The 72,089-nt window shown below is 34.9% G+C and overlaps 6 protein-coding genes across 9 annotated transcripts in view; 4 read left to right on the top strand and 2 right to left on the bottom strand.

Moving 5' to 3' along the window:
- The window catches only part of LOC111800635 (pEARLI1-like lipid transfer protein 1), a 906-nt gene extending 880 nt beyond the window's left edge, over positions 1 to 26 (bottom strand). Inside the window, exon 1 of the mRNA XM_023684422.1 lies at positions 1 to 26. This exon is cut by the window's left edge and continues 880 nt beyond it. The gene's annotated coding sequence lies outside the window, so the exon portion shown is untranslated.
- A 9,753-nt stretch (positions 27 to 9,779) lies between these two features.
- LOC111800636 (14 kDa proline-rich protein DC2.15-like) lies at positions 9,780 to 10,510 on the top strand. The gene has a single exon (XM_023684423.1). The coding sequence runs from the start codon at positions 9,855 to 9,857 to the stop codon at positions 10,263 to 10,265; it is 411 nt and encodes a 136-aa protein (XP_023540191.1). The 5' UTR covers positions 9,780 to 9,854; the 3' UTR covers positions 10,266 to 10,510.
- Positions 10,511 to 24,911: 14,401 nt separating this feature from the next.
- LOC111799781 (protein NRT1/ PTR FAMILY 6.3-like) lies at positions 24,912 to 28,943 on the top strand. Its single transcript, XM_023683260.1, has 5 exons — positions 24,912 to 25,061; positions 25,140 to 25,317; positions 25,401 to 25,440; positions 25,562 to 26,136; positions 27,853 to 28,943. Exons 1-5 carry the CDS (start codon positions 24,938 to 24,940, stop codon positions 28,718 to 28,720), a joined length of 1,785 nt encoding a protein of 594 aa, XP_023539028.1. The 5' UTR covers positions 24,912 to 24,937; the 3' UTR covers positions 28,721 to 28,943.
- Positions 28,944 to 29,483: 540 nt separating this feature from the next.
- Positions 29,484 to 36,043, bottom strand: LOC111800403 (oxysterol-binding protein-related protein 2A-like). 4 transcript variants are annotated; one of them, XM_023684081.1, is made up of 12 exons: positions 35,952 to 36,043; positions 35,378 to 35,835; positions 33,765 to 34,124; positions 33,444 to 33,540; positions 32,659 to 33,101; positions 32,434 to 32,589; positions 32,062 to 32,229; positions 31,816 to 31,956; positions 31,218 to 31,445; positions 31,007 to 31,120; positions 30,335 to 30,527; positions 29,484 to 29,846 (listed from the first exon to the last, which is right to left on the bottom strand). In XM_023684081.1, the coding sequence occupies exons 2-11, from the start codon at positions 35,756 to 35,758 to the stop codon at positions 30,345 to 30,347; spliced, it is 2,271 nt and encodes a 756-aa protein (XP_023539849.1). In that variant the 5' UTR covers positions 35,759 to 35,835; positions 35,952 to 36,043; the 3' UTR covers positions 29,484 to 29,846; positions 30,335 to 30,344. The 4 variants fall into 4 exon arrangements, 3 of the variants coding, with proteins under 3 accessions (XP_023539849.1, XP_023539848.1, XP_023539851.1); XM_023684080.1 differs by lacking the exon at positions 29,484 to 29,846 and having other exon boundaries at positions 30,098 to 30,527; XR_002815985.1 differs by lacking the exon at positions 29,484 to 29,846 and having other exon boundaries at positions 30,398 to 30,527; positions 31,007 to 31,115.
- A 27,486-nt stretch (positions 36,044 to 63,529) lies between these two features.
- LOC111799920 (adenine phosphoribosyltransferase 3-like) lies at positions 63,530 to 68,086 on the top strand. Its single transcript, XM_023683440.1, has 6 exons — positions 63,530 to 63,824; positions 63,911 to 64,021; positions 66,147 to 66,239; positions 66,468 to 66,617; positions 67,183 to 67,241; positions 67,621 to 68,086. Exons 1-6 carry the CDS (start codon positions 63,743 to 63,745, stop codon positions 67,672 to 67,674), a joined length of 549 nt encoding a protein of 182 aa, XP_023539208.1. The 5' UTR covers positions 63,530 to 63,742; the 3' UTR covers positions 67,675 to 68,086.
- Positions 68,087 to 68,792: 706 nt separating this feature from the next.
- The window catches only part of LOC111799918 (flavin-containing monooxygenase FMO GS-OX-like 3), a 3,955-nt gene continuing 658 nt past the window's right edge, over positions 68,793 to 72,089 (top strand). The window contains exons 1-6 of the mRNA XM_023683438.1: positions 68,793 to 69,443; positions 69,658 to 69,728; positions 70,497 to 70,649; positions 70,724 to 70,806; positions 71,325 to 71,460; positions 71,539 to 71,712. Coding sequence (XP_023539206.1) covers positions 68,837 to 69,443; positions 69,658 to 69,728; positions 70,497 to 70,649; positions 70,724 to 70,806; positions 71,325 to 71,460; positions 71,539 to 71,712 — 1,224 coding nt within the window. The 5' untranslated portion in view covers positions 68,793 to 68,836. The remainder of the gene's footprint in view (positions 69,444 to 69,657; positions 69,729 to 70,496; positions 70,650 to 70,723; positions 70,807 to 71,324; positions 71,461 to 71,538; positions 71,713 to 72,089) is intronic.

The following is a 72,089-nucleotide window of genomic DNA, read 5'->3' on the forward strand; positions in this document are numbered from 1 at the left end:
TAGAAGGCTTTTTGAGGTGAGGATGGAGGAGGAGATGGGAGGGTTTTTATAGTGTTTAAGAAGTGGGTATTGGGCTATTTTGTAAATGAGACAAAGATGTTAATTACGTGTTCATACGACTCAAAATCTCAATCAATTTAGATTATCCAATCGAAATTATAAAAGTTAGGTTGAGTTAGATTTTTTTCGATTTGGGTTTGATTGAATTTTTCGAAAATCGAAAAATTCCGCAAGTTAACATTTTTTTTGTCATGTTAATCGGACTAACTCGAAAATAGGGTTATAACTCAACTCAATCCTACTATGAGAATAAGAATATTTGAGTGAAGTTTGGTTGTGAACTCTATTCGAATTGATCGGGTCTCCAATCCAACTAATTTGAAATTTCAGGTTGATCCAAAAGATATGATCAACTCAATCTAACCTAAACCGTAAATAGTGTACTTAAAAGATTCTTAAAACAAAAGCCATGCACCCATGTGTGTTTGCTATTGAACTTTTGAGGTGGTAGATCAATCATAGTTACCTAAAAAATAATTTGGACATTTGCTAAAAATAAGAACTATTTGTCTAATTTGAACCATATTTTACTTTGAAGTTTATATAATTTTCCAAATCATTTAATTCTAAAAGTTTTATCAGCCACTCAATTTAGAATCTCTTTTCTTTTTTTCTTTTTTTGTTTATTTTTTCTAATCTTTTAGTTTCTTGCTTTCTCTTAGTGTGAGAGGAAAGGAAAGCTTTGTTATATAATTGATTTTGTTTGAATTTTTTTAAAAGAAACAAATATATAAATATATTTAGGATGTACTTTTTTTAAAAAAAATTTGTGGTCTCACATTTTTAAGTGGAAAAAATCAAAGACTTATTTTTTAGTATTATGTTATATTTAATTATTTTTTAATATTAAATAGGCATTTTATAATAAAAAAAAATAATTTTATCTATGTTTCAAATAAAACATGAAATGACTCTTTTATTTGTATTTTTAATTTTTTATAAAGTGAGTTTTGATAACTAATTATAACTTATTTATTTCTAAAATTTATCTCTACTATTTCTCTTGCTTTCATTTTTCTTTATTTCTTTTTCATTTTTCCTTACAAGAATGCTTCGTTCCGCTCTCTAATCAGTATAGGATCTCACAATCCATTCTCTTTCGGAGCCCAACGTCCTTACTGGCACACCGCCCCGTGTCTGACTCTAATATGATTTGTAACTGCCCAAGTCTACTACTAGCTGATATTGTCTGCTTTGGCCAGCTACGTATTACTGTCAGCCTCGTGGTTTAAAACATGCCTGTTAGGGAGAGGTATCCACATCTTTATAAGGAATGTTTCGTTCCCCTCTTCAAATAATGTGAGATCTCATACTTTTAGTTCTATTATCAAGATCACTCTCATTCAAATGCAGTTTCAGTTTATTAATGTACCTTTTTTTACTTAGGTGTTACATTCTACAAAAAGAGAAAGAAAACGACATACGAAACACTTGTACTTCTAAACTATAGTATACGAGAAACTATTACACCAAACGACTCGTAAACGTCTTATGCTGGAGAACTAAACAAGGTAACCCACCAACAAATACCCTACTCCTCCCCTTTACTATTTTCTAGTCTTGTGAGTCCAAAACAGAAAATTTTACTCTATACTCACTATTGCATGATGAACTGAGATCTCTCCTACAATCGGAGTTCCAAGATCCACAATTTGAACAAAGTATAAACTCAATGCCCTTCTGGTAGAAGCTTCCAATCAGAACCTTCAAATTTTAGGGTTAAAGCTCAAAAATCGAGAGAGGAATAGGGAAGGGTCCCATGTGGTTGCAGCTTCACATGTTTTCAGTCCCTACCAAAGCTTTTGCGTAGCCTAATCAATGATTAGTTCTACTTTGAAGAAAAAACCTTTTGAATATCACGGGAGCTTCTTAGTTTTTTAATGTCATTTTAAACCGAATTCCTCAACATTTCCAGCCATTCATACCGATCTAATCTTTGATTGGATGTTTGTTATAAAAATATCAGTTGAAATAGTTTCCTTGATCTTTCATAAATGTTTTAAAACTACCTTTGAATTAGAATTTTAGTAGAACGTTGGACAGATAATCGACGTGATAGGTATCTAGATTGTTACAATGATGATCATAACATTTGTTTGAATTAAACCTAAAAGAACGTGACATTAAGCTGAATAATTGATGTGGCAGTTATCTAGACCGATGTAGTGGTGATTAAGACGCTTGCTTAAATTAAATCTAAAAAGAATATGATATTTAGATGGAGAACTAACGCCGTAGTGATCTAGAAGGATGTGGTGGTAATTAGGGCACTTGATTGAATTAAATTTGAAAGAATATGACATGAAGATAGATAATCAACTTGGCAATGATTAAGACTAATGCGGAAATAAGCGTTTAAGCTTTAATATAAAATATAAACTTCATCTTAAAACATTTTCATGGAACTACATGTTTGAAAACATCTTTAAAACGACACAACAAAATCCTAAATGAAATAAATAAGCAGTAAAATTAAAAACACCTTGTTCTAACCTAAGTTTAAGAAAATAAGTACAACTAACTTATGCATGTGTTATGGTCTCAAATTGCAATGTCATTGTAAGCCGTACAGGGAGCCTTGCTTTTACCTGAAAAGTAGAGTAACACATGGCTTGAGTATTTGAAGAAATACTCAGTAAGCGACCCCCCAATCGGAGTTAAATGCAAACACATACAGTTTCATGCTGGGACTTATCATAACAATCTATTTTCCTATCCTAACGGCCAACTTGGATGTGTACTTAGTTTCCCTACACATCGTCCATGTGTGCTAGAACGGATCCACCAGTCGAACGCCTCCTATGCCCCTTTCCGGGTGGGCGAGCATTCTCTAGTAGCTATTGATGTCGGACACCCGTTAAATATAGCAACTGTCACGACAACATTATGATAAACATAACGATCGTTCTCCTGCCTCGTAGTGTATGCGTCTGTACTATCACCAAGGAATAAGGGTATCCCTCAATACATGAGAATAAAATAAGGCACGAGGTCCCAACATTTTTTCATTTTAATTATCATTAAGGCAACACTGCTAGCGTCTCGTTCATATCATATAATTTTTCATAACATTTCTCATATTATTTATCATAATTCTCATACGCATGCCGAAGTTGTATTTCATGCTAGTTCGTCGTGTTACATGTAAATCATAGCATATCATTCATGTCACGTGTCAATCATATCATAATGTTTTCATGCTTTCAGACATAAGAATCCATATCGTGCACATATCAATCATATCACATATCATAATAGTCACATAATATATCCCGAGCATGTCTTCAACAAAATATATCATAACATAAAGCATATCAATTCATCAAATATAGTATAACAATCACATCGCATAACATTTACATATCATTTCATAACAGTTTGCATATACGAGCCTATGACATGTGCGAAGTCACGAGCATATATAATCATACAGTACACAATTATAACCAAGCATCGGTAGAGCCACTTACTTGGTTGGCTTAGACCGAAGCTACTATGGCTCCTTGATACTAGCACTACTTAACGCTACTCTCTAAAATTTAATTATGGGAAGGAGTCCAACAATCATAATCATAAACTACAGTGAGAATTGACTCACTTAATTTTGCATAAAATAATTTAAATTAGCTGAGTCTAATTTTGTATTTCATTTTATAATTGTATCCCAAACCTATTTTCTTCTTTGTAATAAATTTGAAAAGTAGTGTCTTGTAATTGAATTTCATTTAATATTACACTAGTAGTTGCGACTAATGATGGTTGTTCCTGAAACTTCGAAACCTACCTAAAAGCTCAAATAGCTGTAAGAATAGGCACAAACTTCCTTGACCCTAAACAAAAATCTGAGGAAACCTAATAGGAATTGAATGCGATGAGAGCTTATAAGTAGGTTCCTTATTAAGTATTTTTATACCCACCCAATTTCCTTTCTTTTTTAGGTGTTCGCAGGTTATCGGTTAAGATGGATGAGCGTTTGAGAGCTTTACGGTCATAGAGGGGTTATTTTAGAGCGTCAATTCTCCTTTGTATTTGAGTATTTTGGATTTCGTTTTATAATTGTATCCCAAACTCATTTCTCTTTTGTAATAAATTTGAATAGTGTCGTCCTTTCATTGGACTTCATTTAACAGTACACAAGTAGTTGCGACTGACAATGGTTGTCCCTAGAACTTCGAGACCTACATAAAAGCTCAGATAGATGTAAAAATAGGCCTGAACTTCCTTGACCCTAAAGAAAACTTGTGAAAATCTAATAGGAATTGGATAGGATGAGAACTTGTAAGTAGATTGCTTACTAAGTATTTTTATACTCAACCCTCTCTATTTCTTTTTTAGGTATTCGCAGACTATCCATTAAGGTGGAGGAGCATTTGAGAGTTGTGTGGTCACAGAAGGGATAATTTCGAAGCATGAATTTGCCTTTTTATTTGAGTATTTTGTATTTTGTTTTATAATGGTATCCCAAACCTATTTCTACTTATAGATTTAACTTTGTGGTGTTTGTTTGTTTTAATACAATATAAAATCTACCGTTTTTTCATCTTTTATTTTACTTTTTATTTTATTTGGTTTTGGTCTTTGTTTGTTTAGTCACGGTTTGAGTTTCAAAGTCTAAAAAACTCATGACACATACACGAACGTATGTCTTATAGGAAGGTTATGTTGGTAATATGGAAGTATGATATGCATCATAACCACATACTATGTTTTAAAATGCGAGATCTCATGCATGGTGTATGTTACGAGCAAAAAAAACTTTTCCAACATGTTTTGTACGGACACGTACCCATGATATGATACACGCTCCTTTTTTTTCTTTGTTGGTTTTGGCCGCGTGAGCATGCGCTAGCCCATAGTTAGGCCTATGATGTACGTATATGAGTCTGTCCAATGAACTCATGTGCGTATGCGTAAATCGTGAGTAGAGAAGCGTTTTCAGACCCGAAGAAATAATCATGAAAGAAAAAGGAACGTGCGTAAATCGGGAATGAACCAAGGCGAAAGCTAAATAGACATATAACGCTCGATACCACATCCGAATGAGAACAATCCTAAAAATAAATGAATCTTCAAATTTTAGGAGTATGGAAACGTTTTCGGACCCTAAATTAATCTCCCACGTAACTGTTCTCGTTCATAATTATTTCTTCAAACATTGTAGACGACTTCATGATTATGCCAAATCTTACCAACTTATCCAAATCAATAAGAAAAAGAAACCTTAGACTTTAAAAAACATTTCAATCTGTTTGACTTATAGGCCATAATTTCAGGAAGTAAGATTAACATTTTTTCAAAGAAAGAGATTTGTTTATCATCTTCCAATCCAAAATTATGGCCAATGCCATATAGTCGAAGAAACCTCGAGATTCAAGTCAATGCACAAATAATTTTCACAATAATCGGCGATCTTTAAGGTTCTTATTATTATTATTATTTTAAGACTTTAATTTTATTATTATTATTTAAGTTTGATGTTTCTTGTCCTGTTCTAAGCTTTATGATTCTTACTCGTAAACCACAAACAAGAACCTGTCTTCCTCATGATTTGGAGAGATGTTACGACACAAGAACCTTTCATAGGGAGGTAGAGATTCAAACATGATGATATAGATATCAATTATCTGGTTGAGTTATGTAACTTTCATAGATTATCTTTAAGATGTTAGTTAATAGTATCAAATATTAAAAAATCATATTTATTACATTACCACTAACTTGATTACTTATCGTTTGTTGGCTTAGCTTAAAAAAAAAAAAAAAAAAAAAAACTTTAACAAATTAAACCTTACTCGATAAATATTTTTTAATTTGGTACAAGAAAACAAAAGGAAAATCTTCATCTAAATAAAATAAAATTGTTGCAAGTTGCCATGAAGATGTATTGTCATGACTCTCGTTTAGTTCATAACTATTTTGGTTCATATTTGCTTTTATTTTGGTTTATAACTCTAGTTTTCATACTTTCATTCATTTTGGTTCATAACTCTCATTTAGTTTATAACCCTTTTAGTTCATCGTGATTCATGTATGAGAATTAGTATTGTTATGCCTATATAAAGGCTTGTCTAGCATTATTTTGAGAGGTTGGAGTCATTGTAATTTTATATTTCCCTCGACACAATGAGAAGGAACTTTATTGAGAGAGTTTATAGTGTGAGACTGTGAGAGATACAGTTGTAAACACTTTGGTTACAGTGATTGGCTACCATTCGTGGATGTAGGAGAATTTCTTCTCTTCGAACCACGTAAGCTTTGTGTCTCTTTGTTTAGTTTCTGTTTGTGAGTGTGTGAATGCGATAGATCTTACTTCTACTACCGCTACAACAGTTGGTATCAGAGAATTTTTTTGTTGTGGCATTAGGGCACAACAAGTGGTATGGAGCATTTTGGTTGTGGCATTTGGGTACAACAAAAATAATATATCAAACGACGACAATTCTATTTTAACTCGTGTCAGCCTAGCAAGAATTCGATCCAAGCAGATTAATTAGCGTTAACGTTAACATTATCATTCTAATCTACACAACTAGAACCTACTCATTGCTAATGTGAATTCAATAACAAGATTCTTCAAACTTTGAGAACCAAGCAACAATCCAAAACAAAGAGTCCATTTTTTTTGCTATCAACAAGATTAAGATGGTTAAGACTCTACTTTATTATTGGGCTCCAATTTGACATCTAGCTAGCTAGTGGAAACTTTCCTTGATATTAAAGAAAATTAAAAGGGTATCACGGGTGACCCTAAGCTTAGAATCTACAATATGGGATCCACCATTTTTAAAGTTTTTATTCACAAAATTACGAGTGCTTCCAAAATGTATTGCAACTTGCCCCATTTGCTTTCCTTTTTTCTTCCCCATGTGGAACCATCTTCATTTCAAGCCACAAAAATTTCCTGCCATTTGCTCATTCAATCAAAATCAAAGCATTGTGTCCACCAATGATATGGGTTGAATTGATTCGAGTTTGAAGCAAAGATTGTTGACGATAATCGAGAAAGATTCAAAGGGGTTATTTCTTAGACAGAGATTGTTTTTATGGTATCCTGATTGGAAAGTTGAGCTGAGTAATGTGTACGGTTTGAAGGTTGCAGCTTGAGGTGAGATTAGGACGTTTCAATGCCTGTTTTTGGGTAAAGATGAACTATATAAAAATGTGAAAAAGGTTGATGATGTTACAGCTTTTCTGCAAATTATTGTAGTTCATGATTTCGAGTTTACTTTTAGGACTAGAGCGAGAGTCAAATAATGAGTCGAGATGTGTATGTAATCGGTTCATTAAAAAATGTATAAATCGGTGGATATTTCTAAATGAATGAAAGAATTTGTAAGAAAATATATTCAAATCTACAAACCGTCCTAATACGTTACACTATTTAAATAAATCAATGTATACTTTATTATTTTTTAATTAAAATATTTAATGAGATAAGAGAGCTCATGATTAATGCAAGTGTAAAAGGTATCATGAGATACATTCAACCAACGTGTTTTTTCTTTTCAAAATAAAAAATAAGAATAAGAGAAAAGGAAAAATGAAATGTTATCCAATGATCTGGTTTATAATTCATTTGGTCGAGTGAAGGCGATGTAAGGCGATGTGGTTTAAGCGAATAGAAAGATGATGAACTTATGTAGTTCAGGCGAAGACGGTGTAAACATTTAAATAAATAAGGAATGCATAACTGAACCAAAATTACATCTAAATGAGAGTGGTTCGAAAAATAGAATAATTAAGAAAGACCTAAAAGAATCGAAAGTTACTCTACCAACTATCTTCATTTTCGATAGAGTTGAACGTTAGATATCAATATTTTTTTCCCTTTAATAAAACATCTAAGATATCACTCTAGTTGTAATTAAAAAAAAAAAAAAAAAAAAGNCGATCCCTTCAATTATATAATTTTAAAAATTTCAGTAATAAACATATACTCTACCTCGGCGGTAAATAATACAAATTTGTTTATAAAATAGAATTTCAACTAATAGTAGAGCCATCACCTATAAACATATATCCCGTGAGAAATTTTCTTTTGTCAAGCTCTCTAACATAACCAAAATTCACGTAACTAATGACTCACGCAAAATAAAAATAACTATCTTGATATCCACTAAGCAAATTTCTAATGATCTTTACTAAGATTGCTAAAGTAACGATTGATTGCACTAATTACTTAAATCAAGACCAGCACGAATCATTAGAGATCCAATTACACTAGAATAAGGAATTCAAAAAATATAATCAATTGCATCATTTGAGTGGGGAGACAATAGTCTAAAATGTGACACGAAATGAGTACTAATTGCTTGACTTTACGCATATTAGATCGGGAAAAAATGCTCAACACACCTCGTTTGACATAAATAGTATTCTCGTCTTTTTATCCTCACAATTTTCATACCATTATTTTCTTTGGAGATCTCAAATCTTTAATATCAAACTCCTTAACAAGCTCTAATTTCTCTTAAATCTTTAGTAGTTGTCAACATAATGCCAAAACATATAAGCAGATACACAAAGGACCCATCATAATTATGCTTCAGCTACCACAATTATCGTAATTGCTTCTTTTAATATCATGAATTATCTTAAATAAGTCAAAAAAATTTGTACCTCGTTGTTCCAGGCTCCAAATAGATGTTTTTAACAAACAAAAATAATCTTATTTTCTTGAAACTATAAAACCCTTGGGTTGATGCATATAAACATATTCTTGAAGTTCTCCCGGAAAAAATGTAGTTTTTACATTTAACCGCTTCATCGGAAAACATACAACGTAACAGCTCAAGTTCAACACTAATAGATATTGTTCACTTTAGCTTATTATATATCGTTGTCAGTCTCACAGTTTTGAAATACATCTATTAAGGAAAGGTTTTCACACTCTTATAAGAAATGCTTCTTTCCTCTCTCCAATCGAGATGGGATCTCACAATCCATCTCCCTTGTGGTCTCAACGTCCTTAGTGGCACACCGTCTGATATCTAGCTCTATTATGATTGTAATAGTCCAAACCCACCTAGTAGATATTGTTCGTTTTGGCCCGTTACGTATATTGTTAAACATTCCTTATAAGGGTGTGGAAACCCTCTCTCTAGTAGATGCGTTTTAAAATCGTGAAGCTGATGACGATACTTAACGAACTAAAGCGGACAATATCTATTAACAGTAGGTTTTAGCTGTTATAATACATGAATTGATGTATGCTTCACCCTCGGTTAATCAAGACCATAGATTTGACTATAACTCTTAGCAACTTATTTCACTTTATATTTAGCTTCTAAACTCTTGGAATACCTTTCAAGACAACATGCATAAAGCTAAAGTTAATTAGATGGGGAAAGAAGAATGGTTTGTTTACATTAAAATGGGATAACACTGATAACTACACAAATAACTCAAGAACTTTGAAGATCTCAAAGCCCCTTCAAGATGGAAGCATGAAAAAACAATCTTCTTCATCCCCAATACGAATCATTAGATTAAAAAAATGAGGTTCACGGGAGTTCCAAACTCAAATTTGATAATTGGTCAGCCTTCTAATCCAAAGTGCCAAAAAACCAAATATATAATATTCCTAAACCTGAAGCACATCCACAATGCCAGCCCTTACTCACATGCCCATAATACCTCATTATAATACCCTCAATTTGCTACCAAATAAACCTCATTTCACTATAAATACACACACACTATCAGCTTCTACTACACTCGCACCCAAAAAAAGCCAGAAATTGAACAGTTTCAAGAGATCCCTTTGATTCTTTTCTTCTTTTTTTGGGAAAAAAATGGACTCTAAAAGAACTTCAAATGCAGCCATTTTTCTTGTCCTAAACCTTGTTTTCTTCGCCTTTGTTAACGTATGCCACGCCTGTGACGATCATGCTCCGAAGCCGAAGCCGAAGCCTTACCCTAACCCTAACCCTACTCCAGTAGTCAAGAGCTGCCCTAGAGATGCCCTAAAGCTTGGTGTGTGCACGAAACTGCTGAACGGACCGGTCAGTGCGCTCGTTGGGTCCTTGCCGAACACCCAATGCTGCTCACTGCTCGATGGACTTATCGACCTCGAAGCAGCCGTGTGTCTTTGCACAGCCATCAAAGCCAACATTCTTGGTATTAACATTAACATTCCCATTTCTTTGAGCTTGCTTGTCAATGTATGTGGAAAGAAGGTTCCCTCCGAATTCCAGTGTGCTTAAGGCATTAATATTCACTGTGTTCTGCCTTTCTTATTGATAGCTTTGTGGTAATCTCTATGGAGATAAGCTGTGTGCTTCCCTTTGTCTATTTTTCTTTAGTTTGAATAATTCCAGTTTGATATGTTCTGATGGATTAGTGAGTGCTGAAAACTTCAAGCACTTGACTTGTAATTCTTGTAGTCATTTGTCGGTTGGTTCCTTAAATTAATGATTGTGTGACGAAGATTTAGTCATGTATGTTTTGTTATATGTCTCTAATTCTCAAACATGTTCTTTACTTCTATGAATTGGATCGACACATACTAAATTAAGATGTTGGGAAATTGATGGATTGTGAGAACAACAAAAGGATTAATAACAAAAATAATAAGAAGATATCATTTGATTGATACAAATTCGTCCCATGTTACATGTCAGTAAGTTCTTATTCATTGATCTACTAACACGATGTAGATACAAAATTGAATCCAATGGCAGCAAGTAATCTAAACTATTTGAGATCCTACGTCGAGTGGAGAGGGGAATGTAGCATTTCTTATAAGAGTGTGGAAATCTCACTCTAGTAAATGCGTTTTAAAATTATGAGACTGACAACGATACGTAACAGGCTGAAGTGGACAATATCTACTAGCGGGTGGGATTTGGCTGTTACAAATGGTATTAGAGCCAGGTTCCGGGCGGCGTGCTAGTGAGAACATTGGGTCGCCAAGGAGGGTGGATTATGAGATCCCACATCGGTTGGAGAGGGGAATGAAGCATTACATATAAGGGTGTAGAAACATCTCCTTAATACATACGTTTTAAAACCATGAGGGTGGAGAAGTGTAGTATGACTCAAATATAGAAAAGATAAGAATCAGGTCAAAAGACATCGATTGACCAAAATACAATTGTTTGCCCTTAGATTACAAGAGTGAAGAACAACAAATTATAAGAAATCCATTTAACCAAACCAAAAAAAAAACCTTTTCAAGGGATAAACAGCCAAGTGAACCCAAAAATTACCAAATTGCTTTCAAACTGCCTATTTGAGGTCCATATGAGATGATAATACATGAAATTAATAAGTTAATAGTGTGAGGTCACACCTGGGTTGGAGAGAGAAACGAAACATTCCTTGTAAGGATGTGGAAACTCCTCCCTAGTAAATGCATTTTAAAACTGTAAGGCTGATGACGATACATAACGAGCCAAAACGGATAATATCTATTAGTGGTGGGCTTGGACTGTTACAAATGGTATAAGAGTCAGACATTGGGTGGCGTGCCAACGAGGATGCTGACCCCCAAGGGAGTGAATTGTGAGATTCCACATCGGTTGGAGAGGGGAACGGAGCATTCCTTATAAGGGTGTGGAAACCTCTCCTTAGTCGATGTGTTTTAAAACCTTGATGCTGACGGCAATACGTAACGGGCCAAAGCGAACAATATCTGCTAGCGGTGGGCTTGAGATGTTACCGTTACCCTCTCAATATTAATATGGTAGACTATATATGGAATTCGATTATTGTGGGCTTGACAATCTAACACAAAATAATAGTAAATCTGGTACAAAAGGTATTTAGGAATATGACACAATTTTAAGCTCAACAAGATTATAGCATATAAAGAGTAAAAAAATATTCTCATCAACGTGTATGAAAATAATGAGCAAACAAGCAAGAACAATACTTAAGTGAACTCATTCTTTCAGGGCATCAACCAAATTGAATCCTATAAGAAAACATAGCTCATAATGAAATGAATGAAAACAAAACACCTCGTTGTATTACAATTCTCAAACACTCCTCCACTTCAAACGGCAGCCTGCGAACACTTGAAAAAGAAAAGGAGGAAGGGGTGACTATAAAATTACGCAACCTACTTGTAGGCTATCATTACATCCATGACCTAACAGGTGACCACGAGCTTTACTCTAACTCTAGGTGTATTACTCTTGCTCTGCACCTTATTGGATAGCTTGCTTAGCCTACATAGCAGTGACTAGAATTCGAAGATGAGACGCTACCTTCATAAACTTCATACCACATGGGGACAACATGGTGAGTTCTAGTTTGCTCGTCATCCATGGGAGCTTAGCTAGTAAACCCATCCCACCGATCATGAAGTCACTCAAGGTTGAGGGGCGCTACCCATCAATTACCAGAGCATAGATCAGAATATCTCATCCTCCTTTCTAACACATGAAAAAACACATAAAACAACATATCATGGAAAAACACATAAAATAACAGGTCTTAAAATCTCAGCCAGAGACATTTTTGTAATTTTATACATCATGTTAGTAATGCACAACAATATACTCTAGATGAGAATACGAATAAGAAAAGAGAGAAAATACAAGGAAAAATATATCGACTAGAAGTTTATATGACGACTTGCATGTACATTTATAAAGAATATAGAAAATACATATTCAAAGCAGGTAGGGTTCAATTTGCATGGATAGAGTTATCTATCCTATATAGTCGTTTACTATACATAGTCATTTACTATATATGAGCATTTATTATATACCTAGAATATGACCATTTACTATATATATATGCTCATTTATTATTAAATGTATAGTCATTCAATAAGGTACAAGTAAACATCATATTCCACAACCCAACAATTATCCCACTTGAAGATTGATCTAGTTAACCAAAAACTTCATCCTCAAAAGATTCTCATCATCAATATCTTCACTCCACCCGACCAACCAAGGTTATGCAAGATCTTAATTTTTCAACATCAACACAATTTATTAACATATCTACTTGATTATTTGAAATCTCTATTTTCTCCAAACACATATAACCATCTTCTACTAATCTGCGAGAGAAATGATATCATGTTCTGATGTGTTTTGTCTTTAGCTATAGAGTAGTTTCTTCCCTAATTGTATGGCACTCTGACTATCTAAATAAAGAATCTTCTCGCACTGCTCTTTGTATGATTCTTTGTTTGAAGCCTAGACATTCAACTCACTGCTATTCCATCTATAGTGTAGATATATCTAGATGTGTTCTTACTCGAGTCTACATCTCCACTAAGATCAACATCCACAAGACCTTGCAAAACTATTTTGTCTTTGTCATTGTCATAATGAATTGAAGTACTAGATGTACCTCTCAAATATCTCAGAACCCACCTCAGAGCTTCATTCATCCTTAATTTGGATAACATCATCTCAACGTATTGCTTCTGGGATAGATAATGTGTCATTAGATCCATCTCGAGAAATCCTCATCTTAAGAATATGCTTCACTGTACACAAATTTTCATCTCATCATCCATGGTTTGCTCCCATTTGGTTAAATCCTCCACCTGTAGGGCCTCATCATAGGACTTTAGTTCTTCTTCATCAGTCAACCATAGATAGTGTAATGAAAGTGAATATCTATATGGTGTTTTGATGGTTTTGAATGATCTTTTCAACACTTGCTCTGATGTCACTTGCTCCAACTTTAGTTCCTTAACAATAGTCTTAGGAGTTTCTTAAGTTTATGTAGTAACATCACTTGCTTCGTAGTCGCTGAATCTTTCCTCTCTTTGTCTTTATACAAGACTTTTTCATCAAATGTCACATCATAATGTATCAAGATTTTTCTGATTTTTTCATCCCAAAACTTGTACTTGAACATGTTTGAACCATAGCCTATGAAGTAGCACTTCATAGCCTTAACATCAAGATTGTCTATCTTCTCTAGATCAACATGAACATATACCGTGCAACCAAGAGTTTTCAAGTGAGAGTACTTGAGTTCTTTTTCTATTCCTACCAACTTATTCTATGTTATGTTCATCTTTTTAGTAACACCATTTTGTCATGTATTATTGAGAAATTTCTTCATTGTCAGTCAAACTGGTATGATTTTTAATTTCAGATTTCCATATCTAGAAGGTGGCAAGCACATATGACTTTTGTCTTAGGAAATAAACACGTACCTTTATGCTGAAATCATCAATAAAGGTGACATAGAACTTTGATTCACTAGTGAAGAAACTAGAGATAGTCCCCAATTATCTATATGAACCATTTCAAATCATACTTCATTCAATTATCTAGCAATTTTTGTGAAGTTAATTCGTTTCTATTTGCCCACAATGCAGCTCTCACAAAAACTCATATCAACAGATTTTACGCCTTCTAAAGCTCTTTTCACAACTAGCATCTTCATTCCTTTAACGCTTATATGTCCAATATAGTATGCCATATACTTCAACTGGAAGCAATATCAACAATATCCATGTTCATACACCATGTGGTGGTGTATAAGGTTCTAGATTTTGTGTCACGTGCTTCTATCATGGCACCCTTCACAATTATCTACAAACTCTTCCCATACTCTACTATATAAATTGTCTCGTTCAACTAACTACTAGAGATCAAAATATTTTTGAGACTAGAAATATATCTAACATTCTTCAAGTTCCGCTCCTTTTCTAGTAGAATTTGTATGCAAACACTCCCCTTTCATTCAATTTCCAAGGTTTTGTTGTTGACAAGAGACACCTTCCCGAAATTTTTTAGATTTGAAATTTCGAAACATTTTCTTATTTAGAGAAAAATAAAAAGATGCACCCTAATCCAAAAACCAAGATTCAGTCGGACTATCCACACTCAGGATTAGAGCATACTCATTATCTTCTGCTGAGTATACACAATTGTTATCATCGCCAGATTTGCGATCTGGTTTCTTTTTTGGTTTGTACAATCGGTCTAAAAAATGCCCATTTTCCCCACATCCCCATTTGATAAGTCTTATTGTTTGGACCCTTCAATTTACTTCTCCTTCGATCAACATTGAAAGCACGGTCTGATAGATCTCCAATTTTTTGTTTGTGAATACTTTCGCTGAAAACTACATCTCGAACATTATCAAACTTTAGTTTCTCATATCGTCGAGATCTGTTGATCATAGCAACAACAGTATCCCACAACTCAAGTAAAGATGACATTAAAATTAATGCTTTCATTTCATCTTTGAAGTTAATTTCCATAGTTGAATTACAATCATATTAAATTCATTTATATAATTCGCAACTTCTCTATCTTCAGACATGTGTAGATTTAACAATCTACACATTAGAGATACCTTATTCATAGCTGACAATTTTTCATACATATTCGACAACATCTTCAACAAATATGACGTTGTCTTCTTCATGTTAATGTTGAACGTCACATTTCTGGACACTGTCAACGAGATCAACTTTAGAGTCAACCAATCCTTTCACTGCTCTGTGGTCATGGTATCCGACTTCACTCTGGACAAGAGTTCGTGATGATCTTTTTAGTACAAATAATCTTCAATCTGCTTATTCCAGAAACCGAAATTGGATCCATCAAACTTCTTGAGTCCAATCTTTGAGCTTTTCATCTTCACAAATTGTATTGAATATCTCCTAACTCTGATACTTGTTGTTACAATGAAAAACAACACACTCTATCTAGATGATAAACACGAAGAACAAGAGAGAGAAAACGTAAGAAGAAATATCAGTTAGCAGTTTATATTGATGACTTTTGGTATGTACCGTTGTAGAGAATACAGAGAATATAGAAATTTCATATTCAAAGCACTATCTAAGAGAATATACATAGTGTTCATCTTTTTTCTATAGATAGTGTTATGAGATATAATTATCTACGGTAAATAGTCATCTATCGTATATGCAATAGTTTACTGTACATGGTCGTTATGACCATTTACCTTATGGTCATTTACTATATATATATATATAGCGATAAATAAGTTATAGTAAACATCAACCTCCACAACCTAATACATCATGCATAGCTTACACAACCAAATTGCCCTACTCGAGTTCTATCATGTATAAACTCGTCTTAACTTGGAAAAAAGCATAAAAGTTAGCATACATCTCATAATCTCGGCATTTTGGTAATTTTTTCATAACAAACATAGTATTTGGGACCAAATTGCCCCTTTAGAGACCTAACATGCATATTCTAACGGCATAAGACAAGAAATGCTCGTATGCTAGCACGCCCTAGCGATTCTTACAAGTATTACATGATAAAAGTCTCAATAGCTACTTACATGGATGAGGCCTACCTTCCCAACCTAGATTTTGTGTGTGTTGGAGCTCCAAATTTCCTAAAATTTCTCTAGTATGTTCTAATTCAATTAAAATTAAGGTTACTCTCAACATTGGAAAATAGTAGAATATCGAATGGATAAGAAAAGACCACCTCACGCACTCCCAAGCGTCGCTGGGAGAAATAATACATGTGAATCACGTGCGAGTACGTCATGCGTGTTAGGGGGTACATGCAACATGTGCAACACATAAAATGGTGCTTTCATATGGGTCGATTCAGGTCGGTTGGTTCGAGTTGAATGCAGGACAGAGCGGATGCAGTCTTGGGAGTATAGATCAGGTTAGAGCAATGTGTGGGTCCTCCTCTACAGATGTGACGCATCTCGTGCTCTTGGCTAGACGCACTCCCACAACCGTTTCTCGACACATATCCTACTCATCGCCAGATGCACTCCTCCATTGGATGATTGACAAGTGTCATCGCTCATTCGCTGACGTCTATCCCTCATTCCTCGCGATTGCACAAGTTTTCTTGAATTCATTAGTTTCTTGATTCTTTTCTATCTTCTTTGAATTCTTATTTCTACGTAACTCGAATCAACTTGGTTCCTTCACTAAAATTGTAGAGTTTTAATCTGCCTTTCCAAAAGAATTATTTTCATTCCATTTCATTAATTATGAAGAGAAATAAATCCGTTCAAATTGTTCAAAACAACTATTTTTATTTCATTTCTTACTATCGTTTGGAACTCCATCTTCCTGTCCAATTCATCCTCTTAACAACAACATATTAGAAATCTCACGAATTTATGAGAAAAACTAAAACTAAGAACTCGAAACCCTTACCTCTCAACCTTCCTTTTCTTGATGGTTTTAGATTAGATGATTCAAATATCTAGATTGAATATCCTCCACCTTTTGAACAACTTTCATGAAAGAACCATGGCTGAAAAAGCCTCCTCACAACCGGATCGGAGCATCAACTATTTCTTTTATTTCAAGATTAGCATTGAGAAGACAATAACAGATTTAAAATCATATTGAGAATTTAATAACACAACTTGTTATTTAACCAATTTAATATTAAATTATATAAACTAATCTCAACGTGTTGAAATCATTTTTATAAAGCTCCATACATAAAATTTGGATCCGCATTGAAGCCTCCCACAACCAAAACTATAGATGAAAATTTTCAATCCAGATTATCCAACTCAAGTTTGGGTCGGGTTGAATCCTTTAAAAACAAAAAATTTAGGTCAGTTTGTGAGTTGATATTACCCGATCAACCCGAAAATAGAATTACAACGCAACATTAATTTTAATATTATTATGAAAATTTAAAAAGTTTTACTTTTGTAATCGATATTAATAATGCGTTGTGACTCGTGAATGTATGATATTTTAGTTTTATGAGATTTTAGAATTTTCTTAAATACTGAAACAAAAAAAGAACGAACCATTAGACTATGAACTCTATTTGGGTTACTCTGCTCATCAATTTAATCAACGTGGGATTTCAGGTTGATTAAAAAAAAAATTCAATCCAATCCAAGTATGATATACTCGTATTATTGATTAATTTTAGTTATCTCTCTTTCACACATGGTAACCGAAATTCAAAGACATTAAATAAAGTAGTTAAGCTAATGCTTTCTAAGCTTGACCAAATCATGGAATGATTAGCCTACTTCAATAATATTAGCAACTTGTATGTTTTTATTATTTAATACAAATTTATCAATTGATTGATGATGTCATTTTTGAAAACAAAATTAAAAACTAATTAATTGGCTGTCCAAACCGACCAATATTTTTTTTGTTATTAACTAAATTCACATGAATCTAAATGAATATTAAATAATTTTGAAAAGAAAGAAAGAATCTGTTTAAATAATTATTATTAGCAAAACAAAAGAAGAGCGAATTAATCAAAACTCACGAGCTAACTTTGAAAACATTAGGGCTAAGATCAAGACAAGAATGTGATTACAAAACTTAATCTACAAACAAACACACATTTATGGGAATGGAGTAATTTTGAGAAAAATAAGGTTAAAATATAGGGAGTCAGCTCTGTCGTTTTGTTGCCCACCTTAGTTGAAATCTGGATATTGATCAGCCCACAGAAAAATGGTTTCCCACACAGTTGATTTGATCAGTCCAAACCCAACTTGTTGAAAACTATAATGTTTAAAGTTATATTAATTTGAAAGGCTTTGTCTTCTACCTTGTTGCTTTTATTGCATCCCTATTATTGTCTTGTTGGTTCAGAGAAGGGTTTCATTTTTTTTTGTACATTTGCCTCTTCAAATCCCCAATAGTCTTGGATGAGAACAGAACAATGTTGTTTTCACGATACAGATACATAATGATTAAATAATTATGAGCTAATAATTGTAATAGTTTATATTGTATTATTAAATAAAACAAAAAAAAAAAAAAAAAACCAAAGAAAAATTCATGATTCTTGTTGTCCTAAAGAAATTACTAACTTATCGATCCATTTTAGGAGAAGTGTTAGTTGCTACCAAATTGTGGAGTGATTTATTTAAGAGAATTGTTAAATCGTTTTTAACTTAGGATAAAGTTTTGGAATTNAAAGTAAAATTCATGATTCTTGTTGTCCTAAAGAAATTACTAACTTATCGATCCATTTTAGGAGAAGTGTTAGTTGCTACCAAATTGTGGAGTGATTTATTTAAGAGAATTGTTAAATCGTTTTTAACTTAGGATAAAGTTTTGGAATTTGTCGGTGTTTTCTCTACTATAAATACTCATTAAATATACTCTACTCACAATAACAAAGATAATTGAAAAACATGGTGTTTAAGGCTCTTTTGTTCTAAGAAACTCTTCCCTCAGGTTGTTCTTTCTGCTTCATTTACTTGTTTCAACATATTTTGATTGTGGATCAAAATCAACGAAGATACGATCTAAGTGTTAGTTGCTCCTATACGCTCCTTGAACAACCATTGTGCTCTTATTCATCTACAAAACAAAGAATAGCAACTATGAGTATAAAAATATTCAATAAGCAACTTACTTCTCGTCTATCATTGGGTCTTATCTTCTAATCAATGTTTTTAATGTTATGTGCCACTATCATGGTCATAGAGGTTTTGTCATCGTGCCCTATTAGTCTCATTCATTCATTTGAACTATGTCATCCCTATTCTAGGGGTGTACTTCACCCATCGAGGTTACTCAAGCTCTAAGTGCGCTTATCCATTTGAATACTTGTCCCTTTGGTCTATATAACTCACAGAGATACTCTCGTTAAATCTCTAGCTCTTGGGTTGATCTAACAGGTACATATCAAATCATCCTATTAAAAACCTCTCATAGTATCTTTATAAGTTTTACACGTGTACTAGTGAATGCTAATTAGAAGTTTCATTAGTGACACCCAACATGCTCCCTATTTTACGTCATTCTAGACTCTAAATAGTACAAGACAGACTCACCACAACCAGAGATCCATTAGTAATACCCTATTTGTGCCATGGGTGCTAGTGGGTGACATTGCATTCCACCATACTAAGTAGACCCTCATCAGTCGAGGTATGTTCAAGACCAAAATTGCTCCCTAACCGTCTTGCATAGTACTAACCAACCCCTATATCCTCAAATGACCCAAAATTGGTCTCATGGACCAAAGAATATTGATTCATGAGTCTAACGCTCAATCAACATGCATACATAATTTACTCAATAATTAACTTGTAATACCTATCCACTTAAAAACTAAATATCTATTAAATTAATTCCACATTGCTCTCTACCATAATCTTTAAGTTCTTTTCAACTCTATTCATGTCTATCATAATCTTTAACTCTTTTCAACTCTATTGCTCTCAATCATAATCTTAACACTTCTCAACTCCATTATTTTTTCACATTTCTTTGTCATTCTTGAGAGAAATTTTTACGATGGGTCTCACCCATGGAGTTACAAACAAAAACACTTCGCTTTCTTTTTATTTTTCTTTCACTTTTTTAATATCTAAGATGTGTTGGAACGTCGGCCACCCCAAAAGGCTCCTACAAATACAAACAAGAGTCTATCTCTCTCATTCTCTCTCTCTCTCTACATTATTGGCTTAGCTCATCATTCAACTCTCTCATCAATTATGTATTAGATAAGTCTTCAAAAGTGAATCACTCAAGTCAATGTCTATTGAACTTGGCACAAACTACTTTGGGCACACCCCCATAGAGTCACCAATAGCCATGTTGCTGACTAATTTTCAAAAGTTTAAATTGATAGCTTACCATGAATTTAACATGTTCAACCAATTATTTCGAGGATAGTAGCTAGGTTAAAGCATCTTGGTAGCATTTTGCTTCTCGTATTAATTTTAATGACCAAGCAGCTGAACAACATATTACGAGAATGAAACATGTGTTAAAAATGTCTTTTTGAACCTTAATGTTATCAACCCATTTTATGAGTGTCGATCAAAACTGTCGTGTCACTTGTTGAGTGAAATTATACAAGTATATCAACCCATTTCATTTTGTGAGTGTCGACCAAAACTGTCGTGTCACTTGTTGAGTGAAGTTATACAAGTGTAAGCCGATATTGAATAATGTGTCAAACAAGTTGCTGATATTATTTCACAACATGTCTTCTTTGTCAAAATGTCGGTTGACCAATTAGATATAATTGCATCTATTGCATTTTCGACCAATGTGAAATGAATCTTTTAAGGTCTCTTTCATACCTTTCTTTCACTATTGCTTTCAAACAAAAACAAAAAGTTCATTATTATTAGTAGTGTGTTTTTACATCTTTTTCCAACTTGTGTAATAAGATTTTATGTTCAACCTATTATACATTACATTTTTTTTTTGTTAGTAATTTAATTTCCATAATCGAGGACAAAAAATAATAATAATCAGTACAAAACTAGGAAGTGGTACGGGATACAAAATTACACGAAAGTAAAGACCTCCAAAATACGTAGAGATTGATGCTTCGGGACGGCCCCATCTGTGATCGTACAACTCCCAAGCACTCCTCTATCCTGACTACTGGTCAACAATCACTTGAAAAAGAAATGAAGAATGTAGTGAATACAAAACTACTCATTAAGAAATCTACTTGTAGGCTTTCATCACATTTTTATTCTAATATGTTACCTTGAGATTTTCTTTAGGCTCTAGGAAGTTCAAGTTGAATCTCTATGACTACTTTGGGCATCTGCGGAGGTCTCAAAGTTTTAAGAAGTTCTATTGTTTGATTCTTGTCCCTTAGGATCTGTGTAACTCAACTCAGTTAGTTTGCTTTGCCTTGGCAATGAACGACTGGTGTCCTGAGTTGGACGCTATCACTAAGATCTAGACAAGAAAATAGGTTTTGTAGCGATGACTGATGTTTGGAGATGAGATGCTAGCTCAAGCATACTCTCACAATCAGGTAACGACAACATGGTGAGTGCTTGCCTACTTGTCATCCATGGGAGGTAGCTGGTGAACCCGATCTGGAAAAGGAAATGTACAACGAAATTAGTATATAAAATATACTCACTAAACAACTTACTTGTAACTTCTCATCGTATCTTTGACCTAGCAAGTGATCACAGGCTATCACTAAGATCTACGCATGTCGTTCTTGTTGTGCACAGTCTTAAGTATCTCGTTAGATTTCATAGCGATGACTAATGTCTAGAGATAAGGTGCTAGCGCAAGAACACTTTCATAATTAGGTGGGGACAACATGGTGAGTGCTTGTCTGCTCGTCATGCATGAGAGATAGTTGGCGAACCCATCCCATAGGCCATGAAGTCACTGAAGGTCGGAGGCGTTACCCCTTGTACTTGCTAGCTTGCGAACTACCCACTTGATCAATGCCTCCCACAGGTTGGATCCTCCACATAGGGTAACCTAGCTAAAATCTCTCACTCAGGTTGCACAAACCCTAACTAGCCTCCCCCTGGCTCAAGGGTACCAAAATGAAGCGAAAATAGTTGTTAAAGCTTCTCGAATGTCGCACCATCTACTACCAGCCTACATAGTACCTTTATTTTACTCCGGGGTCACCAACCATACCCCCTCCAAATGGTAAGTGGGTGTCCATTGACTTTGACCCTTTTTTCAATTTTTTTTTTTTTTTTTAAGGTCTCTCGAGGCATCCCGAGCATTTTTCTAGTTTGCACGAGTTAAACAATCACTCTCCAAGACCCCTAATAAATTCCTAGAAGCTCAGAATTTAAAAGTACGATTAAGGAACAATTACATACCTATTAAGCTCGGGTGTTACACCCTAATAGGTAATCTAATGTCATTATAATTTGAGAGGGAGTGACCATCGTGTCTGCCAAGCTAATGCACTCATGTGAACCCTTACCCCAACGGACAAGTTCACAACCAACAAATAGTTGAAGATCCCTTTATCATTCTCATATAAGTTTTGTTTGTGACACATAACTATTCTTAGGACCCGATCCTAGCTAATCCATTTGGTAATAAATTACTAAGATTAGATGTACACTCCATCACTATGAAAGGTTCATTGATAAGAGCTATTGGTTCTTTTCAAGGCTAATTATACACGATTCCTTCACGAGGTCTTCATTGGTTCTTTTCCATAAAATCGACATACGTCTTTGATATTTCTCAACTGGACGGGCAATTAATTTGTCTTAACGAACCCTTAAACCTAACTGAGTTAATGCTCCAAGATGTTGTGTGCCCATAGTTCCATCAGCGCCATCGGCCCATGCAGATAGCTAGAATAAGTGCATGGATCATTTATTGCACCAATCTACATTAAAATATCAACTAGCTTTGCATTCTACTTCATTTCTAAAAGCAATAGAAATTGCTCAAAATCTAACATCTATGTGAGAGTTATTACTTGGTCCTCACAGTTAGAGAGTCAAACGTTCGACAACGGTAGAATGGATTCGAACTTCTGACATTTTTATTAATGATATGTTTTTAAAGTTTTTATTCATAACGTAAATGGATGTCTAATTGTCGCAATAGTTGGATAAGTTATGAGTATTATATCAAATGTGGAAGAACAATTTGGTCGATAATCCACCCTATATAGGTTATATTCTTAATTAATGGTACATCTTTTATTCTTGTCCACATCTCCATGTTTGTTTATTCTTCATTTACCTTTCTTTTGAAGTTACACTTTTAAAAAATGCTAAAAAGAAATCATTTTCAACTTTTAAATTATATAATTGTATTATACGAACTCTAGACTTACCTAAATAGTCAAATTAAATAACTCCTAGAAAATAACTCATCAACCCACAACTAATAAATAGCTCATACTTCAACCAACAATCTCTATTAACTTTAGCTCGTCAAACCCAAATGATAGAAGCTTTTCCTTTCGTCGAGCTTCGAGCTTGTGGTCCTCTTTTTAGGTGGGTTCAATTGGATAAATTTGTCAAATTATGGCCAACGTACATAGCAGTAAAGATGATGCATCGCCTATTTTTCGTTCTTGCTTGGGAGGCAAAACGAGATTATTTAACGTTCTTACTTTCAAGTTAAATATTGTGGGTTTATTATGGCTCGAGCTCCCTATACCCCTTTCTTCTATGATACCCACGAAATAAAAAATGGATGAGTACCAATGAATTGTCACCATGACACTTATGCAACCAAACAAATGGAATCCTTTAGGCAGGGTAGCACCTAGGTAGTTACTTTTCAATATAGGACTCGCTCCAAACGAGATAGGCTGGAAAGAACTTTACCTGTGGCATGAACAGGAACCGGATAAGGAATATATTCAAAAAAGTGTTGAATAGTGTTGAATAAATCCTTAAACTTTAATTTTGTGTCCAATGAATCTTTCAAATCTTTTATTTTTTTTTCTTATAGGTCACTAACCCTTTCGATATTATACAATTCATAGACGTACTAGACACAAAAAAATCTCCAATACACATAAAATCCAATGTTATATATAGCACCGAGTTCATTTTTAAGTAGTTTGAATACATAAGCGACCTAATAAACATAAAATTAAAAGTTTCATAAATATATTGGACATTTTTACCCTTTGAAAACTTATTACACACAAAATCGACTTCTTTTTTAAAAATCAATGTCCAAATAAACACAAACCTAGACTGAACTTATAATTTGAATTAGAGAAATAAATAATCTCATATAATATCACGGTCGATAAAGTATGCTTTAATCGATTGAGTTACAGTTACTTGACACGAGTCTTAAACCGTATAATTACTGAATTCAGGGGATAGAATATTTAATTTTGAGTTGGCATGATTGAGTCCATTATATCCTAATCCTCTCTTTCAAGTTATAAATCATTTGAAATGAAAATTGAGGAAGATGAAAAATTCCATTTTTAGACTAACAAAGCATTTGAAATTATATTCTAAATAACCCGTTTTAATAGTGTTTCTTCTTCATGTTTCCACCTCCACCTCACGTGAGGTTCGAATATTATTTCATTGGCCTTTGCCTCTTCCTTTTTAGAACAACAGGCTATTTCAGTCACTTCACCAACTAATAATTAAAAATTTGATCTTTCTCAATCATTTTCCACCCTATAAAAAACCCCTTTCCTCACTTCATTGATTGCCCCAAACAAACACCTTTTCAAAACTTTCTTCTAAAGCCATGAACAATAATGCCTTCTCTCAGTCACAGTCCAAACCAACTCTTCCAGATGCTTGGGACTACAAAGGCCGACCCGCCGACCGCTCCAAAACCGGTGGCTGGACCGCAGCTGCGATGATTCTCGGTCGGTCTCTTTCTCTTCTTGTTCATACTATTTTTTTTTCGTCGTTGTCGTGACTCTTATAAATTTGGTTGTTTTCAGGAGGTGAGGCTGTAGAGAGGCTAACAACACTAGGAATTGCAGTGAATTTGGTAACGTATATGACAGGAACCATGCATTTGGGGAATGCCACTTCGGCTAACACTGTCACCAATTTCCTTGGCACTTCCTTCATGCTTTGTCTCCTTGGCGGCTTCATTGCTGATACGTTTCTTGGCAGGTTCTATTTCAAAAAAACATACCTTTTTGGATTTTGATCTTACTTTTCTTTGTTTAAGGTTGTCTTTTTGTTCATGATTTTAGGTACCTCACAATCGTCATCTTTGCAGCCGTTCAAGCAACTGTAAAAAAGAAAAAAACTATTTTTCCCATTTCTAATTTCAATTTATACAATTTTTTTTCATATGGGTTTTTTGAAAATTGAATGAAAAATATGTTTTTTTTTTTTTTTTTTTTGTTAATAGGGTGTTATAATCTTGACAATTTCTACCATAATCCCTTCGCTCCGGCCACCGAGATGCACGGCATCGGCGCCATTGAATTGCACTCCGGCGACCGAGTTTCAGCTGACATTCCTCTACATCGGTCTCTACACGATTGCCCTCGGCACCGGCGGCTTGAAATCCAGCGTCTCCGGGTTCGGTTCCGATCAATTTGATGAAACAAACAAGGAGGAGAGGTCTCAAATGACCAATTTCTTTAACTGGTTCTTCTTCTTCATAAGTATTGGCTCGCTCGCCGCCGTGACGGTTCTCGTCTACATTCAGGACAACTTGGGACGGCAATGGGGGTACGGCATTTGTGCCTGCGCCATTGTCACTACTTTAATCGTGTTCGTCTCCGGTACTAGAAAATATCGCTTCAAGAAGCTAGTGGGTAGCCCGTTGACACAATTCGCTACCGTTTTCGTCGCTGCTTGGAGGAAACGACGTATCGATTTGCCATCAGACTCGTCGTTTCTATTCGACATTGATGAGGTTGGAGATGAAGGAGATGGGAAGATGAAGAAACAAAAGCTTCCCCATTCCAAACAATTCAGGTTAGCCATTTCAGCCCATCTCTACCTTATTGTGTTTATTAACTAATAAAAATACCAAACCAAACAAATTGTGAATCCAAATTTTTTTCATATGAAACAAAAAGATCAAAGAACAAACCAATTGACGGGACACCGAACACTTCATGTCCATACAATATGTTATCGTCTACTTTTGAAGTGAATTATTTTCAAATATCTATCAATTATGAGAGATACTTTATTCTATACTTAAAAATTAAGATATTTTTTTTAAATTTTAGGATTAAAGTGATTGGTCCAAGTCATTTTCTCTATAATATTTAACTTATAATAATACCAAACACAATTAATTAATTTTTTTTTTTTTTTTTTTTACCCTCACAAAATATGGACCAATAATAGAAAGATATTTTAACACGTCATTTTAAATGAATTAATTTAGAGTGATAGTTAAGTAAAATTGAAGTTTTAGCATTAGAAGGATTGTGATGATAAAAGAATCAATCTATCAATAATAGAATATGAAAACTATTTCAAACCAAATTACTCAAATTTATGTTTAAATTTTCAATTCCAATTTTTTTGCGTTTGTGGTTAGGGTTTGAGAATTTTTGTGGTGCCCGAGCTTAGTTCTTTCTGGGTCATATGTGTATTTTTAAGTCGTTAAACTATGCTCGAGCTCAATGAAAAACTAAATTTCTTTCTTTGTTTTGGTCTTTTGGTAACTCAACTGATGAAGTCTAGTTGATTTGAAAGTTTTCAACCGAGATTCAAACTTCTGGTACCCACTTGCACCTAATTTAAATCCTCCTTTTTTTTAAAAAAAAAATTACGTTTTTTTTCCTCATTCCTTATCTATTTGATTTTGTGGTTAGGGTTTGAATATTTTTGTGGTGCCCGAGCTTAATTCTTTCTGAAAGATTCATACCACTGATTTCAGGGTCAGGACGTGTATTTTTAAGTCCTCAAACTATGCTCGAGCTTGGTAACAAAAACTAAATTTCTTTCCTTGTTTTGGTCTTTTACTCACATGTAATAACTCAATTGATGAAGTCTAATTGATTTGACGTAATAACTCAATTGATGAAGTCTAATTGATTTGAAAGTTTTCAATCGAGATTCAAACGTATGACACCCACTTGCACCTAATTTAAATTCTCTTTCTTTAAAAAAAAATTGACAATTTTTTTACTCCCTCCTTATCTATTTGATTTTATGGTTAGGGTTTGAGTATTTTTGTGGTGCCAAACTCATTTATTTATGAAAGATTCAATCTACTAATTTTAAGATCAAACGGGTATGTTTTAAGCCATTAACCTATGCTCGAGCTTGGTAAAAAACTAAATTTTTTTACTCACCTGTGTAATAACTCAACTGATGAAGTCTAACTGATTTGAAAGTTTTCAATCGAGATTCAAACCTCTAACACCCACTTGCACATAATTTAACCTACCCGATGTATCTTTCCCACGAGGAAAAACAAAAGAAAAAACACGAGAAGAAAAAAAAAAAAAAAAAACAGANGTAAGAACTAGTGGGAAAGAAATGGACAATAATTTCATGGAAGAAATCAAAAAGGGTCACGAGAACAATTGTTTAGGACAGACTGTCTTCAAAATCAGTGTACTCATGCTTCTTGTCTGTTTTTGCTGAGAAAATCCAAATTTCAACCTTCCCCAATTAACACCTTCTTCCAAATTATTTCAATTTCTTCTAAAGTTTTGATTTTTTTTACAGATTTTTGGACAAAGCAGCAATCAAAGAACCAGAAAAAGGAGGTGATATTACATTGATGAACAAATGGAACATATCAACCTTAACTGATGTTGAAGAAGTGAAAATGGTGATAAGAATGCTACCCATTTGGGCCACAAACATCATGTTTTGGACAGTCTATGCTCAAATGACAACCTTTTCTGTCTCACAAGCCACAACCATGGAACGCCGCCTTGGAAACTCATTCCAAATTCCGGCTGCCTCCCTCACTGTCTTCTTTGTAGGTAGCATTCTCATAACCATCCCTGTTTACGATCGACTCATCGCTCCGATCGCTCGAAAGTTACTAAAAAACCCTCAAGGCCTGACCCCATTACAACGAATTGGCATCGGTTTAGTCTTGTCGATTCTCGCAATGGTGGCTGCAGCTCTCATTGAGCTAAAGCGACTTAGCGTTGCGAGTTTACATGGTCTTATGAATTCGACAAGCGACGTACCATTGAGCGTGTTTTGGTTGATACCACAGTTCTTTTTGGTAGGGGCAGGTGAGGCATTTACTTACATTGGGCAGCTAGACTTCTTCTTAAGGGAGTGTCCAAAAGGGATGAAAACAATGAGCACAGGGCTGTTTCTAAGCACACTATCATTAGGGTTTTTCTTGAGCTCTTTCTTGGTGACAATTGTGCACAAAATAACAGGCAACAAGCCATGGTTGGCTGATAACCTCAACCAAGGGAAGCTTTACAATTTCTATTGGCTTTTGGGCATTTTGAGTGCTTTGAATTTTGGGGTTTATTTGGTTTGTGCCAAATGGTATGTGTACAAGGATAAGAGGCTGGCTGAAGTGGGAATTGTATTGGAGGAATCAGAAATGGTTTGCCATGCTTGAAAGGGAAGTGCTTTTAGAGCCCTTTTTAACTTTTTAGTATACATACTTGGCCAATGTCATATCTCCCTTTTCCCTTTTGGAAGACCATAAAGTTTGTAATATCTCTATCATAGAATGAAAAGGGAATAGAAAAGGAGGAAATTTCAACTTTCGAGTGTGGTTTGACTCAATTGTCAATCCCATGATTATGAATCAATCAATACAAGAAATAATTAGTACTTAATGATTGTATAAAATCATGTATACGATGCTTTTGTTATATTTGTATAAAATAATTTAATTTAGACTTCTAAAGAGTTGTTTAGATTAGTAGGAAAGAGTTCGAGCCTATTAGACCCAAGCTAGATCACCTAAAATGTTGGCTTAAAGCCGTCACAAAATGTATTCGAGCGTATTGACCCAAGCTAGATCACCCAAAATGCTGGCCTAGAGCCGTTAGAAAACATATTCTCTGACTAGCTTCGAACCGTAAGAAAACATATTCTCTAACTAGCTTCAAACGGCTTAAGTAAGATGAAAGGAAACAATAACCTCTTTTTTTATAGTGGGGCTAGCTCTCCACTTTTCAACCCAAGTAGGTGGAACCTAACTATTATTATCCAACTTTTTAATAAATTTTATAATATATAATTCTCTTCGATAAAGAAAAATGACTCTTAATTACTTACTCTGGTATAAATTTCACTCATACATCACCCAAAAAGTTACAAAAATTTCTCATACTCCTCATGCAAAAAAATTATATATATATATATATATGACGAAAGTGTTTATTAAGCTGAACATTACATAATGGAATTGAGAGGAAAAATTACAAACTCCCCCCTCCCCGACCCCAACTCCCAATCCAAACCTCATAAAACTAAACAATAGCTAAAAAAGAAGTAAGGTAGAGAGAAAAGAAGTAAGGTAGAGAGAGAGGGATGACAATGAAGATAGGCATAAGATTTTGACCTAGAAGAATTCTCTACCTAAGCGCTCAAAGAACCACCAGTTCTTCTCAAACACCAGTTCTTATCAACCTTTGAGAAGAAGTATACTGAAAAGAATGGAGCTGAAGAAGAAAGGCAGGCTACTGGTATTCGTCGCTGTTTCTACAACGTTTTCGAGCTACTGCTGGCATTATCTGGCAAATTCCAAGACCATGGAAGGAAGAAGCAACCCATATTTTTGTAGATAATAGAGAAGATTTAGAATGAAAGAAATAGATCCATTAAAATTGGGAAATCCATCCAAACTGAGATAGAAAGCCTTATATTGACTTCTTTCACTTATGATGATCTCAAATAATTTGATTCAACTAAGTTAACACGAGATTTACTACTTTCTAAACCAATGGATCATGTGGATATAAGTTGAAGATTATACAATAGAAAATAACACACAAAATAAGGTAGGATTTATACAAACTCATTGATAGACATATTTAAAAGTATATCTTCTGTATTAAATGATATTTGGAATATTGGCCATCTTAGGATATTCAGAAAGCAACTTTACAGTTGAAGGAAATTGAAGAAGACTTAAGGAGCAATATAATATGCACAAACTTAGATTGGTCTTTCATTGACAGGGCAAAATTCTATGGATATGCAAAGAAAATCGACGACTCACCTGACTAAAATCATGATCCCGATTCACCGACCAAGTTCTCGCTCAATTCGCCAAAAACATCTAGGCAACCATCCCACTTTCTTTCTTTTCGTGCTTCCCAGTAGCCACCCATGTATTTGTATGGCTCGTCTGTGTCTTCACCCTCTCTATGGAACCATCTGGGCTTCCAACCATTGTCTTGCAACTTCCTTGACTGTGTATAGAGAAACAATGAATGATAGAAGAAATAAGGCAAAAGGAAAAAGAATCACAGTAAGATATATGGTTCAAATAAAAATCCTGCCTGCCTAAATTATAACTAACCGTATCTGCATATGATCTATATCCAAAAGGGACGGGGCGCTAGCCTTCTAGAGGCTTATTGTAACGGCCCAAGTCCACCGCTAGTAGATACTATTCTCTTTGGGGTTTTTTTTAGGGATTCTCCTTAAGGTTTTTAAAACGCGTCTGCTAGAAAGAGGTCTCCACACCCTTATAAAGGGCGTTTCGTTCTCCTCCCCAACCGACGTGGGATCTCACACTTATAAATCTAACCCATTAAGAATGCTACAATCTCATTTTACTTCATCGCTTCCTTTGGACTTGTTTTACGCATTGCAGTAAATGCAAAAGGATCCTACACTTATTTTATTAACTGAAAGCCTACAACTAAATGTAGCATCTTGAACATACAATTCGTTGCCGTCTCTCCAAGCGTTGTTTCTCTGCATTTGCCTTTTCGTATTCGCCGTTTTCTAAATGTCGCTGGTCTGGTCTAAGTCTTGAATCCGTGGGTGGAAGCCTTTCCTTAAACCGTGATCAAACACCAAGGATCAGATAAGATTAAGGGCATTGTAAATACACTTGACAAGAATGCAATATAGAGTTAATACATCATATGTACCTTCAGGTCCGCTGTTAGTTCGTTAAGAGTGATGGCAAATGAAGTTAAATTGTAACGAGTGAGATTAGGAGGAGGTTTTTCGCTTTTCCACAGCATTGAGACATCACTTGAACTGCTGCGATTCGGGTTTCCATTGCTTTCACCTTCGACGTAATACATACCTTCATCCCATTTGCCAAATAATGTGGCAACCTTCCGACCATTACCATCTTCAACAAATCCATGAACCTAGTGATTTCGTATAAAATGGAAAAGTAATAAGGTTAGTTTTATCCTCGTGATTATTCGAGCTAGATTGAGTGCACCTCGGTAATTCTCAGACACAACTATTTGGTCCTACTACATTTAGTTGACAAGGTAACTCGTGAATATTAAATCCTACGTAGGTGGTCACCATGACCTGAACGCATTCCTCTAAGCTCTTTACTATTTACATCAGCCCTTATTGACCGGAAAACCAACCCAAGGGGATTAAAGACATATACCATATATAGTGAAATTGAGAATTCAGTCAGGAAAAACATTGAAACAGCTCAATATAACATTTTGCAAACAAATTGAAGGTAAATGACCAGTTTAAACAATCAAATTAACTAACCTGATGAGGATTTCGATCTAGAATTGAAGGCTCTTTGAACTTAAGTGTGCAAGAATATTCTCTATTACCACGTATGTGCATCGTACCATGGTGGTCACAATATACTTTTCCAAGAATGAGATTATAAATATTTGTTGTCACCTGAAAATTATAAATGCACTTGAGAATACATAGAATAAAACCAGGAACAGAAAGCACTTCTTTTTCTCTGTTTTCATCAGAATACAAACCATCATCCATTCTCACCTTGCTCCACTGAAATCTTTCTCCATCATCAAACTCCAGGTTCAAAACTCCAACAGGGTCGAGCTGAATCGAACGACCCCAAAATTTTGATCGGAGGTTACTCTCCCCCCAGAATTTCCATCCTCTACCTACACAGTGGCACGCAATGACGGTTGGGTGGTGACTGACCTGAAGTTCAAACATCATTCATTGTAAAGAAGGTAGCCTTTTATTATGATTAATGAGTTTCCTATGTTTACTTAAAGCTAGAGCATCAACTAATTGGTAAGAGCTGTACAGTCTTGTTACAACTCCAAAGAATAAACATTTTACATCAGATCATAATCATAATCATAATTATACTACTTGTTCTACACATCCCTATGTACCAACCTTCTCCGAGAAGAAGCGAATCCCTTTCTCAGGGAAGTCAGCTTCATAAGTTTCCCCTAGCAAAGGGTTGAATGGCTTACAATGTCGTCCTTCAGAGGAAGCATAACCAGAAACAGCAAATGCAGCAACCTTGAGGACTCGGAGGAGATTGTTCCCCTGCTAATAAATTTCAAAGATTAGGCACAAAAACAGTAGCATCTTGAAATAAACTGCATATTTTCTCACCTGTATTCCATGTTCATATGCTTGGTCTACAAGATGAGAATATTCCATATCCTCGCAACATTTCTGAAGGGATGATATGGGCTCATTGAAATAAACTGGGAGACAAACTCGTGCAAGATCCTTTCCAACATTGTCTTTTATCATAGACCAAAGACTGACTCGTTTCTCTTTCTCCACGGGATCTGGAAGCTTTTTTCTTCTCTGAACATTAGAATGAACAAAATTTTCAATCTGTTCGTCGTGCATCTTCTCTGCATTGTCCTGTCGACTATCTCGAACCTTAAGCGTATCGGAGGAATCAGAAGCCCCTTTTACTGATCCACGGCCAAGAGTGACTTCTGTAAAAGATTCGTTTGTGTCATAAAAGAAACTTTCATCCACATCAGATCCATCGTCAAGATCTTGTTTCTCAACATCATCCGAAGACTCAGTAGTAGCACATTCTGTAAAATTAAAAAAACCAACAGTTTCTTAACAATAATGGTAAAGGTGGTAGAACGAGATTCACTTGATCATCATATTATCATTTCCCTTGTACCACTCACTGATTAATCGTTTAATGAGATATTCAATACCTAACCGATATAAAACATAGATTGAATCAGCAAAGTATTCAAAGCCATGGATGCCTAAAATAACTTTTCGATCGAATTAAAAGCTTGATCCAAGCAAATATTGTCTTGCATAGAAGATACATCTTAACTTTTCTTTTTAGACATAAGGGCAAAATGATTATCAGCAAAGAGTAAAACAATAAACCAGAATAGTTCATACAACAAGCTTACCACTGTATTTTCCACTGCATTCGGTGGAAAATTCATGTTTCATCAACTGGTACTCACCATTGTGAATTCCATTAGCTTCAATTTCTATATTAGCTGCCTGCCACCACGTTGAATTCAAATGCTTAAAATGAATATTAACCACCGGAGCCTAACATTAAAGAAATAAAAACAAAAATGTGGAATGACAATGGTCCCATAAAAAAAGTGAAATTTATAATATTTTTCAAGAATAGTTCATACAAAATGACACCCTAGCTCCTAAGGTTCTTCAATTTTTAAAGAGATCGCAATTGATCAATGAACAAATAACTAAGAAGTTACCTCAAATTCCCTCAAGGTATCAATTAAAGAAGATCTTTGTTCCAAAAGTACTTTCAGCTGTCCCTGCATTTCTGAGAACTCGGAGAGGATGATTTGTTCGCAGTCCTTAACAACTGCATCACTGATTCCCTCTTCAAGTAAACGCTTCTCGAGTTTCTGAGTGGAAACGGATAAATCATTTGGTACAAAGGGAAGGTTATCATTCAAAATTCTCAACGGAAATAAGCTTCTGGAAGAGGCTAAAGCTTGAATCCAAATCACCCTGTCTTTCTTTGATTCAGTTCTCAGATGAAGTGTCTTTGTTGCAGTGAATATATAAAACCGTCGGTCATCTGATTTGCTTTCTCGGAACGATGAGACCTGCGCATAGGATACGCAACATCAATTACCTGAAGGATGGATCTTGGCATCCCAAAATGTCTTTCGACCAAACTTTTAATGTTTTTGACACCCATTTGGGCATAATTCAATACGCTAAAATATTAAAATTTTGACACAAATTGAACTAAAAGGAAAGAGCCACCAAGAACAGTCAGAGATGGATAAAACATCAAAAAAAGCTTACCCAAAGAAGAACCCAATTAAATGAATCAAAGTGGAAAACACCCTTCAAATTCAAAAAAACCATACAAAAGGGGCTCAAGTTCTTTCCTTAAACAAACCAAAACCAGCTTCTTGAATGCTTCTCATGAAAATGCACACAATCAAAATCCGACTCCATTTCCTTAATCACTAGCAGAAGCCTAGGGAACATCCAAAATCAAGTAGCTAAATTCCAGATCTAACAAAGATAAACCTCTATTTTTCTCTGGCTATTTTTCTCTCATTCTCTCTCTCTCTCTCCTACGCTTATAAAGTTCAGGAAGAAATCTTGTTTTAGAAATGGAGGATAGTGGTGTCCCACCAATGTTTCTTGTCCCCACCTGTTTTCGTTTGTTTCCTTTTTAAAGCTAAGCTCAAAATAACAGTAAAAATTGGGGGGCAGCAAATGCCATTGGAAGTGGAAGCTATAGAAGCCAAACAAAACCATCCAAAATAAAAGAATTTGTTTTCCAATGCAACTACGTCACCCTTTTCCTTAAATAATACTTAACCCACCATCAGATCTTTACGTTCATACGTTTCCTCAAACCCCAAAATAAATAAAAACCAAATTCATCTGACAGTATAAACTCAACCCCATCTCAGATTTCAAAACCAAAACCTTAATTACAAGAAGAACAAAAATAATATTCAACACTGTTTACCGCTAATCACAATATTATGTAATTATGAGGAAGAACATTTGAAAAAGAAAAGAAAAAGAAACAGCAATGTCAATGGATCACTGTAATAGCCAGAAGATAAATGAGAAGAACATGGTCAGAAATTAAAAGCGATTAGAGTTTTTCACAGAACAGTCTAAAAACACCTGCTGATGTGACTGACCCACTAAAAATCCCACAAACAATCAGTTAAAAGAAAACTGTAATAAAAAAACACCAGGCGAAATCAAAGATCACGAATCCCAACAACAAAACAGAATCAAATTTCAAATTGAGATCGAGACAAACAAATTCATCAATTCGTTACCAAAAACCCCCAAAATTCACAATCCAGAAACCATAATTCACCTTCAAATGAACGATTCCCCCACTTTTCTGTCGCTTCCTTCTCGAAAGCCGATTCGTCGAAATCTTTCCGATCAATTGAACATCGTCATTAGGCTGTGATAGAAGGCTGATTTTGGAGTACGACAACACACCATCTCGCAACACAAACCATCTCGATCTCCATCCCTTACCGTAATTAGTCCATTTGTAAAGAACTCCAGCCACTCTATCAACAGATCTAGAAATCTGCTGAGTGTTAGCATTCGAAAATGCCGGAAAGCTCACCGGCAAGCTTCTACTCCGGGACAATGACGAGGCTTCCTCCGGCGACTGGTCGCCGATTCCGCCGCTGAAATTCTCCAGAGAGATACAGCAGAGAGGATGCATCTCCTTGACCCGCATTTGAGCTGTTTATTGTATTTCTTCAATTGTAGAACATTAATACAGTGTATCTATCGGCCCTGTTCGCCATTGAAACGCTGCATCATCATCATCAAAGAAAGAAAAAGAGAGGTTGTGAGCAATGAAACGAAAGAAGAGAAATGGATTTGGAAGTGAATGGTGATATAAAAGAGAGAGGAAATGAGGTTTTCACCATTGACGGAGCTACGCGGCGCTCTGAAACTGAGAGGAATCCGCCATGGGAGAGGGAAAGAGAGACGAAGAAATGAAGAACGAGTGAAAGTGTAATATTTTGCTTAAGAAGGCAACGCATTATTTAAGATATTAGATTTTATTTAATTATTTGTTTAATAAAATAAAATAAAGATCGTTGTAGTGGTGGTACTTGTTGAAGCAATTAAAGCTGGGGGCAGAAATGTAATTGACTACGTGACTTTTTTGTTTATTATTTCAATTATTTTCATATTCATTTTATAATTTATTATAAAATAATTATTTAAAAGTTTATGAAACGAATTGTTATAAAAATAAAAAAAAATTGAATCAATCAAATTGTCATTAATTGATGTGAAATTTTGTGATATGGAATTCTTTTTATAATTTAGTAATTTATATCGAAAAACAATTCAATCAAATGACAAAATCGACCAAATTTATTCATTATTTTTTAATGGTTATTTGAACATCACTTCTAATGCTGAACAATATCGTGACATTAAAATCTATTATACATCCGGTAGCTTGGGGTTATAATTTAACATTGTCTATTGAAAACCGTTTCGGTATTATTATAAAAATCATTATTACATTTAATAACACTAAACCATTTAGGTATATACATATATGGGACGGATGATGCATTTTTCTCCGAGCATGACTATAAATGAATTTAAAATCTAGAGTTTCGGGACCAACAGTAACAACGGTTATTTTATACTTAACGCTACTAAAACAAGGATAAGTGCTGGTCGAGGACATTGCATCTAAGTATTGATCGAGAATTTTCTAGCTACGAAAATGTTTGGATTTGGAGTATAAAAATTATATATTTTAGCCAAAATAATAATAATAATAATAAGAGGTGTGATTATTATGAGATAAAAGAGGATAAAAATTGGCGCTAAAAAAAGTAAAAAGTAAAAAAAAAAAAGAAAGGTGGGGAATGCCAAGTGGGAGGAATGACAGTACGGTAAAATTGAAAGAAGGCAATGAGTGTGGGCGGTAAAAATAAACTAACCTTTGCCCTTTTACTTTTTTTGGTTGGAGAATGTGACCTTCATGAGTGCGAGGAGGTTGAGGTTAAAATACAAAAAGTTTTATCTTTTTATCCTTTGACTTTTTTTTTTTTTTTTTTTTTTTTTTTTTTTTTTNTAAATTTAAAAATAATCAATACCCATATTAAAGTCTATCAATTATATAAAATGATTTTGATATGACTAAAGTTTCTATCAATTGAATTTCGGTCGATTTGCAGGTTGATATTTTTTTGGTTGGGTAACTTCATATCCTACTCTTAAGATTATTGTGAAATTAATAATATTTGACATTTGTAACTGATATCAGTGATATAGTCTGACTTGTGAATATTTAATATTTAAGTTTTATGAGATTTTAGTTATTAATATAACATGTATTATGAATAAATACGAATTTTTTAAAATAATTAAAAAAAAAAAAAAAACAACCCAACGATCCAACTTAAGTTAAGTTGTGAACTCTATTGACGTTTGTGGTGGTTACCAACCCAACCAACACAAAATTTTGAGTTGGTTCAAAAGATTTCTCCAATCCAACCCAACCATCAATAATTCTTTCATCTCGATTAAGCATGAGTTTATCAAGTTAAAAGTAGAGCGTTAGAGCTAGGACGATTTCACGTTAACCTAGGTCAGAATATTTCTAGTAGGTTGAACACCCTAGGATCGTGAGTGGTGAACTCTAGTGCTCCCAGAAACTTAGATTAGTTTCAAGGAGCTAGTTCATAGTGTCCTAGAAATGAGAGTTCAAGATTTAAACTACAAAGACGTACTAAGAACCTAGTAAACCTCCGTGACATCCAATAATGACTAAGAAAGTTTAATAGACCTATTAGCAATGAGAACAGTGACACTAGAGATTCCGCCTCCTATCTTTTTTTTTTTTTTTTTTTTTNGACTAGTTCAAACCTTCTAGTGTCTTGCCATGCAATAGAAGTAGAGGATCAATACTATCGAGCTTGACTTATGCTAGATAGTATAACGTATTGAGGCGTCTAGGTGCCTTTATTCGGTAGAAATGACCAAAGATCTTTTGAGCAGTACAGCCATCTCGATCACACATGTAACTTGATAACTGGTAAGCAAACTAGGCCGCTCTCCCAAGTGTGTCTTTATTGTCTTGCTAAAGGGTATGCTAGTTAATCTTTCACAAATGATATTTAAATAAGCAAACGTCATACTGTCCTATCGTATTTTAAGGGGTAGTACCTGAACTTAGGATATTTTTCACTCATGGGAAATGCAAGTTGACTAATTCTAAAGAATAGAAAAATTAGTTCACCCTAAGTTATGTCATGTAGATTTAAGACGTTAGACTGTCATACTGTCTTATTATATTTTATGAGGTAGCACCTCAACCTAGGATAGTTGTCATTCACGAAAATGCAAGCTGACTAATTCTAAAGAACATATCGCCCCAAAGTTCAAATATGTTGTCTTGTAGATCTAAGACGCTAGACTCTAGTGAACAACTTTCAGATCCCGATTGAGTTTGTGATTGACAAGAGAATTGCTTAATCAAGGCCTTCTCAAAAGCTTAGATAGATATAAAACATAGGACCAAACTTCCTAAAACTTAGATAAAATAGGTTGCTTACCGACTATTTTTATACACATTCTAGTTGAGGTGGAAGAATATTCATGTAACGACCCTAAATTTTCTACTAAATCTAGTTCAATGCAAAAAATACTTCATTTAAACTTTTTCATAAAACATAACTTCTCTCAAAACACAACCATGGACTTACGTGTTTGAAAACATCTTTAAAACGACACAACAATGAACTAAATGAAATAAATAAACCTTCAATTTTAAAACATTCTATTCTAACCCGGGATGATAAAATAAATGCGACTAGCCTATGCATGTGTCATGGTCTCGAGTTGCGATGTGGTCGTCATCCATATAGGGAAGACATGTCTTTACCTGAAATAGAAGTAGCACATGATTAAATATTTTAAGAAATAATTAGTAAGTGACCCTATTATTGGAATTAAATGCAAACACATATAATTTCATGAATGAGACCTATCATAACAATTTATTTTCGTATGGCGGCCATCCTAATGGACAATTGGAATGTGTACTTAATTTTCCTACACACAGTCCACACGTGCGAGTTGGACCCACCAACCTTTTCACACACCTCCTGGTCCCCTTTTTGGTCGAGCGAGCATTCTCTAGTAGTTGTTGATGCCTGACATCCGTTAGGAATATCAATTGTCAAGGCAGCATTATGATAACATAATAATCATTCTCCTGCTTCGTAACGTATATGTTTGTACTATCGTGAAAGATAAGGGGTATCCCCAATGCATGTGCACACAATCATGAATGAGGTCCCAAAATTTTTCAATTTTCATTATCAATTAATACAACCGCGCTAACGTCTTCCTCCATATCATATCATTTGTCATATCATTTATCATATCATTTGTTGTATCATTTATCATCTGTTTCATGCATATGTCGGGGTTGTATTTCATGCTAGTTCATCGTTTTGCATACCAATTACATCATATACCCATACATAAAAATTCTCATCATATACATATCATACCATAACGTATCGTATCACAATATATCATAACATAAATATATCAATTTATCACATATATCGTACCATAATATATATCATATCATTTTCATATCGTATCACAATATATATATATATATCTGTCATTCACATGTCATATCATAATCATATCATTTCGTAAACACTTCGTAGTCATATCGTTTTCCAAACATATCCTAACTATATCGTTTTACCAATCTATCATAAACATATTATTTTCTATACATAATCTATCCATATCATTTTGTCCATCTATCATAACCATATCATTATATCAATCATATCTTAGTTATATCATTACATTACGTTCATCGCATCCTTCTCGTAGCCTATCTCACACATATCATTAAACACATCCCAACGATACGTGGAGCAACTTGGAGGAAACAAAATCCAAACATATTCAAGTGCAGGGAGAACGTCGGCTAAGACCAACCAAATTTATAGTCTCAACCTTGTAGTTGAGTTTGGGCTATACATTATTACAATATACTTATTTAAATACCGTTTTAGAACACATCACATTCAAAGAATTTGGTATTTTTCTTGAAAGCATCAAGGCTCAATTTGAGGCATGTAGAGCTAAAAAGCATGTGCCCTTCCCTCGAACTCGACGTTTCGAATGGTGTTCATCTTTCGGATCTAAAGATTTTTTTCCTTCGAACTAAGAAGATTAATACCTCTCATTTATATGCTTTAGTTTTAGTTTAGCTCTTATGTCTTTAAGAACTTGATTTTTGTTCTTCTCTATATTGTTAGCCATTAGCCATGAGTAGAAAAACCCTAAATTGATAAGTTAAACTAAGTCATTGAAAATTAATAATAAGATATTTAATAAAGCTTCTATCAAAGAATAAAGATGATAGGAACATAGTGTAAATTTAACTCTTATAAATAATATAAGAATAACGATTTATGTCTAAGATTCGAAATTTGAATTCAGTACTTAATGGCTCCGACATTTTCTTGTATCATCTACAACATGGTCACATTACTTACTCTTACTTTTTATTAGCGAAGACTATCTTCACAGACGAATACGAGTCATTTCCATATGTTTTGCTTCCACTCACATGCATCCTAAAAAAAATTCGCTAAAGGTATAGAAAGATAAGTAAATTAAACAATGTGTTGTTCTTGGGTGTTGTATGAACAATTGAAAGTGACCAAACAATGGGATGAAAACACAAGTTCTTATGTGAAAAGGAACAACTTTGGGAAAAGAAAAAATGGAAAAAGGTTTAATTTTCTTGGAGAATTCGGAGAGAATTTTGTAAAATTGTTGGGGTGGCAAAACCTATGTTGGACACGTGCAGCTCCTAGTGTCAGTCCATTCAAATATATAAATACACTTTTTATTTACAAAAAAAAATAATAATAAATAAAATAAATTCAATTTTCAATAAATGTGTTCAAACAAATCGTGGAGGTTGATGACATCCCGAGACTTGAGATGAAATCACAATATGTGGACTGTTGTAACAGCCCAAACCCAGAAAACCAATAGATATTATCTGTTTTGACAGCCATTAATCTCACAGTTTTAAAAACGCGTCTATTAGAGAAAAGTTTTCACGCTCTTATAAAAAATTATCTGTTCCCCTTTTCAATAATATGGGATGTCACAACTATATTCCTGAGAATCAGGATAACGAGATGAGATACGACATTGCATTTGAAAGACTTTACCTTAGAGTAGATGCAAGATTGAACTGAGTCATAAGCAAGTGAACATGCAAACATGAACGGTGTGTATGGCCATACAAGCTTAGTTCTTATAAATTTGAAAACGAAATGGGATTAGCAAAAGCTTTTAAGCTAAGAATTTAATGTGTCACTCTCTAAAAACTAAGCATTGCTTTATAAATGGCATTAATTTCTTCATTACAACCTCCAACTTACCAAAAGTAATGATAATTAAAAGTATTAAAGCTTCACCTAATACAAACTCTATGGTTGCATCATCACAAATTTCATATACAATAATTTAAAGTGCAACCAATTAATGTTCACATACATGGTAGTGGGAGCTACATGAGTTGAAAAATATTGCAATACACCAAAAACAAATCATTTTAAACCATAATTATTGTCCATCCATTTGTGGTTAATCAATTAATATGTATAATTTGTTGTAATATGCGTTACATGTTCGATTATGGGTTGAAGATCAATTTTCAGACGCTTGGATATAATCGAATAATCATGGAATTGGTACAACTCAGTCAAATGAGTTAATTGTTCATTTTGTCTAATGAAATGACATAACTAGACAATATTTATTTATGTTCTAAAGTTACACGTTACATGTTCTTATTGTGTGGATGTCTTTTTTGGCCCTTATTAGGGTTACCGAACATTTTTAATACTTAACTTTTTTCAAAAAAAAAAAATTTCAAGTAATGACAATGACATTTGTGGAGTCATGGGGTTGGTGTCGACATCCTTATCCATTTGTTTTTAGGTTTAAATATTCTTAATTTTTTGAGGTTATATTTTAAGGTTCAAAAGATTTAAATTCAAAGTTGATAGGTTACGAACATCTATTATTCAAGATCGATGTGGATCAACTCGTTTACGTAAAGCAAGTGAATAGCAACTTGGGAGAAAAATTGATATACATTTGTAAGCTAAGCATCCAATTTTAGCACTTTATTAGCACAAAAATGCTGCCGACCCACCCTCTTGGCAGCCCTACCTGCCTCCTCTAACTGTGTTTTGCTATCATTTTCATTCTTTAAGGCGACATTTTGCAACATCGATGAAAAACGTTTTTACTATTTATTTCTTTGATAAAAATGTATCAAAGATAGTATCTGATTTAATCTCCATACAGTACAATATTTTATCGTTATGATAAGATAATATACGTGCTTTAAACGTATCGTTAAATCACTCGGACAATTTGGTTTAATTAAATTTATATTTATATTGTTTAAATATATATTGTAATGATTAATATGTACAATAAAATATTTGAATCTATCCATTTGATCCGACACAATCTGCAAGCATAAATTAACATATTGATTATGTTGATAGTTCATAATCTTTGTTTTTGTTAATTAATTGGGTGTTTCAGTCAGTTCTTAGTTAGAATCTCTTCCTTTTCATTAATTTGGAATCAAAGATTTCTTCACTTATAACAAACATCAAACAATGTTGAACTTAAAGATCTTCTTGAGGAAAAGAATAACAAATCAATATTACCCGCTAAACTAATACTTGAGTAACTATTAAATATTCGAGTTGATAGCGACCGTATAAACAATATATCATTACTAAACACAAAGGCTAACATGCCACGTTATTATTCGAAACTACAATAAATTTTTAATCCCATATGTGATAAAAACATTTAGGGATTAAGTCTATTGATTCGTATGGATTCGTGAATGTCGTTCAAATTTTTTAATTTATGTCTAACCAATACTAACATCATTAACATTTTTAAACTTAATTGATCTATTAGATATAAATTTAAATTTTACTTTTGAATAGAATCTCAAAATTTCACCTTTTAATTTTTTTTTTCTTGAATTTATAAATTTAAAAGTTCAAGAATTAAATCCGCACAAACGTTTGGACTCACAAACACGAATTGTAACCGTCTAAGCCCACTGCTAGCAGATATTGCTCACTTTAACTTGTTACGTATCACCGTTTAACAGAATCCTAAAATTTTATTGGTAATTTTCTTTTATTGAATTTATAGATTTAAAAGTTCAAGAATCAATCCAACAAAAACTTTGAACTCACAAGCACGAACTCTAACTGCCCAACCCCACGGCTAGAAAATATTGTCTGCTTCAGTCCATTACACATTGTCGTTAGCTTCACGATTATAAAACATGTCTGTCAGGGAGAGGTTTCCACACTTTTGTAAGAAATGTTTTGTTCCCCTCTCCAACCGATGTGGGATCTCACAATCCGCCCCTAAGGCATGTTACATATCATCCTCAGCTTTCACGGTTTTCAAATGCGTCTATTAGGGAGATGTTTCCACAATCTTGTAAAGAATGTTTCATTTCTCTCTCCAACAGACGTGAGATCTCATAATCTACCCTCTTAGGGGCCAGAGACTTCGCTGGCACACCGCCCGATGTTTGGGCAGGTACTTTTCGCTTTAACCCGTTATGTATCGCCGTTAGACTCACATTTTTAAAACACGTCTGTTACGGAGACGTTTCCACACCCTTATAAGCAATGTTCCATTCTTCTCTCCCACCGATATGGGATCTCACACGAACGCTATACCAATCAATAGATTACGTATTAATGGGGGGTTAAAAGCAAAATGAAATAAAGAACACAAACTCTAAAGATAACGTTGTCATCACTTTGAGAGACCAAAGGTATGTGGTTCAAAAGCATAATATTGATATCTCAATCTAAACCCATGTGTTTGTGTTCAAGTGTGTAGTACTAATTTTCTCACCCACAATTGCTTAAGTTTTAGCTAATCACATTCAGAAGTCTCTTCCAAGTGTCACTTAAAAGTTAAACAAGATAATAAAATGTAGACTTCACAGCCACTAATTCAAAGTCAATATAAAGGCAATTGAATTAAAAAGAACAAATAATTCCACTTTTGTTTTGTTAAAATGTCTTTTTCTCCATCCTGTTTGAGAGGTGCCTGCATTAATTGGAATGCCCACAATGTTTGTTATAATACCATCTTTAAGATATTCTCTGGATTTGTAGAAAAAGATCTGTGGGGTTGTGATTTGGAGGGTCAGGATTCAATGCCATTTGTGATTCATTCTAAATTATATAATATTGTAAGGTTTGGAAGTTCATACAATTATGGTTGAGGAGCATCTAAATATTTTCTCTTTAGTATCTTATAAAAGAACATTCAACCTAGGATTTTGTTTAAAGTGTTGTCAAACTCTAAGAAAAACATTTTAGAGAATAAAATATATTAAAACATTCTGCTAGCGGTCGAGTTGGACCGTTACAATATCTGCTAGTGGTGGGTTTGGGCCGTTACATATGGTATCAGAGTTAGATATCGGGTGATGTGTTAGCGAGGAGGTTGAACTCCGAAGAGGGGTGGACATGAGGCGATGTGCCAGCAAAGACGTTGGGCCACGAAGGGGGTGGATTTGGTGGGGGTCCTACATCGATTGAAAAAATGAACAGTGCTAGGGAGAACGCTGGTCCCAAAGGGGGTGGATTGTGAGATCCCACATCGGTTGGGGAGGAGAGCGAAACACCCTTTACAAGTGTGTGGAAACCATTCCCTAACAGATGTGTTTTAAAAACCTTAAGGGAAATCTTGAAATGGAAAGCCCGAAGAGGACAATATCTGCTAGCGATGGAAATATGCCGAAAAAAATATTTGAAGCAGAAAAAACAACTTGAGTGAAGAGTATACATCTAACGAGTAATTATAATGGAGAAATCTCTAATTAGTTTCATAAACTTTCTTCTCTAGTTAAAAGTCACTAACAAATCACTAAACTTGGTCCACAACTTGGTGTAAGCTTGACTTTGTTCGAGAAAACTTCCCACTTGTTACGGCCTTGGTGAGAATATTCGTACAATGATCTCTAGTGCATATGAACTCCACAACGATTTCTCTCTTCTCGACACACTCACGGATGAAGTGGAAGTGAGTTGTATCAATGTGTTTCCTGCCTCAGTGAGATATCAGATTCTTCATCAGTGCAATCGCAGATTTGTGGTCGACGTAGAGAGTTACATGCTTTAGCTCCCTTTTGGTCACTTCGCTCAACAAATTTCTCAACCATAATGCTTGGCACGATGCCGCAGTTGTTGCCATGAACTCGGCCTCACAGGAAGATAGTGTCACGGTTCGTTACTTCTGAGATTGCCAAGAGATCAAATTTTCATTGAGATAAAACGTCATTCTTGCGGTGCTTTGTCTAAGGTCTCTCCAGCTAAATCACTATTGATAGAACCAACTAGTTCTTCAAGACCTCGCCCTCTTTGATACTTCAACCCATAGCTTGTGGTTCCCTTCACATAGCGGAGAATGTGCTTAACCGCTTGATGATGCATCGTAATAGGCTATTCCATGTACCTACTCACCATTCCAACAACATATGAAAGGTCCGAACGAGTATGAGTTAAATACCTCAGCCTTTCGATGACGTGCCTATACTCAATGAAATTCACCACGCTTCCTTCAGCGTCTTTCTCGAGTTGTAACTTTGTTTCCATGGGATACTTGGTAGGGTTGCACTTTGCCATATTAAATTGCTACAACGCCTTCTTAGTATAGATCAATTGCCTCAGCATGATGCAATCTTTCATTTGGTACACTTCAATACCAAGGTAGTATTTGAGTAACTCAAGATCAGTCACCTCAAATTCTTTGATAATCATATCATTCCATATGCATATCCTAGTCATATTGTTTCCTAAACTTTTCATAATCTTATCGTTCTTATACATATTATAGTCATATCGTTTCATGAACATATCTTAGTCATATCATTTCCCAAACGTATCCTAGCCATGTCGTTTCGTGAACGTATCCTACTGATATCGTTTCATGAACGTAACCTAGCTATATCGTTGCATGAACGTATCCTAATCACATCGCTTTATCAACCTATCATAATCATATCGTTCTCTATATCTAACTTAACCATATTGTCTCATGAACATATCTTAGTCATGTCGTTACATTATGTTTATCGCATCCTTCTCGTATCCTATCTCAAACATATCATCAAATCATCAAACCATATGAGTTATCATCCATTTACATATCATAACATATACATATCATATCATAATCATATCGTTTCCTAAATAATTCACACATATCAAATGTATGACACATGCAGAACCACGGGGCACATGTCAACACAAATCATTAAATTATAATCATGTCGATAGTAAGGTCACTTATCTGATTAGGTTAAACTATTGTCACTAATTTGTCCTTAATAATGAAAGTTCGATTTTATCGTTTCAAATCCAAGTCAACCAATTTGAGTCCATGAGATCAATTTCAAATTCAAACTTCTACAAAATTATTTCTCTAATTTATAATGGTCCCCGTCACGCCAACAGCAAAGCCTTTATTTATATTCTTAATTTTTTTGGATAATTAAAATCTAAATAATTGGATAATGAAATTTATAGTAACAAAACAAAATCTCTCCACCTAAGTGGATAACTTGTGAATGTGCTAATAGATATTTCTGTTTTTTCGAGGTAGGGAGGGTTTGCAAAGATAGGTTGAGATATCACAATAGATGAGAACAATTTTCTCTCTTTTTTTATTAATTAATTAACCAACTTTGTTTTATTCGTCATTTTTATTAAAAAAAATTAGCCGTTGTTACAGATCATGCATGAGTGGTTCGTAATCATAGTCGGATCAAAATTTATTTTCTCCTATAACTACACTTGATATCTTGATATCTTACTGTATCACTGATTCTCAAAAGAATAATTTTTTAATGATTCAATTCTAAACTAAATCTCTCTTCGGTATCATTAAAGTCCCATCTCAAAAGGCTAATAAACAAAAAATTATTGACAATTAAACAACAAAAGAAAAATAATGAAAGATATTTTGAAAAAGAGAGATATTTCCATTTCCTTTTCCCCATCTCTTTATTACATATTGTTCATAATCAAAGTTGGTATTAGAATTATTTAGACAACTCTAAGCTAAGTTATTTGGCCTTCAATTTTGAGAGTACTCAATAATAGATGAATCTTTGGATTGGGTATTATTTTGACCCCAATGTCCTCCCAAGAACACAAATAAACATATCAAGTAAAAAAAGAAATCCATCATTTCAACCACTTTTTGAGCTTATAAATAATTGATCCTTCACGCGTGCAATATGTTTCTGGCATTGTCCCATCTCTTGGTGTCCATATGCCTTGGCTAATATTTCATTAAACTATTACCATATGGTCACTTTTTGCATGGTGGGAGGCAGAGAATGTGAGAGAATCATAGCATATCCAAGTAATATATAGAACAATATCCCATTTCTAGCATTCTTTTTTTTTTTTTTTGTAACATCTTCTTTATACATTTCATATACAATGATGCTTGTAAGTGATGGAAAACGAAATAGTATATAGTAGATCTATTTGTGTTCGTGAGGTTGTGATGAACTCATTGATACCGGTTGAATGGGTGAAGCAATTTTGTATTGTATAATGCATCGATCGAACGGTTTCGAGGAAGTTGAAACTCCAAAATGTAAGAAAAGTTTGAATTATTCGAGAAATGTTTTATTATAGTTCTTATATCTCTCAATATTCTTACGATCATTAATTGATCGAGTCCTTTTATTAAATTAGTTTGAATATAATAGAAAAAAATTATGGGGTTTTGAAAATTAGGGTTTCTATACATGTGGAACCATGAGAGCTCCTCCTTTCTACACAAACTTCTTGTTTCTATAATAGTTTTATACCAAACTCTTTATATTAAAGATCTCATGAGATCTTACAAGGGGAAACGAAAAATTCCTTATAAGGGTGTGGAAATCTCTACTTAGTAGACGCGTTTTAAAATCGTGAGACTGATGGCAATATGTAACGGGTCGAACCGGACAATATCTACTAGTAGTGAGTTGAACTGTTACAAATGGTATCAGAGCCAGACACTGGGCAGTGTGCCGGTGACAATGTTGGGCCTCCAAAGGGAGTGGATTGTGAGATCCTACATCGGTTGGAGAGGGGAATGAAGCATTCCTTACAAGGGTGTGAAAACCTCTCTCACAGTAAGGCTGATGATAATATGTAACAAGTCAAAACGAACAATATCTACTAGCGGTGAGCTTGAGCGGTTACACAATATCTCACTCAAACGTTTCAACAAATTTAACCAAACAATATGAATTACGAAAACTCTTTAAATTATAATAACCGAGTTGAATCAAGTGCACGAAGGTTAGAATGGTAATTAAAAGCATACTCGTAGACAAAAAGAAATGTGAAAAATGTTAGACATTCATAGGGTAGGGCACCCTAATGGTAGGGTAACCCTCCCCCCTAAAGTCCTAACCTTTCAACTTTGATTATTGTAGCAATGATGGAAAGTTCTGAAACACTAAGGAGAGGAATAATTAAGCATTGTTGAAAGTGGGAAAGATAAGAACAATAGAGTATCAAATCCATGCTTCTAAAGAATGACCAAATTTTGGTCCATAAGAACATTGGTTAGTGGGGAGCTCATTTCTTTTTCAACCATTAATTCTACAAGTCCCCACCTCTCCATGGTCCTTAAATTCCTCCCTATACATATCAATATCATATTCCATGTTCTCTTCACATGTTAACCACTGACACTCCAGCAATGGTAGGTTCATCTTAAAGCAAATCAAGTGTTGGAGTGTTTCTTTGTCCCCAACTTCCATTGTTTATTTTTAAATTGCTTTCCCCACACTTTGAGGTACACAACTTTTTAGAAGATTTGATTATCAATAACAACTCTAGAAGGTACTACTATCAAATTCTAATCCCTTTCTTTCTTTACTATAGGGGTTGAACGTCTTGTTTATTAAGTCATACTCGAATTGATTGAAAATTTTTAAACCATTCATACCGACTCTTTCAACATATTTTGTTCTTACTTAGACAAGAGTACTGTTTGAGAGTAAAAAAAGCGAATGGCACAAAAAAAGAACACCGACTAAGATAAAAACAGAGAAACAAAGTGATTGATGAATGAGGCCCACATGTTGTCTCTCTGTCAGTGGTAATCACATGATTTTTTTTAACTTCAAAATTTTGGGATAAAAACATTGAAAAAAAAAACAATAGTTAAACGATGAAAAATCTCTCCTTTTTTGAAGTTTCTCCCCAAATTTCATCTATTTCTTGTTGTTTGGCTTTTGAATCTATTCAATGATGACATGTTGTTGGTCTTGAGGACATGTAGGTGGTAATACCAGCAGTAGAAGATGATGAACAAAAATGAAGAATTTTCAATGTTCCTTAAAGGGTTTCAATATCTTCACAATTATAACCATTCTATGCATAAATTGACTTAATAACTATATGTCATAATGTGAAGAAAAAAAACGCTTGAATCTACGAAGAAGCACGAACAACTTTATTTAGATGAATGGTAGTCTGGATTTAGCATCTATGTGCCCCGACATCCCCTTGCGACATGGTTACATTACCTCTTTCTCACTTTTATGAGTGAAAACTATTCCCACAGACTAACACAGATTCTTTTGCTCCAAATAAATCACACTTAATTTTGAAGTTTTTATGATGAAGTCACTTAAAAGGAAGGTGCATCTTGCTGATATATGTGAGATTCCACATTGGTTGGAGAGCCGCGTTTTAAGGGTGTGGAAATTTCTTCCTAGTAAACGCGTTTTAAAACCTTGAGGCTGATGGTGATACATAATGAGCCAAAGCGGACATTATCTGCGGGTGGTGGGCTTGGACTGTTACAAATGATATCAGAGCCAAACACTCGGCAATTTGTGCAATAGGCTCTCAAAGGTGGTGGACTGTGAGATCCAAAATTGGTTGGAGAGAGAAACGAAACATTCGTTATAAGAGTATAGAAACTTCTCCCTAATAGACGCGCGTGAGGTTGATTGCGATACGTAACGGGCCAAAACGAACAATATCTACTAGCGGTGAGCTTGAGCTATTACAATATAGGTAATAACTTCCCATTCTTTAAAACCTTTATTACTCATCCTATCTTCAAATCGCTCTCATCCGGATGTGGTCTTGATTCATTCAAATACCCTCCATAGTCACAACACAAGAGGAGCAAAATGCGTAAGAAGGCTACAAAGAATGGCTTGGCATGACGAAGAAGAAATGAGGCAACAATGCAAAGCACAGTTATTACAAATTGTGTGTTCAAAAGAGTGTAAGTGCCATTCAATGTGTAAAGAACATAAAATATCACAAACAGCCAAAGCATGAGTGACCCATATCATGTTTGCTACACAAACACAATATGAAGGGGCCTCTTCTACCTCTCTTGTATACTCAAGTAAACCCTTTTAGTACCCTTTATTGAAAGAAGGGGTAGCCATTTGGGCCAAAACAACAACTACCGTTACTCAGTCCTGTAGTTAAAAGAGGCAAGTTGCAAAATTCAGATGTCCTTGGCTGAGTTAAACTATACTGACTACTTGCTGAAGATTCCCTGCAGTCCAAAGAGGTAGCCTGCAACTTCAATTGTCCTTTGAACCTATGTTCTTTGATATCAATGGCTGTAGTTGTTGAATTCAATGACTATCTCAAAGTGTATAAATTCACTTGAACATTCGCCACCCGCCACCGATAAGAAAAAAGGGGTTACACTTTTTCTCTTTGTTACAACCTAATTTTTCGAGACTTTGAATAATCAATTTTGATGAATGACAAACGGATAATAAAAAGTAATATAAATTTTGGGTGAATTTAAATTCGATACAACATTTAAAAGATGAAAAAAAGCATTTATTAAGTCAAAAGTGTTGGTCAAAAGTTTATTACAAAACTGGGGACCAAGGTACGGGATAAAAAAAGCAATCAACAACAAAAAGTACAAAAAGGACTAATCCCGCAAGACGATCTTCCTTTGTGACCGCACAGTTCCCGAATGCTTCCCACCTCGACCAGTAATTAAATAATCATTTGAAAAATAAATACTCAGTAACCTACAATTTAGAAAGGTTAGATCTAAGTTTGCAAGCTATCTATAATTTTGGAAAGCAAGTTCTTGAGGCAGATCTCATGTACATCACAAGTCCAATCAGAAATTGGAAGTTGTTCACCCCTTATGACGTCACACAATCTCTTGAACGACGTATTTGAGTTATGTGCTGAACCAACTTTTTTTTTGTTCTCCTTTCCTAACTAGCTTACGTTGTTAGGATACATAGTAACTTAAGTTTTTTGTCTTCTGATAGATTATAACTCCAACAAGAGAAGAGGGACTTACATCGGGTCTGGACCTAAGAGGGGTGAGAAGGGTCGATGATGGAATTGCTATCTAAGTACCTGAGGCGAAGCATCGTCCACTCCAGGACGAGGCTAGAGAGTTGCCTCCTAACTCTAACAAGGCCATGTCGCAAGCGTGAGCACCTAGTGAAGGAGGACCGTGACCCGAGATCCCCTAGGAGTAGCTCCACAGGCACCAGTACCAATAGAGGTACCACTAGCACCGCCACCAATCCCTAAAGTACTACCCGTAGAGTCGTTAGGGACCATTACCTTAGAGATTCTACAAATTTTCATGAAATCCACCCTTAAGACACACTCTAGTGGTCAACCAATCGTTTGCAAGAAGCCTCCAACGTAACTAGAGTATGACAATTGAGTCCTGTTACCTACCCTAAAAACTAAAGACCAAATGAGTATCAAACAAGACCATAATTCCTACCCTGAAAAAAAAATGATAAGAATTAACCAAAAGTTTTTATCAGGAATCGATCTTTATAGTTCATAAACACTATTTCGTCTCTAATTAATTTACGAATCTACAAGAAACTTCAACTAATTTTAATACAAAAATCACATGTCAACCACATAATAGATTAAATAGTTAGAATTTTTACATAGAAAAACTAAATATTTTATATTAAAGTTCAATAATTCAACTGTCAGAAGATTAAATTATTACTTATAAATAGTAAACCAAAAATTTCCAAACCAAAGTAGGAGAATTTGGTAAACCAACCAAATTTTCATAACCCAAAACAAAACAAATTGAAAACGTTGGAAAAACAAAAACATAGTTTACCGTTAAGACAATTTTTGTTTTTGTTTTTGTTTTTTTTTCCTTTTCTTAAGGTAGTTGAGTACTGTGAATAACAATATTTTCAGAGGCATCAGACATTAAATAAGAATATAGCCTAAAGAAGAAGAAGAAGAAGAAGAAGAAGAGAAGAAGAAGAAAGCAATGGCAGTGGCAGCAGAGATAGATAAAGCACTTATAATACCTGCTAACAGAATGCCTAAGAAAAGATGATGTTAAGGGACATAGCCAAAAGCAAAGGGGGGCCACAAACAAAGATAAAGGAAGCTGCAGCTGCGATCTTAAAAACCTGAAAAAGCTCCAACTGAATCATGTTTGTGTTACAGTATTTTGCAGTGTTTTTTGCAGAATGGAGAGGGCGCAGTACAACCCGTGTGCCATATAATTCAACTAAAACCAACCCCACTTTCTAACATCACATAGGTTTCATACGCTCTAAACCAGGTGCACATGTTCATCGTCCTGAAGTTTTGGGCAATCTCAAGTCCTAGATCTCATCCTTAGAACCTGCAATGAAGTGGTCCATCTTTATCATCTCTGTACTGGCCAACTCTGATGCAAACGTTGCCAATTCATTGGACACTAAATCGTACTCCTTGATCGATCGTCTTCACAACCTATTTTGGTTCTGAAGGCTACCTAATTCTTGAGCCTGACTACTACTAGGTAGTACTTAATTAGGTAGACACCTTTTATCTGGGACTACGTCACTAATCCTACTTCAATGTCGAGTATCTTCAAGGTGCTCTTCAACTAAAGTGTATCATGCCTCTCAACATGTACATGGCACAATCAACTACATATCATATATTTGAAAGACCTTCTCTATAATCTCTAACTACAGTTTTGTTGCGTCTTTGATCCCCTAATTTGATACAACGTGACCGAAGAAGGTCACTACCAGAAACCATACTCGTCATTTCAAGAATTTGGCGTACAACAGGTGTGCTCATAACACCATCACAACTCCCCTCAGGTGTTCCTTGTGAACTAACTCCATCTTGGTGTACATTGATATATAGTAAAAGACGACTATGTACACTTCGAGAATTTGACGTCCAAATGTGTCATAGACCCTTTAAAGGTCTAGAAGATGATCCCTGGGTTCTAGCATTGCAGATCTTCTGGATGACAAATCTCTCTCTCAAGGTGAACCAACTTTTTGTTCTCATGCTTAATACGCTTACATAGCCCCATCAATGAACATCACGTATCCCTTGTTCGAGGCACGACCTCATCACATCTTATAGTGGCATTTCGGTTGAACACATCTATGTGAGGTTAACTGGCGACCCTTCCACGAGAAAAATCATACTACCAACATCTAGGGGAGCAACCCCGAGCGTCCGTCTGCTACTCAGTTTACCCATGTGGTCTCCCACCCATCTTAAGGCAGTTTTATAATACAACAAACCTGTTCAAGGGACCCTTGACTATTTCCACACACGATAGTAGCACCTAATTGCCTTGACAAGCTACACTATCCAACTTAGGCTTGACTTGACGATACCTATACTACTACTACTGGGTAGGGCATTGCTAGCACTAAGGGTGTACAGGAGGAGATAAGGAGGTAGAGTCTCTATAAATTCCATCATTACACTACTGGGTTTGTTAAGCTTTCTTATTGATCTTTGTCGTGGAAGTCCATTAGGTTCTTAGGGGCTTCTAAATAGCTTAATTCCGATCTCAAATGAGGATGCTTAAGACTAACTTCTCAAGCTAATCCCTTCTCTGGGTGTACATGTACCGACCTAGGCCAACATGTAAACCACTCTCCCTATAACACCCTAATCTTAACTTGGTTCTGTAGTGCATGCTTGTTAGGGAGATATTCCTATCGATCACCTAAAACACATAACACATAATTTAAACATCACTTTAATCATATTTGGGAGCAGAGGAGATCTATTGGATTCATAGGGTGGCTAGATGGCTTAACATGGACTTCTGGCTCTAGAGTACTTTGTTTTGACTCTTCTAGTCTTTCTTAGTCTGGGAGTATTAGGGTTTACACTCTTTGACCGTCGTTGATGATCCTAAGGTGCTTAATCTACTGGAGGCATCTTGACCTAGGTTATCGTCTAGTCAACCTAACTCGAACGCCTTAGCCCTATGCAAATAAACACACTCTATAGGGAGAACACACAATCAAACACTTGAGCTAAAATATACTAAATCATGTAGACATCAAGCAAACTGGTGAGATAACATCCGTCAATCAATTGGAGTATAGGTCACAATAGTTCATCTTTCTTTCTTACACAATGGAAAACATATAAAATATTCATCACAAATCTCATCATAATCATAGGTTATTTTGGTAATTTCTTACATCTTACATAGTTTACTCATCCATATTACCCAACTCGTATTCTAGTCATGCATATTGTCTTTCTAGCTTTGCATAAAATATAAAACAATATGCTTCTCAGAAATCTCAACTTAAGGGCATAACGATGATTATTCCACAACATACATACAGTACATATTCATCCAAAGACGTCCTTCCAAAATCTTTAACATGCATTTTCTAACCACCTAAAGTAAGGAAGGTTGGCATGCTAGCACCAAGTATAACTTGCCTAAGGTTCGTATGGCTACTTATTTGGATAATGCATGTCTTCCCTAACTAATTTTTCAGCATATAAGAGCTCCAAAATTTCTAAATTTTTTTCTAGTGGGTCATAATTCAAATTAAATTAGGGTTAATATCAAAATCAGAATGAAAAAATAGTCTAACGGAGGTGAAACGAGTTGAAAAACACCTCTCACGCATGGTCACACGTCTACTCGCGCTAGATCTTGTTGCATTTTTCCTCCCATTGATCGACACGTGTCTTCTCACAACAAGTCGTGTTCCTCGTCTCGTCCCTTTTAGAATATTCTTGTAGGGTTTCTACCAACATTAAAGTATTGAATATAGGATCGGTGTGTGAAATTGATATTACTTACGTATAAAATCAATGTGTATCTAAGGATGCTCACGAATTATGAAGTTGGTATGAGCCTCGTAGATTCTATGTACAAAGGTGGTACACATGGAATTATGTATTTAAAATTGATACAAATCTCAAGCATGAAACTATGTGTATGAAATTGATGCACATCCCAAATATCTAAAAGAACTAGAATTCAAAGTCACGACTTTAGGTCCCACTATTAATGAAAGGCATGTTTACACATCTATGCAGTCGGCTAGAGTCGCAGATAATTAAACATGCACGCATGAGTGGCGTGTGTGGTTAAATAAGCTTAGATTTCGCACGAGTTGTGTTCAGTTAGTGAAGGCAAATCTTGCCTAAGGTTTAAAGAAGCCACAAAGTCGGAGAAAAAATGTGAATGAGGAGATATGTCATGAGTGTGTCGAGATCATAACTCCACATAGTTGAAGATGTACAATTGTAACACATGACATACCATGTTGAGGTATTATGCATCACAAGATATAGAATTCACAATAAAAACGATAACACAACAATATAAATATCTCATAGTCTAACTTTGCAATATAACATATACATGTCAAATAATCATAAAATACACCACATAGAGGGCCACAGGGCACGTGTCGTTTATACGTCATTCAATTCATCCAACTAAGCCAATAATGAAGCCATTAAGCTGAGCTTGTGCACGTGTCTAGAGACGAATGGGTCTCAGGTTGTGCGAGGGTTGCTAGTGTATCATGGGCCTGTCCTCCATTGGGCCATGGAGGGCCTATGTCTGCAAGACCTATGCGCACGTTGGAAGCAAGTCTCTGCCCACGGGTTGGAGTGGACTGAGTCGTACATTGGGTTGGTTGTGGATTTGGGTTGGCTGCGTGTGGGTGCTAGACGCAGGCCGAAGATATGTATGGGTCATGGAAACTTTGACTCCAATTCTGCAATTTGGGCAACCCATCCGTCGAGGCTGAGGTTCGGATTCTGAACCTAATGTTTGGGTCTCGGGTTTTTTTTTTTTTTTTTTTTTTTTTTTTTTTTTTTTTTTTTTTTTTTTTTNTTTAAATCAAAACAAGTACCATATGTTTAGTGTAACATCCGATACAACCAATAGTGTTCGGTTAGATTTCTTGGTGACTACAGAGAAATTTAGTAGAATTCTTTAGGAGAAGATAATTTTGTATAACTACGAAGGAATGATTAATTGATTTTCTACTACTTCTACCAATGTCAACCTACGTGTGTGTATATATATATATATAGGTAATTTGGGACATTCCACGATACTATTCATTATTCAAAAGTCATGCATCTAATTAATTAGGAACTAATGAACCTACTTGTATTTATACATATACAAGTGACCCTTCAACACATGTATCTATTCATACATGTATCTACTAATTCTGCCGAAATCAGTTTAGGACTTCACTTTATCTTCTTGAACTACATCTTGGATTCTGCACGTCCTCATCTTTCTTCTAAGCTTCTCAAATAAGGGTTGTTTCAAGGGCTTTGTGAATAGGTCTGCGATTTGTTCATCACTTCGACAAAAATTGAGTTCAATAGTGTCTTCTTTACACAAAGCACATAAGAAATGAAATCGAACATCAATGTGCTTACTCCTTCCATGCAACATAGGATTTTTAGACAACTTAATAGTTGACATATTATCACAATATATAACCGTCGTACTTGGTTGCTTCTGATTAATGATTTCAAGCATCTTTTTTAACCAAATTGTTTGGCACGAGCATGTTGCTGCCGCCACAAACTATGCTTTTGTAGTTGAGAGTGTTACAATAGGTTGCTTCTTTGAAGACCAGCAAATAGCTCTTGAACTCATCATGAAAATGCTTCCTCAAGTACTTTTACGATCATCTATATCACCTGCATAGTCGCTATCTATATGGCCAACCACCTTCGAATCATCTCCTTTCTTGTAGAATACCCAAAATCAAAAGTTTCTCTCACATAACGAAGTATCCTTCTTGCTGCATTGAGATGTTTTTCCATTGGATGCTTCATGTAGCGAGTTATCATACTAACCGCATACATGATGTCTAGTCTTGTTGAAGTTAAGTACATCAAACTTCCCACAATTTGCTTGAAGTACCTATTATCAATATCCTTGGGCAACTTCAAACCCGATTCTGAGGGAGTTTCAAATGTGCACTCATCCATTTTAAATCTTTCAAGTAATTCTTGAGCACATTTCTTCTAACAGATAAAGTTACCAGCGGCAGTTTGAGTAACTTCTACTCCAAGAAAAAATCTCATCAAACCAAGATCTGTCATTTCAAATTCTTTCATCATGCTCTTCTTAAAAAAATTCAAACATTGCTTCATTATTGCCAGTAATATTAAATCATCAACATATAAGCAAATAATGAAAATGTTACCTCCTTTTTCAGTTTTCACATAGTATGTTCATATGAGCATTTAGTGAATCTCATCTTTTCAAAATGAGAATCAATGCAACTGTAGCATGCTCTCAGAGCTTGCTTCAAACCGTACAGAGCTTTCTTCAACCTATACACTTTTTCCCCTTTACCTTTTTTAACAAAACCTTCTAGTTGCTCGACATATCCCTCTTCTTGAAGCTCTCCATGTAAGAAGGCCGATTTCACATCAAGTTGATAAATAGACCATGATTTCTGTGCTTCAATAGAAATTATAGGCCTTATAGTATCCTTTCGCAACTAGACGTGCCTTGTACTTACCAATCTCATCATTTTCATTCAACTTGGTTTTGAAAACCCATTTTACTCCAATTGTTTTCTGCACTTTAGGAAGATAAGTGAGCTCTCAAGTTTTATTCTTCTCTATGAATTTGATTTCACTGTCCATGGCTTCTCTCCATTTCTTCTCCTTTACAACTTTTTCATAAACAATTGGATCACTATCCATAAAGAATGCAAAATAAGCACTATCACTTGAGTCGTAATTCATTTCATAATCAATCATACAAGTTGGTCTCCTTCTTGTTCTTGGATTTCTTTGAATGTGATCATGATCTTCCTCTTCTACTAGATTTTCTTGTTGAGCTTGTGATGAGCTCTCTCCAGGCTCATAGTGAGGCTGAATATAGGCTTCAGCTTGTTCTTCTTTAAGATCTACAGGAATTTGCTGATTTACAGTGATCTTTTCTTCCCATGTCTAAATCTTCTTTTCGTCAAAGATTACATCGCGGCTTACCACCACCTTTTTTGTCAAAGGATCATAGAGCTTGTACGCCTTAGAAGTCTTGCTTACTTCAAGGAACACACATTTCAAACTCTTGTTCTCAAGTTTCTTCCTTGTCTCGTCAGGAACATGTGCATATGCTATGCACCCAAAGATTCTAAAGTGGTCTACTGCAGGCTTCCTTCCGCTCCATGCTTCTTGTGGAGTCATATCGGTCTACTGCAGGCTTCCTTCCGCTCCATGCTTCTTGTGGAGTCATATCTCTAACCGAAAAAGTAGGACTCCGGTTGAGAATGTGAATGGACCACACAACAGCTTCTGGCTAGAATTCCTTCAAAACTTCTCCTTTATTTAGCAAACTTCGAACCATGTTGAGAATGGTCCTGTTCTCCCTTTCGGCCACACCATTTTGTTGTGGTGTATATGCTGCTGTCAACTGACTCCTTATGCCTTTTTCTTCACAATACTTAATAAACTTGTCGAGCAGAACTCTCCACCTCTATCAGTTTTTAAAGCCTTAACTCTTCTTCCGTTTTTCGTCTTCATCATAGAACAAAAATTCTTGAAGCAATCAAAGGCTTCTGATTTGGCGTGCAAGAAATATGTTCATGTTTTTCTACTAAAATCATCGATGAGGGTCATGAAATATTTCTTGTTACCATTTGATTTTGGAGAGATCGGACCACATATGTCTGAATGAATCAACTCCAAAATTGCTCGAGCTCTTCTTGATTTTTCGAATGGAAAAAAATTTCTTTTATGCTTTGCTACTACACATCTCTCGCAAATTTCTGTTGGAGGAGTGATGTCTAGCAACCCAGTCGCCATCTTCTTTGAAGACAACGTCTTTAACCCTTTAAAGTGTAGATGACCATACCTAAAATGACAAAGCGAGTTGGTATCTTCTTTCTTCACCATCAAACTTCTGGCTACGATGTTTAACGTTAATGGATATAAGCTGTTGGTGGTCATCTGCATCTTAGCAATCGATCCTCTTCTGGAGTCATAAGTCTCACATTCATTATTTTGGAATGTGATCACAAACCCCTTTTCTTGCAATTGACCGATACTATGCAAGTTGGCCTTCAAATTGGAAATGTAAAACATATTAGAAATCGACTCTACGAAGCCATTTCTAGTCTTGATATCTACAGTTCTTTTCCTCATCACTTGGAGTGTTGCATTTTTGCCAAGACAAACAGTAGTACGAAAATTTTCATTCAGAGTTGAGAAGAATTCCTTACAACCTGTCATATGGTTGCTGCATCCAGAGTCTACGGCCCACACACCTTGATCTGCAACCTTCATAGCATGGAATGACATTAACAATGTTTCTTCTTCTCTTTTCTCCACAAAGTTGGATTGATCTCTTTTCTCCTTTTGGAACCTGGTATAACATTCATTCTTGTAATGTCCGAGGCGTCCACATCTGCGACATTCCACCTTAAACTTGTCAAAATGTCTCTTGCCTTTGTTATCATAATTGTCTCTGACTAGATCTGCTGACCTGCCAACATCTCCACTTCTTTCTCGACCGCCTCTTCCACAACCTTTGCCTCTTCGTTGCCCTCTACCTCTAGAGCTTGAAGTTTCACCTAGTGTGGATATCTTTATGGTTGTCATCTCCTCTATTGCACTCATGCAATTAAGCTTCTGCTCATGGACTAGCAAGGAGCTTTGAAGTTCATCTATTTACATCTCTTCGACATTGTTTTCTTCTTCAATAGAACATACAATGTAATCAAACTTTGGAGTTAAAGATCGCAAAATCTTTTCTACAACCGCAACATCTATGATTGAATCACCATGCATCCTCATTTTACTTGCAAGACTCATATAACCTTGCCAATATAATCATTCACTGTTTCTCCTTTTTGCATTTGGAAAATTTCAAAGTATCTTCTAATTGCTTGAAGTTGAGCACTCTTTACTCTCGTTGAGCCTTGATACTTCCTCCTCATTGAATCCCAAATCTCCTTGGATGTCTTCTTCTGAAGCATTGTTTCAAAGATAGTTCGATCAATGGACTGGAATAAGTAGTTCTTAACCTTTAGGTCCTTCAACTTCGATGCTACCAACCATTGCTATTGAACAGGTGAGAGTACCTCACCTTCATTTGGCTCTACATAACCCGTCTCCACCATATCAAAGAACTCCTTTGATCTGAGAAAATTTTCCATCAACATCGGTAGAANGAGAACTTTGTATAACTATAAGGAATGCTTAATTGATTTTCTGCTACTTCCACCATTGCCAACATACATACATACATATATACAGGTAATTTGGGACATTCCCCAGTATCATTCATTATCCAAAAGTCATGCACCTAATTAAGTAGGAACTAATGAACCTACATGTATCTATTCATACATGTCCTTATACATGCATCTATACATGTACAATTGACCCTTCAACACATGTATCTATTCATACATGTATCTACAGTGACCCTCAACAACATTGGATTGAAAAAGTCTTTTGGACAAACTTGGAGCAATCTCAATAGAGCTCATAGCCCAACTCAACTTTTTATTTTTTGGTTGAGTTGTTGAGTTATTTATTTTTTAAAATTATTAAGTTACCAACTCAAATATTTTTAATATTAATAATATAGGTTGAGTTGGGTTGTAACCCTATTTTTGGGAGTCATATTGACCCAACCCAAAAAATGTCAAACATACCCAAATTTTTTGTTTTCCAAAAATCAATCCAATCCAAATCGAGAAAAAAAAAACTTAATGTTGAGATGGCTAATTCACAGTTGACCGTTCATATCTATCATATCTATTTTTTTTTTATATTTAATGTGTTATGAAATATCATTCTATGTACGTGAATTTCAAATTTAGTCGAGAGTAAATTATATTTAAAAAAATTTGAGAAAAAAAGTTATACCGTGTATAGTAATAAATAAGAAATATAATAAAATTTATATAACGGAAAATAAATGTTATTAAAAGTGCATTATAACATAAGATCTAAGCTATAAATATTATAATACAGCATTAAAAAAAATGTTATTATAGGTTAAAGATAGTACAATATTTTAATTATATTAATCATATTATAGCTTTAATACAATGCTATAAAATGTTTTCCTAGCAACATATATAAGCTATAGTTTTATATTCTATTATAGCATCCATTTTAGCTATAAAAAAAACATTATAAAAAGTTCTAGACTTTTAATAACATAGGCTGTCACAGCGTACGAAAAATGCTATAAAAAATCTATAATAGCTTTTTTTTTTTTTTTTTTTTTTTTTTTTTTTNATTATTTCTTTTAGCGTGTGCATGAGATTGCTATGTGAATTCAATGATTATTATGGGTATTAGGTAGAACTTGACTACGAGTCCTCATACCTGCTTTAAATGAAATTATGGCAATTATATGAAGATTAATGGTACCACCAAAGGCACATGTTAGTTATCTCTTGTATTGATTCTTAGTCATAGGCTAGTTGGCCAGAGTTTTAGTTTTCAGGACCACAACCAAGGTGGCTATAGTACTAGTCGATCATGCATGTTGGATGATGGGACTATGATGGAAGTCCCACATCGACTAATTTAGGGAATGATCATGGGTTTATAAGTGAAGAATACTAACTCTATTGGTATGAGGCCTTTTGGGGAAGCCCAAAGCAAAGCCATGAGAGCTTATGTTCAAAGTGGACAATACCATACCATTATGGAGAGTCGTGTTCGTCTAACATGGTATCAGAGCCATGCCCTAAACTTAGTCGTGCCAATAGATTGGTAAATCCTCAAATCATCAAATATCGAACAAAGAACTCCTAACTCCTAAAGAAAAGGAGCCTATGATGGAAGTCCCACATGGTATCAGAGCCATGCCCTAAACTTAGTCGTGCCAATAGATTGGTAAATCCTCAAATCATCCAATATCGAACAAAGAACTCCTAAAGAAAAGGAGCCTATGATGGAAGTCCCACATCGACTATTAGGGAATGATCATGGGTTTATAAGTGAGGAATACGTCGAGGCTCGATTAAGGGGAGGTGGGAAGTCCCACATCGACTATTAGGGAATGATCATGGGTTTATAAGTGAGGAATACGTCGAGGCTCGATTAAGGGGAGGTGTTGGATGATGGGACTATGATGGAAATCCCACATAAGTCCCACATCGACTATTAGGGAATGATCATGGGTTTATAAGTGAGGAATACTAACTCCATTGCTATGAGGCCTTTTGGGAAGCAAAACTATGAGAGCTTATGCTCAAAGTGGACAATATCATACCATTGTGGAGAGTCGTGTTCGTCTATTTGCTTATGGATCAGCTTTCAGTTTCTTAACAAATTTAGATGGATCGTCGTACCCTATACAAATCTTATTTACTAGAGTTTGTAACTTATTGTTTTTTCATTTTTCTGCTTTGGAAATCTGCCTTCGATAATGATCCATATCGAATTTGGGTCGTAGAAAGTAGAGTTTGTAACTTATTGTTTTTTCATTTTTCTGCTTTGGAAATCTGCCTTCAATAATGATCCATATCGAATTTGGGTCGTAGAAAGTAGGTTGTTGCGACAGTATGGTTACCATATATATATATTGATTTATATTTTTCAATAAATAAATAAAAACATGTTTTTAAATTTGTCTTTTTATGTTTTAAAAGTAGCTACTTAATTTTTAAATATAAAAGTTATAGAACAAAATAATTTGTTAAAGAAAAGGCGGAAAAAAAAAAAAGTAACTTTTTTCTTTTGGATTCCATTGGGCAATAGGTATAAGAGACAATGAGGATTCCAAGAAAGAGCATACTATATAAAACTCTCGCCCCTCAAACCACGTGAAATTAAAATTAAATAAAAAAAAATATTTTTAAAAAGTCGATAATTTTAAAAATTCAATAACACTAATTAAATTCGATCTATTACGTTGTGGATAACTAATTTTAATTTTTTAATTTTAAAATCACATTTTTAGTTTAAGTACAATTATATATACAAATATTATTTTATTTTTATTTAATTTTATAAACATTTTTTATTATTTATTAGGAAAAGCTTAAGGTGTTTTCGAATTATTTATTTTTTATTTTTTATCTTCTCTAACAAACTAGGACAGAGAAATTCTCGTCTTTTAAATTGTAGTGCAGAGAGAAGTGGCATCGCTCGCGCTCTCTCTCTTCACTTCCATAGTCCTTTTCTCTCTCATCCATCACTGTCACCTTTTTCCTCTCTTCCAGTATATATTTCTCTTGCAGTTCGTCCTACAAAGCGCACACACACATACACAGATTTCGGTTCTTTAGGCTTCTGAGACCACAGCAATGTCGGCCATTAAAGATGAAGATCCTCGCATCAATGGAATCCGGACTAACATCCGCGTCGTTCCGGATTTTCCGAAGCCAGGTTTAATTTCTTCTACTTTTTGTTTGTTTTTCCTCTTCTTCGCTCGATTTTTGAGGTTTTTGATCAGCTATTTATTACCGATTTAGGTATCATGTTCCAGGATATTACCACTCTGTTGCTTGAACCGAAGGTCTTCAAGGATGCGATTGACATGTTCGTGGAGCGATACAAGGGGAAAAATATCACCGTCGTTGCAGGTAACGAAAATAAACACAGATTCTCTCTTCCTACTCGTTTTTGCTGCAATTTCTTTTCGCGATTAGGAGTTTAGGATTTAGAAGCGGTGTTCGTCATAATCCGTGCCGATTGTTTGAGTTTTTTTTTTTTTTTTTTTTTTTTTTTTTTTTTTTTTTTTTTTTTTTTNGTTGAGGAGTAATCGAGAGGAAATCGTGATTCTGTCAGTGTGTGTGTGAGATCCGATTTGCATGGATATGATTGTGGCCCCTTGATGGAGGTCTGGATAGGGCCGCCAGTGCCTTGTTCTGTTCGTCGCGACTACAAATGTGGATTTCTACGCCTTGCGATTCTATGCCTCGTCTATTTCTCTTTGTTTGTCATCTTCTTTGAATTGCTAGTTGTGTCCAATGATGAAGATGTTGATTTTGTGAACGATTTTGCATTTTCTCTCCATTGTAACGATGGAATTTAATTGAGATATATTCAAATTTGAAAAGCTAATAAAAAGAATTTTAAAATAATAATAAATAAACAAACAAAACAGAAAAAGCTGCAATAAGTTTTTTCTTTTCTTTTCTTTTTTTATATATTTTTTAAGTTTTCTATTGGATTAACTCTTTTAAAAGTTTTCCTTTCCTATTGTTTTTAAATCTATAAAAATTGTTTGGATGGATTCTTTTTGTTACTGTGAATTCAATTATTTTCTTACCTGTTAATTTAAAATTAATAATTGCTGCACATTTAATTGAGAAAATATCACCCCAAAAAATTGACAAATTCTTTTTTCATTATAGGAACTTGTTTGTTTTGTTTATATAATATTATGGAATGGGCCAAGAATCAGCTTATTATTTACATATGCAAACTCTAATTTTGTATTTTTTTTTTTTTTTTAATATGGGATTTTATATGATCTTGGAAATGAATTTATCACGATTTAAAATTTTAATTTTAAGAAATAAAAATAATTAGTTTCCATTTTTCAGTGGCTTCAAGCTTTTAACATTATCACACTTATTTCTCCAACATGTTACCAAAATGATTGAAATCAACTTCTCCTTTATCATTTATCACCATCGCTTCAAAGTTCTTACATTTTCATGCTATTCCAGTTTTTCCATTAATATCTCAGACAAAGCTTGTGTATTATTAACATAATTGGCTCGTTGGTCTTTTTCTTCAGCTTTTATCATTAGTTCTTCTCTCTCTCTCTCTCTATCTCTCAAGATGTTGAAAATATAGACTTACCTAATTAAAAACAACCACAAGCTTTTCAATTTAGTTCCATTATTTCCCCCATCATAATACATGAACATTGCATCTGTTCAACAAAGCTGTTGAATAATAGTGATCCATTATAAGACTCAAGTTCATATTTATTAAAGCCGAAGCAAGTTCGTTATGTGGCTATCTTCCTTTCTTCCCCACCCTTATTATTTCCACTTCACCAACCACAGGACCATATTTCTTTTCATGGATTATTAGGATTTCCACTTCCTCTTTCTGGTCCAAAGTGGTTGAGTTTTTTAATATTGATATTGTTAAAGTTCTTATTTACTCAGCTTGGTGATTTTAAATGGCATTGAATGTGAAGACGTGTGTGTGTGTACGGACACCTATAGTTTTGTTTCCTCTTAAGTTAATATAAGTGTTGATATAATTCAATACATCATAACCCATCAATTTAAACGACCAAAATTTTAACTCACCACAGCTTTTGAAGTGAAAAGGTCGAGATCTTTAGTTTTTCTTGTGTTTCACTTGTGTGTTAATTGACTTGAGTTTGTGTTAAAAAATTAGGCTGCTCTTGACTGTAATCATGTGGAATCTGGTTTTAGCATATGTATTGAATTACCTAGTCTTGAATCTACTTAGAATGCTGGAGTCTTAAATGGGATATGACTGTTCTATAGTTGAAGTCAAAGTTCATGTATGATTTAGATTGAACAGCTTATTTTGTTGACTAAAAACTATTGGTAAGATTTAATCAAAATTTCGGCATGGTCCTGTAATAAAAGAAGACTTGAAAGTCAAAATAATTGTTTTCTTCCCTTTTTTGTCCGATGTGTGTTGTTTTTTTTTTTTTTTTTTTTTTTTTTTTTTTTTTTANAAGGTGATGGGAATCTGTTTGATTTACATTTGCAGGAATTGAAGCGCGTGGGTTTATTTTTGGTCCTCCAATTGCGTTGGCTATCGGAGCAAAGTTTGTGCCTCTGAGAAAACCAAAGAAATTGCCTGGTATTGCCTTCAGTTCTTTAAAATTAATGTTAAAAAACACATCACAAGAAACAACAACAGTACCAAACAATATTGTGTGATCAATTGAGCTGCATGTCGTCTAAATCTCAGACAGTCCATTTCCAAGAAGCAAAAAGAAAGATTACAACCCAAGTGGAAGATCACATTGGTTGCCTTTCTAACTTAGTAGAGGCAGATCATGTGAAATAATGTAAGATATATTTGCAGGTGGAGTTATGTCCGAAGCGTACATCTTGGAATATGGAAGGGATTGCCTAGAAATGCATGTTGGTGCTGTCGAGGCCAACGAACGTGCCTTGGTTGTTGATGACTTGGTTGCCACTGGTGGCACTCTCTGTGCAGCCATCAATTTACTTGGTATTTTTCTCCAACCCCTTCACTTTGTTCGCCTACTTTGTCCTTTTAAATCACGTTCTTGCCTTAAAATTATGGATCCCATTTCTAGCATGGTATGTTTTTCTTGATAGATGTCAATTCGTGCAACAATTATTAGAGACATGCAACAAATGGAGCCAAATCCATTTGGAACATTGCACACTATAATAAAAGTAAGAAAGTTAGAGGTAGTGGGCCATTGGGCCATACGTTAGGAATCACGATTCTCCACCATAGTATGATATTGTCCGCTCTGAGCATAAGCTCTCATGAGTTTGATTTGGGCTTCCCAGAAGGAATTGAGATGTATTCCTTACTTATAAACTCATGATCATTTTCTAAATTAAACAATGTAACGTGAGACTCTCTCTCAATAATTCTCAACACCATAGTTTAACTTCCATAGAAATTAATATTTAGTGTTATTTTTTTTAGAATGCCTTATGTTGTGCTTTAAAATCAAAATTAGTTAGTGAATTTCCGTTTAGATAACTGATTGAGTAAGAAATAAGAAAAAGAAGCTGATAACCAATATTTTGGTTCGTAGAACGAGCTGGAGCAGAAGTGGTTGAATGTGCATGCGTGATTGAAATACCAGAATTAAAGGTAAGAATATTCTTCTACAATCGCCAATAAAATTCGTTTCATTCACATTAAAAAAATTCATATATTGCCATATATACTGTTTACATTTGGAGTGAACTTTTCCAAAGTTATTTTGAATCTTTTGTATCAAAAAATTATATGATTTTTTCCATCTTGCACTCACCTAAATTCAATCTGACTATGTTATGTGTATTATGCCGGTAATGAAATTCAAATAAATTATATCCATATTTTAAATTTCCATATAAATATATGTTTATAAATATATTTTTGTTACAGTATATGTTTTTTTTATTTTTTTTAAGAAAAAAGAAGCATGAAACATAAGAACCTGGAAACCCTAAGAGTAAAAAGGGACATTGAACGAACTTTTTTGCAGGGTCGAGAGAGACTAAAAGGGAAACCACTGTACACTTTAGTGGAGTACCGATGAATGCGGCGGCGTCAGATGGTTGAATCGCTGCCGGTAACGACCCAAAAACAAGTGTGCCGCCGTCGTCAGAGTGCAGCTACTTCTTGCCGGAATCATTTTGATCTCTCATATCTCAATGTCTGTTTCTGTTCTTAGTTCTTGTTCGTGTTCCTGCCCTTTCTTTTGTTTTCTATTTAATCAATGAATCTTATGCTTTGAAACTTGTGAGTTTTTCAGGGAAAGAAGCCCTTATGATTTCTTTCCACCCTCATCTTTCTCCAATTTACTTGGGAGACTTTTTTTTATTCGCTTTAGAGAGTTCAATTTTGAATTGTGTATGAGAAAGTAGAACGTTTATTTTATTTGTATGTGATTGTTATGTAAGCATTTTCGAGTCCTAATCGTTTGAATGAGAAGTATATGTTAATTATTATTTTTGTGTCTTTATTAAAAATGTGTTTATCGGATGCTAAAAAAACGTGAAAGAATTCATTCCATTTGTATTTGGGTAAGATATGAGTTTTGGTTAGGTTGGATTGATTTGAGTTTAACTAAACGAGGGCTTATATATATTTTTTAAAAATAGTTTTCGTCCAATGGAATTCACTCAAATTTATTTTTAATTTTTAAAAATAATATTTTGCTTACCGGAATAATATTTTATTTAAATTAAGTTGATTCTTTTAATAGATATAGTAAATTAAATAATAATTTTAAATTCTTTACCATCAAGTTTAATCATTTTTACTTTTTAAATTTATTTTTATTAGATTCTTAAATTTTAAAAGGGACGAAATATTTATTAAATACAAAGTAAAAAATATATTTATTAAATACAAAGTAAAATTTTTTTAAAGATATGAAATATAAAAGTAAAAGTTACGCATATCTATAAGATATCTGGATCAAATATGAAATAATAACATTCGGATCCCACCTGAAGAATAGTTTTTAAATATTTACGAGAGAGTTTTTGTAAAAACATTACAACTTTTTTGATGGGTGGCATGTTTGATCCATTCTTGAAGTTGGTGTTCGATTTGAATTATACTACCGACTCCATGTGGACTGGTAGTGGATATTATACTTTGAAATCTTGTCCACTCATCATATTTTTAAAATAATCATAATTCAACCAATCATCAACCAATCCATATTCTTCTCCAATTGCAAAATTTCCCACATGTTGGCTCGCCTCAATTTCTCCCCCAACCCCCCACCTCAACCATCCGCGATGCAACACGCCTCCAATTCCCAATCCCAGCCTCTAACGTCCCGCCGCGTTGCCGTCATAGGGGCCGGCGCCGGTGGCCTCGTCAGCGCCCGCGAGCTCGGCCGCGAGGGTCACAGTGTCGTCGTATTCGAACGGAGCAGTCAAATCGGAGGAACCTGGGTTTATTCGCCGGAAATTGAATCCGACCCACTTGGAGTTGACCCAAATCGGACCCGAATCCATAGCAGCCTCTACAAATCTCTACGCACAAATCTCCCCAGAGAACTCATGGGGGTTCGCGATTACCCGTTTGTGCCCAGAGAAGGGGAAGGTCGGGACCCGAGGCGATTTCCGAGTCATCTAGAGGTTTTGAAGTATTTGGAAGATTTCGCGAATGAATTTGGGATTTGTGAATTGGTGAGGTTTGGAACTGAGGTGGTTTCTGCTGGGTTGGTGGAGGTTGGGAAATGGAGGGTTCGATTTAGATGTGAAGGTGGGGATGTTGATGATGAGATGTTTGATGCTGTGGTTGTTTGTGTTGGGAATTATTCACAGCCTCGAGTGGCAGAGATTCCTGGTAATATAAAATGTTCTTCACTTCAATCCATATGTTTAATGGTATCTTGCTCGTTTTGTGTTTAGTTTTTTGTGGTGTTTTGTGTGTCTGTGTGTGTGTATAGGAACAGTTCATGTAATGACAAGCTTGTGACAGGAGTTTTTTTCTTTTTGTCTCTCCAGGAACAAGGGATTGAATTGTGCATTCTCTTATAATGATGTAACATTCTTTTCAGGGATTGATGAATGGCCTGGGGAGCAAATTCATAGTCATAATTATCGTGATCCCGAACCATTTCGGGGTAAGGTACATTCAGATTGCTACATGTTCTATCGATGCTGATATTGTAGGTGTTGGGGAGAGACATCTTTTCTAATTGTAATAGCCCAAAACTTGTTACGTATCGTCGTTAGTCTTACAGTTTTAAAACGTGTATGCTATGAGAGGTTTCCACACCCTTATAAAAAATGTTTCGTTCTTCTCTCCAACCGATATGGGATCTCACAATCCACTCCCCTTTGGGGTCCAGCGTTTTTGCTGGCACTCGTTCCCTTCTACAATCAATGTGGGATCCCCCACTCAATCCATCCCCCTCTAGGTTCCAACGTCCTTGCTGGCACACCGCCTGATGTCTAGTTTTGTACCATTAGCCCACCGCTAGCAAATATTGTCCTTTTTGGGCTTTCCTTTTCGAGTTTTCCCTCAAGATTTTTAAAACGTGTCTATTAGGGACAGGTTTCCACACCCCTATAAAGAAAGTTTCACAGTCTTGAATGCACGGTCTCCTAGAAGTATCCCGTTCTAGGTTTGAAAGGAAGCCTGAAAGGGAAAGTCCAAAGAGGACGATATTTGCTAACAGTGGGTTTGGGCTATTACACTGATTCTGGCTCAGGTGTACACATTTTCATGTTTTTTATTCAAGTTATTCCATTAGTGCGAAAAAACGACCACGATTGGTTCGGACGATGGAAGAGCAGATGACTTGTAACTCATGTCTTTGAAATCTTGTATGTGTGTAATCTTTTGATGTCAATATAAACTGAATATGGTTTACTTCTTTTCGTTTTGGGACAGGTTGTTATCTTGATAGGTTTCTCTTCAAGTGGCACGGACATATCTCAGGAGCTCCTTGTGGTTGCCAAAGAAATTCATATTGCTTGCAGATCAGCTAAAACAGGGTTTTTGCTTGCAGAATCAGTTATTAGTAAAGTGTCATTCCACCCAATGGTATAATTGAGCATTGGAGGGGTCTGTTTCTTAATGAGGTCTTTAAGGCCCTAATATTTACTTCAAAAATGCAGATCAAAAGTGTCCGTAAAGACGGGACGGTGGTTTTTGAAGACGGGTGCGTCGTCTCGGCTGATGTTATTCTGCACTGCACTGGGTATGCTCTCTTGTAGATTGTTTTGAGCTTGTGATGTAGGACATTAGATAACATCTAGTTTAAAGTCTTGTTACAAGGAGAACGAACAACAGAGCTTATGTCCATTGCTAGTAGATATTATCCTCTTTAGGCTTTTCCTTCCGGGATTCCCTTTAAGGTTTTTAAAACGCTTCTTTTAGGGAGAGATTTCCACATCCTTACAAAGAATGTTTCGTTCTCCTCCCCAACCGAGGTGGGATCTCACATCTAATCACTAAAAAACTGTTAAACGCATCTACGTAGGATTCCTTTTGTATAAGCTTCGAAACTAAGTTCGTGCAAATGTCTAATAAATGAGAGTTTCGATAATTAATCGACTTCTCTCGAAAGGGGGGAAGGAAAATTGTCATAATGTTAACTTGGAGGCTGAAAAACTGGAACCTGACTGAAATATTGGTTTGGGCACTGATCTTTACCTCAGTTTGTATTGAAAATCTGAAAAATAGTTAACAACATTTCTATGCATTTTCTTGTTCAAGGTACAAGTATCATTTCCCTTTTCTTAAAACAAATGGCATTGTTACTGTGGACGACAACCGTGTCGGGCCTCTATACAAGCATGTCTTCCCACCAGCCTTGGCCCCGGGACTTTCGTTTGTCGGGTTACCATTTAAGGTAAGTATCAATTGCAGTCAGAAGTTTGAAGTTGGTTGATGGTCAGCATGAACCCTTGTGTTTTAATTCATACCGCAGGTTGTTCCTTTGCCCATGTTTGAGCTTCAAAGCAATTGGGTTGCTGGTGTTTTATCAAAAAGGATTGCACTTCCATTGAAAGAGGAGATGTTGGCAGATGTTAAGGCTTTTTATGAAGATCTTGAAGCTAATGGCAAGCCTAAGCATCGGACCCATGAGATGAGTGATTGTATGGTATGTTTTATGCATTAGTCACAAGCCTAAACGATTGTTTTTGTGAAGCTCTCATCACCATTGACATCACAAACATGCTCTTGAAAACTCGAAACTTGTTAATTAGCAATGCTAGTATCCTAGGTTCGAACTTTAAAGTTGCCACCTATCGAGTTTCCAAGTATTATAGAGTTAGATCGTTGTTGTGTGAGATTAGCTAAGATCAACCACGTGTTGGAGCAGGCTAGCTTCTTTGCAGCTTTTGGGGCATTTGACCTGAGGTGAGGAGGCTTCCCTCGTTGTGGGCATTTGTTTCGTAATTATGAACTTGGTTTTGTTCGTTTAAATTGGAATCCATTTTTGTAGTTAGTCTTGGATATTCGTTTCTTTTGGACATG

Source organism: Cucurbita pepo, chromosome LG08, assembly GCF_002806865.2.
Source record: "Cucurbita pepo subsp. pepo cultivar mu-cu-16 chromosome LG08, ASM280686v2, whole genome shotgun sequence".
NCBI classification, from domain to species: Eukaryota; Viridiplantae; Streptophyta; class Magnoliopsida; order Cucurbitales; family Cucurbitaceae; genus Cucurbita; species Cucurbita pepo.

Bases quoted from the DNA above. Each gene is read 5' to 3' on its own strand.
- LOC111800403 (XM_023684081.1), bottom strand. From the start codon at position 35,758: ATGCGGGTCAAGGAGATGCATCCTCTCTGCTGTATCTCTCTGGAGAAT. The intron at 33,102-33,443 runs GTAAGCTTGTTG...TTAATTTTACAG, and splicing joins ATGCAGTGGAAAATACAGTG to AATGTGCTACTACTGAGTCT. The intron at 32,590-32,658 runs GTGAGAAAATAT...ATTTATTAGCAG, and splicing joins CATATGAACATGGAATACAG to GGGAACAATCTCCTCCGAGT.
- LOC111799920 (XM_023683440.1), top strand. From the start codon at position 63,743: ATGTCGGCCATTAAAGATGAAGATCCTCGCATCAATGGAATCCGGACT. The intron at 63,825-63,910 runs GTTTAATTTCTT...TTACCGATTTAG, and splicing joins TCCGGATTTTCCGAAGCCAG to GTATCATGTTCCAGGATATT. The intron at 66,240-66,467 runs GTATTGCCTTCA...ATATATTTGCAG, and splicing joins AAAACCAAAGAAATTGCCTG to GTGGAGTTATGTCCGAAGCG.
- LOC111800636 (XM_023684423.1), top strand. From the start codon at position 9,855: ATGGACTCTAAAAGAACTTCAAATGCAGCCATTTTTCTTGTCCTAAAC.
- LOC111799781 (XM_023683260.1), top strand. From the start codon at position 24,938: ATGAACAATAATGCCTTCTCTCAGTCACAGTCCAAACCAACTCTTCCA. The intron at 25,062-25,139 runs GTCGGTCTCTTT...GGTTGTTTTCAG, and splicing joins CGCAGCTGCGATGATTCTCG to GAGGTGAGGCTGTAGAGAGG. The intron at 25,441-25,561 runs GTAAAAAAGAAA...TTTTGTTAATAG, and splicing joins TTGCAGCCGTTCAAGCAACT to GGTGTTATAATCTTGACAAT.